The following is a 72,089-nucleotide window of genomic DNA, read 5'->3' as shown; positions in this document are numbered from 1 at the left end:
CAGGCAAGCATCACCAGTTCCACAGGCCCTGCTTCCTGGGGTAAGGGCCCTCAGCACTCTCCCCCAGTCCAGCTTGTTCCATATCCTCGAGCCTTCAGGGTGCAGTGAAACAACTAGGCGGGTCAGGGGCACCTACATCTGCCTCCCCGTTCTGGCTTAGAGAACTGTGGAGTTCCAAGAAAACAGGCTGGTGCACACTGTCCCTGGATCCCAGCCTGTTTGGGACCCTCGCAGCATATGGGTGCAATGGAATGGCTGGACGGGTCTGGGGTGCCTGCATCCGCCTCCCCATGTGTCTGGAGGACAGTGGATTTCTAAGCAAGCAAGCTAGCATTACCAGTTCCAGAGGCCCTGCATCCTGGGGTAAGTGCCCCTCATACCCTCCCACAGCCCAGCTTGTTCGGGGCCCTCAAGCCTTCTGGGTGCAGTGAAAGAATTAGGTAGGTTGGAGGCACCTACATCCACCTCCCCATTCCAGCTGCACTTGGAGAATTGTGGAGTTTCAAGCAAGCAGGCGGGCACATAACACTGGAAACACAGTAATATAGGAAAGTGACAAAACGAAAGACCAAATTACTAGCACCTCAAAAATTCAGCCCATCTCAAGAAACCCTAGGAGCAATGTATATAGAAGAGAATATACACCATACACCTCAAATATCGTACATAATAGCTACTTAAATAAACAAGCAACTCTGGGAAGGTTCGAAGGAATTCAAACTAGAAATAAACTCTCAGGTAAAAGAAGAAATGATAAAAGAAATGAAAGAAATGTTGAACATCTCTAAAGAAAACACAATTTAAAAATCGGAGGAACTAAACAAAAAGATAGAATCCCTAGATGAGCAATATAAGAAACAAACAGAATACATAAAGCAGATGCACAGAGATATACAAGAAATCAAAAATTCCACTGAAAGCTGTAAAAACCGCCTCAATGAAAGTGAAGATAGAATTTCAGACCTTGAAGACAGGATAGCAGCTAGTGAACAGGAAAGGAAGGATCTTTTAAAAATAACAAAGAATCAGGAAATAACAATTCAACAACTGCAAGATGACACAAAGAAAAACAGCATAAGATTGATAGGGATTAATGAAAAAGAAGGTGACAACATAAAGGACCTCAAGAGGAAATTTAGAGAAGTAATAGCTGAAAATTTCCCAAGCATGAGATCAGAAACTCACATCAGGTTCAGTGAAGCCTATAGAACTCCAAATAGTAATAACCAAATTAAAACTACACCCAGACATATAACAATCACCATCCCAGTAATCCAACACAAGAATAGATTATTAAAAGCTGTTAGAGAGAAAAGACAGATCACCTATAAAGGAAAACCTATCAGAATCACAGCAGACTTCTCAGCACAAACAATAAAGTCAAGAAGAGCATGGACTGAAGCATTCCAGATCCTAAAGGAAAATGATTTCCAACCTAGACTGATGTACCCTGCAAAACTATCATTCAAAATCAATGGTGAAATAAGATACTTCCATGACAAAGAAGAGCGGAAGAACTTCATGATCACCAAGTCAACCCTACAAAAAATTTTGAAAGACAGTTAAAATACACAAAGGAAAAAAACACTAAGCAAAGCAGATAATTAAACAGAACAGAAAGATAAAAATACAACAGCAGAAAGATAACATGTCAACAAAAAACTAACATATAACAGTTATAACCATTAATGTAAATAGTGTCAATGCACCAATTAAAAGAAACAGACTGGCAGAATGGATCAAGAAACAAAATCCAACCATATGCTGTTTACAGGAAACCCATCTAACCCAGAAGGATACTCACAGACTGAAAGTCAAAGGATAGAAAACAATACTTCATGCAACAGGAATCCAAAAAAAGCAGGAGTAGTCATTCTGTTTGAAGACAATGTGAACTTTAAACCAGAAAAGACAAAGAAGGTCACTACATACTCGTTAGGGGAAAACTCCAAAAGGAAGAGATAACTATCTTAAATATATGTGCACCAAATTCCAGAGCAACCAGATATATAAAACAAGTATTAACAGAAATAAAAAATAAAATTATCAGTAACACAATTGTAACAGGAGACCTTAACACACCACTGACACCAAGGGGCAGATCAACCAGGCAGAAAATCAGCAAAGAAATAACAGAACGGAATCACACCTGTGAACAAATGGATTTGGTAGACATATACAGAACGTTCCACCCAACAACATCAGAAAACACATTCTTCTCAGCAGTACATGGGTCATTCTCTAAAACAGAACATATTTAAATAAATACAAAAGAGTTGAAGTCATCCCTTGCATGTTATTGGATCATGGCACTCTGAAATTAGAAATTAATGATAAAAGATACTGCAAAAATCCCATGGAAACTGAATAACACACTCTTAAGTAATCAGTGGGTCACAGAGGAAATTAAAGAAGAAATTAAACAATACCTTCAAGAAAATGAAAATACAGATACAACTTACCAGAATCTGTGGGATGCAATGAAAGCCATCCTCAGAGGCAAATTTATTGCACTGAGTTCCCACATCAGGAAAACAGAATGAATACAAATAAATAACCTGATGCTACACCTCAAACAACTAGAAAAAGAAGAGCAAGCCAAGCCCAAAGCCAAAAGAAGAGAGGAAATTATAAAAATCAGACCAGAAATCAAGCAATAGAGACTAAGAAAACAATCCAAAGAATCAATGAATCAAAGAGTTGGTTCTTTGAAACAATAAATAAAATTGATAAGCCTCTAACCAACCTTATTTAAAAAAGAGAAGAAAAAGTTCAAATTCATGCAATAAGAAATGAAAAGGTGAAATCATTAAAGACTCTATAGAAATACAGAAGATCATCAACACCTATTTTGAAAACCTCTACTTTCAAAGGTTTGATAACAGAGAAGAAATAGACAGATTCCTAGAAACATATGAAATACCAAAGCTAGATAAAGAGGATGTAAAACTGCTGAATGACCCAATCTCTATTAATGAAATTGAAAATGTAATTAAGTCCTTACCTACAAAGAAGAGCTCAGGCCTGATGGATTCACTGCAGAATTCTACAAGAAATACAAAGACCTAATGCTGACACTCTTCAAACTATTCAATGAAATTGAAAGGGAAGTAATCCTTCCTAAGTCATTCCTGGATGCAAATATTACTCTAGTACCAAAACCTGAGAAAGACCCAACTAAAAAAGAGAACTATAGACTGATCTCCCTAATGAACACAGATGCAATAATCCTCAATAAAATGTTGGCAAATAGGATACAGCCAATCATCAAGAAGATTATACACCATGACCAAGTGGGATTCACCCCAGGCATGCAGGGATGGTTCAACATACATAAATCAATAAATGTAATCCGCCATATCAATAAAGCCAAAAGTAAAAATCACATGATCATTTCTATAGGTGTAGAAAAAGCTTTCAATAGGGTCTAACATTCATTCATGATAAGAACTTTACAGAAAATTGGAATAGATGGTCTTTACCTCAGTATATTAAAGGCCGTATGACAAACCAACAGCCAGTATCATACTAAATGGCCAAAAATTGAAGGCCTTTACTTTAAAATAAGGCACAAGACAAGAATGTCATTTATCACCACTCCTATTTAATATAGTACTGGAAATGCTAGCAAGAGCAAGTAGACAAGAGAGAGAAATAACAAGGGTAAAGATAGGAAAAGAAGAAGTCAAACTAGCATTGTTTGCAGATGACATGATATCCCTAAACTCCATTGAAAAACTGCTAGATATAATAAATAAATTCAGTAATGTAGCTGGATACAAAAAATCAATACTCAGAAATCAATAGCATTCCTCTACACTAACAACAAAATCACAGAGAGAGAAATAAAAGAGGCCACATGCTTCACCCTAGTAAGCAAAAAAAAAAAAAAGAAATATTTAGGAATTACTCTTACGAAAGAAGTGAAAGACCTATACAGGGAAAATTATAATACACTGAAAAAAGAAATTGAAGATGATATCAGAAAATGGAAAGACATCCCTTGCTCATGGATAGGAAGAATAAACATTATGAAAATGGCCATTCTCCCAAAACTCTTATACAGATTCAATGCAATCCCAATAAAAATACCATCAACATACCTCATAGATCTAGAGAAATCACACGTAAAATTCATTTGGAGTGAGAAGAGACCTAGAATAGCAAATACAGTTCTAAGCAACAAAGGCAAGGCAGGAGGCATCACAATCCCTGACTTAAAGTTGTACTACAAGCAACGGTAGTAAAATCAACATTGTACTGGAATCAAAACAGAGCCAAAGATCAATGGAATAGATTAGAAGATACAACCACAACTACAAACACACTCAATCACCTTATTTTTGATAAAGGGGCCAAACACATTCACTGGAAGAACGACAGTCTCTTTAATATATGGTGTTGGAAAAACTGGCTCTCCATATGCCGAAAACTAAAATTAGATGCATGCCTATCACCATGTACTAAATTAAAATCTAAATGGATCAAAGATCTGAATACTAAAACAGAAACCCTAAATCTATTGGAAGACAAATTGGGTAGAAACCTTAAAGTCATAGGGGTAGGTAGAGAATTCATGAACAGGACTCAAACCACATGGGAAATACTTCCCAGAATCATTAACTGGGACCACCTCTTATTAAAAAGTTTCTGCATGTCAAAAAAAAAAAATCTCCAGCATAGTGAAAAGAAAACTCACAAACTGGAAAAAGATCTTAGTGAACTCCCCCTCAGACAAGGCACTTCTGTCTAAAACATATAAAGAATTAACAAAACTCAGACTCCCAAAATTCAAAGATTCAATCCAAAAATGGGCATCTGAGATGAATACACACTTCTCAGATGAAGATATACAAATGGCAAGTAAATACATGAAAAAATGTTCATCATCATTAGTCAATTAGAGAAATGCAAATTAAAACCACACTGAGATTTCATCTCATTCCTGAAAGAATGGCCAGGATCAAGAAAACCAACAACAACTGCTGGGGAGGCTGTAGGGAAAAAGGAACTCTCCTGCACTGTTGGTTGGGAGTGTAGACTGGTGCAACCATTGTGGAGATCAGTGTGGAGATTTCTCAAAAAGCTGGGATTGGAAGTCCCATTTGTTCCAGCTATTCCACTTCTAGCCATATTCCCAGAAGAACTGAAAGCATGATACCACAGTGATATATGTGCTCCTATGTTTATAGTAGCACAATTTGTAATCGCCAGATCTTGGAAACAACCCAAGTGTCCATCAACTGAGGAATGGATAAAAAAAAAAAAAAGTTGTATTTCTATACAATGGAGTACTACTCGGCTATAAAGAAGAATCACATTGAGATATTTATCAATAAATGGGCGCAGCTTGAGACCATACTCATAAGTGAAATAAATCAAACTCATATGTGTGAACACAGAATAGTTTCCCTAGTGTAAGAAAGGATTCAAATATATAAAAGTATGTGATAATCATGATTCCCCATTATGTGGCCTTGAAGCCTTATAAAGTTTTCACTCATTAACTGGAATGGCTTTATTCTGGGCTGCTTGATATTATTGCCTGTGATGAAATGAACAGCTAGTTTGAAGAAAACAAGACATCATAATAGCTAGTGCTGATTTAGTATCATCTTGTTTTGAAGCCCCACCAAACTATTGCTCTTCTGTCTCCATTGGTTTTATCATGTTGTATCTTACTGGATTTTATTGTATGTGATAGTATAAACAAAAATTGTTATAGGCAAAGAGATAATATAGAAACCATTGTTTGTTTTCTGTTAGCTCGTTCTAAATACCCTGTAATACTTTCATCCACTTGAATGGTTTCATACTGTCTTGATATGTTTGATGCTATAGTATACAAAGTTACACTTAAATATTTCAAGGAAAAAGACACTATGGTAACTACTATTAAGTCGGGTTATTTGGTGGTGAAGCACTAGGTTGCTGAAACTCATGCTTTGACTTGTATTGTTATGTTGTTACGTCCTCATTTATCTTAGTCTCTGCCTTATTCATTAAAAAAAATTATTTATTTATTTATTTTTATTATTTTTTTAATTAATGGGAAAAACAAAAAAAATTAGCAGCATATATTATAGTAACTTTTTTGATTTCCTATTAACTTGATTTGAGGTCCTATATTACTCCCACTATCTTGTTTTGACTGATTAGACTCTGTTCCATTCTGTTTGACAGTATCATGTTTGAGGGTATAGGCAACTACTTTGAAGGCAATAAGATTCACTATTATGCCCATTCTGGCTTGACTAATATCTTCTTTTGAAGTCCTGTAATGTTAGCGATGTTTAGGGTTTATCGGTCTTGTTCTGTACTGTTTTGTTCAACTTTATTATACCTAATGATATGGGCAATTCTTTTTAAGGAAGCAAGAGGCATTATGATAACCATTGTTGATAACCTTGTACTCTGTTTTTACATCATGTGCTATGTCTACCTTTGGTTTTGACTGACAGCATTGTTTTGTCATATTTGGTTTTATTCTCTTCCAAAAAAGGTAATAAGAACTATGGGAGTAATAAAACCCAAAATGTGTAAATTTTGTTGTAATAAAGAGAGGGAAAAAAAGTGTGCTACAGGATACTGCAAGTGTGTGTAGGTGTGTTAGGACAGATGATCATATTACTGAGTTTTTGTTGGATCACTGAACACAACTGTTTGCAGTCTCACTGTTTGAATGTCCACTTTGTATGCTTTGATCCTGTGACTTGAGCAATTAAGATGACAATGTGGAATCTATTAACTGGTGATTTCTTACTTTTTTTTTTTTGTAGTTCTGTATTACTTGTATCCTTACACTTTTTTGTTTTTTCTTTTTTTCCTTTTAAATAAAATTTAAAAAATAGTATAAGTTGCTACAATATAACGATTTTACTGGATTTGTACTGATAGATATCATGCAAAGAAAGGAGGAAGGAAGAATTTTTAAAAAGCAGGTAAATTTAGACCAGAACATAACAGAAAATTACTTCAATTGGAGTAAGACAAAGATAGATAAATAAGTAAAGTGAAACCTAACAACCAAACTATTGCAGTTTGAAAGCTTTAAAAACTACAAAGGAAGGGCTGGGGATTTAGCTCAGCGGCGTTAAATGCCCATTTTGCAAGCGCGAGATCAAGTTCGATCTGGTACCACATAAAATAAAATAAAATAATATAATATAAAGGATAAAAATAGATAAGAAAAGTAAGAAACAAAAAAAACCCCGAAACAGGAAAGACAGAAGTATTTGTAAGTTGCATTTTTAATAAATGTGAAAATTTCTGAATAGCTCCTCTTTTCTGAAATACCAATAGTCACTGAGAGATTACAGTAAGAAGAGAGGGAATAAAAATGTAGAAAAGTCTGGTAGCTGCTTGGAGGTAGGCTTAATTCTCAAAAACAGGAATAGAATGCAAACAATATTTCCACGGTGACTATGAACACTGGTTTGTGCTCTCTGGGATACCTGATTACTATTTCAGCATGCCAAGAAGTTATACGTTGAAGTGCCTTCAGCAAATTATTCTGTGTTCTCTTTTGGGACATGAATTTTACTACTAGGGCTACCTAACATTATGAAAATCCTTTTCACCTGCTCACTTATTACCTTGGTACCCACAAACCAGGGTTCAGGTATCATCAACCAGATAGGGTTTTGGTTGGGATAGTTTTGTGGCCTCATCCAATTGTGCACCTCAATGTCAAAAAAAGATGGCTTCTACATCTTGAAATCACTAAGAAAGCTATGATAGAGCCTGTTGGAAGTGTAGAGTTGTTATCCTTTTCTGAAATTTGAATACTTTGGCTGTGAGAAGGTAGGACCTTAGTATGGACATGCTGGCTAGTGGAAACTAAGTACGAAAATATAGAGTTGTGATGAATTTATGAGTGGGTTATTTCTGAGGACAGATTTCTTAATACTTTAAACTTTGTAATGCACAAAGTTTAAGAATTTACTCCTACCACGTTTTGGACCTGTTATGAACTAAATGTTTGCATCTTCCTAAACTCATGCCAAATCCCTGTACCTCAGTGTGGCTGTCTCTGGTGACAGAGTTATACAGGTCAAATAAAAGTTTTCATAGTAACTGGTAAGACTGATGGCCTTGTGAGAAGAGGAAGAAAGAACAATCTCTTTTTGTTTTCTGCTCACCTTCAAACATCTGAAGATATAGTGTGAAGTGGCAACCTTGCTGGCACCCTGATCTCAAACTTTCAGCCTCAAGAGTTGTAATAAGATATATCTGTTGCTTAGGCTAGTTTGTTTTTGGTATTTTCTTATGGCAGCACAGGCAGACTAAACCAGAACCAGAACTCGAATCTTGAATCAGGTACTTTGCCTGTACAAAACGTTTCACCTTTCTGAGCCTCGGTGTTTTCATCTGCAAAGTAAGGATAGGAGTAATTCACTTATAGAAATATCTAGGGATTGAACTGCCACACTTAGGTTGATGATTGACACATAACTGATGAATAATTAATAATTACTATTTTATTTATTACTCATCCAAAGATGTCATAAAAGCCTTTTGATCTAAAAAAAAATCTGAAGTCATAAATTACTTTAGCAAAAATCAAAATCCCTGACTTTTGTGCTTAGAGAACCATATTTACTGACTTTCTGAATTGTGTACTCAATAAACATTCATTTATTGAGTCCTGCTGGTTGCTTCAAAAGATGAAAGAAAATTATGATACCCTTGTGGTCTCTCACTGTTATCTATGAAACTTCTAAAGACACATCCAGGAATGTAAATTTAAATATCGGCAAGAAAGGTCTTGGCAAGAAGCCACAAAGAAGCCCAGAGAAGACAGAGCTCACAAAAGGCTGAAGTTCCGAAGAATGAATCCCAACACAGATGAAGCAGCATCTGGAGATCTTGGGTGGGCAGCAGAGGTACAGAGAAGATAACAAGAGCCCTGACCAGAGGACTAGCCTGGTTGGGAATGTTACGGGACACTACTTAGCAAGGGCATAGTGTGGTTTAAGGAGCATCTCCAATACTTGGTTCAAGATACCCTGGAGAGAACACGAGAAGCCAAAGAACAATCTATTTACTAATAACTGTTGTAGGTGTACCCGTTCCATCTGCAGGAATGAGTGATTGCCTGGGCATAATGGAGCAAGTCCTCTGATTGTAACACCATTTCTTGGAGGAAATGTGGGAGAAAAGGAGAAAGAGCCATAATGGGGACTAGGGAATCTTTAGGTTAGATATACATGGCTTGTTGATATGAAATATCAAAAGTAAAGGCGGAGAAGGAAGCACAAGAGTGACCAACTCATTTCTTGTCTGAGATGCTGGAAAGGCAGTGCTTTCAAAGGAGTAGAAAATTGGAAAGGAAAACTGATCTGGTGAGGGAAATTGAAAAATTAAATTTTTGTCTTACAGAATTTTCCATCTTTGGAACAAAACAAAATTATTTGAGCTAGTAAATTATTGGTATATTGATTTTAAAAGACAATTGTTTGCATTCATTTTCAATGTTTCTATCCCTTGAAATTTTTCCTTACATTTTTCTTAATTTTAAATTACCTTGATTTCATGACTTTTAAGGCTACAAAACAAGTGGATCTATTTTTATTTCTTTCTTAACATACTATTCTCTCATATTTAAACTGTTAGCAACAAAAGTTAAGACACAAAAACAATTCCTCAGGAAAAAATTTAAAAACTCACTGTTAAATGTGGATAGTTGTTAGGATTTATATCTAGATGTCCCTCAAAAGCTTCATGCACTCCTATTGGGACTTTTGGGTGGGTGTGTGATACTCAATTAGTTCACTGATTGGCTTAGCATAGTTCAAAGTCTGGGTGATGTGCTTACTGAAGGGGAGACACATCCTAGGAGTGGTGGCACCAGGTAATAGTTTTGTAGCCTGGATGAAATAACAAAGGAAAGAAGAAGGAAGTCTTTCTACATCTTGCTACTCACGCTTTGAGCTGATTCTCCTCTGCCATCTCCCTCTGTCATGATGCCCTGCCATGGAGCTAGCAGACTGGACTGAAACTTCTACAAACTGTGATCTAAAATAAACCTTTCTTCCTTTAACTTGTAAGAGTCAAATATTTTGTTCTATCAGTGAGAAAGTAACCGAGACAATAGTTTTTGCTCCAGTCACAATTTCCTAAGTTTTCCCTCCAATGAAATTGTTATTTTTAATGAATGTAAATACTGTATCTGTCAAGAATGTTGTTTTCTGATCAATTTTAAAATAATTAATATCATCTGCTCTGACGTTTTGTGTCTTATTGTCTTTTATAAGAAAAATTATTTATTTATTCTTGATGGCATGCTAGTTCTGTACTGTGAATTTAGGTAGGGACCCAGATCATAGCCAGAAACACTGAGTTATTTTAGAAATTTCATACTGCTAATTACACCTGGATAAAACATAAGATTGGGAAGCAATTAAATACATTGACTGGAAGTTCAGCATTAAGATCAATTTTTTGTGAAGAAGCAAAAATGATGAATATGTAGTGCAATAGTCTCATGTTCATTCTGATGGGAGGAATTCATTCTGTTTAGCTTTCCAATCTAAAGTGTAAAAATAGTGGCCACAGTTAGATCTAAGTACAGAAGAAATAGTTCTTTCTACATGGGTAGGGCCATATGGTCGCTCTATTTTTGCATTGCTGGTCACATTTTGGAATATGTGTTATTCCTTTTATTTCCTCTTTGTTTTTGTAGATTTCTCCAATTATTCTTCTACCATTCATATATTTTATTCCTGTTCCCCAGGTGTATGTAACAAAGCTCCTCCTTCATGCCATCTGATCCCCCTGATTCATCAAGTACTCAATATCCTCCTCAGTTTTCTCCCTTTCTCACAGTGTGAGTCAGTCTGTCTAACTCTGGATTACTGTCTAATTTGATCTGGTCAGTTCTGAATATATTAGGTAATATTAGATCCATCTCCGGCCCCATGGAATTGCACTTAATATCTCTCCTCTGTTTTCGACCATGCCAAAAATCAATGTATAATAAAGATGAATAAATCATTTTTCCAACTGTAATAAGATCATCATATTTTAATTACTGACTCAGAAAAACTCTTCCTCAGAGCAGATGTTGAACCCAGGTCATCTGGGAGAACACCAGGCAAGCTCACCACTATAGGATAACTGAAATACAGTCTGTGGGAAAAGATCCTCACCAAGGACCTTAAATAGAAGTCTTGCAATTAAAAGATAACTATTCTGCTAAATTAGTGTATTTATTTATTCATTATTATTTATGAAAGCCTTATAATTTTCAGACCAAAAAATAAATAAAGATAATTAAAATTTTTATGGCACAAATTATATCTTTGGTGCCATTACTGTCCTCGGTAATTGTCAAGTTTTAGTTCTTTGATGTATGAATTTTACACAGCTCATTTCCAAGTTTGAATCAGTTGTTAAACTGGGTAAGAAAATGACTAATCAATTAAGAAAATCTTTCTTGCCAAATGGTATGGATAGGATAATCCTTTATAAATATATAAGTCTGTACATACCTACTTATTTTTTGTTTATTCTAGTTAATAAATTGACCTAGTTAACATTAACTCAATTCATTTCGAAGTCTGTAACACAGAAAATAAAGTTTAAAGTTGACTGTGTTCACTAGACATCTAGATTTTTCCCCATGTATAATTTAGCATACAACTTTATTTTGATGCTACTGTAGTAGTTTTATAGTTGTTGTGTACATAACTGATAATTATTTTCATGATGTTGGAAACATAATCTTAAATGTATTTGTTATACTTGAAATATATCTAAATGAAATTCTGTAAGCAAGTGCATTGATCTTTTACTTTTTTGAACAATAAACTTTGGATTAAATTTAAGAATAAGAAAAACTGAAACACTTCACACATACAATAGTGAATCAGGAAAAATTTTGTACAGGAAACATACGTATATGATTTGTATTTTTTAAATGGGCATTAGAAAAGAAGCTTTCTGGTTAATGTCTCTAGGGACAGAAATAAATCATGTCTTTGCTTTTATGAATGTGTATTACGGTGTCTCTTTCAGCTCCCTGCTATCTCTGGTACTACACATCAAGTTATCCTAAATTCACACATACATATTCTTTCTTCGGTGTTACAAGAAGAGTTTTTCTGAGTCAGTAATTAAAATATGATGATCTTATTATAGTTGGAAAAAGCAAAGGGATCACATTAAAACTGGACTAAAAAGGGATAAAATGTAAAGAAGGAATTAGAAATGGTACAATAATAATGTGGAACTGGAAACATTTTTAAAAATACTGATGGACATAAAATGAAAAGAGATGCAAGAGATGAGGTAAAAGGGGGAAAAGTTGGAAAAGAAATAGAAAAAACAAACTGTTATGATGTCAAGAGAGACGAATAAATTAGAAGTGGGAGAAGAGAGAGGAGGGAGAGTTACGGGTGAGGAATGTGAGAGAAAGGGAGAGAGGAGGAGACAGAAAAAGAGAAATAGAGAAACAGGGAGTAAAGGTAAAATGCAGGGAGAAAAATAGAAGAATTAAAAGACTAAAAATACCAAGCATGGTAGATTATACACAGAGAAAACTATTGAAGAAAAAGTTGTTTGGAAGCAATAATGCTTACAAATACAAAATGTAGAAGCATGTTATTTTAAAAATTAAAATTCTATATTTTAAGAGGATTATATTAGTCAGATTTTTCATTGATGCAACAAAATACCTGACACCCACAATTCAAAGGGTGAGAAGTTTAACTTGCTTCATAGTTTTGGGAGCTTCACTCCATGGTTGGCTGCCTCCAGAAATAAATGGCACAGTAGAAGGGCAGGTCAGAGGAAAGCTTCTCACCTCATGGCATTATGGAAGCAGAGAAGAGAGAGGTTAGGAGCCAGAGACGAGTGTCCCTTTCTAGATCATTCCCTCACTGACCTACCTCTTCTAATTAAGACACGCTTCTGACACACAAGACATTTGCAGGACGTTTTAGATTTAAACCGTAACGTTCCACGCCTGGGTCTCAAAATATTCATATATGTATCTCAATAGGCAGAATACATTTAGTCCATCTCTAGGAGTTGACACAGTCTTAACAGTTTCAGAATTGCTGAAAAATCAAAGTCCAGAGTCTCCTCGGAGACTCAAACACTTAGCTATAGACCCTGTAAAAATGTAAAAGAAAGTTATACTTCTAACATACAATGGCAGAGAGTAAACATTCCCATTCCAAAAGGGAGAAAGTAGAAAAGAATCAAACCAAAGCAAGACTAAAAACCAGCAGGGCAAAACATTAGATCTTGTAGTTCTACATCCAGTATTAGGAACTGATTTTGGTGAGACATGAACTCCAAGGAGTTTGGGCAGCTCTTCCCCTGTGGCATTGCCAGGTACAGCCCACGTGGCCTCTCTCTTGGGATGGCTTCCTTTATTGCCTGCAGTTTTCTTCAGTAGATGATTCATTTTTCTGGCATCCCAAATTTCCTCAGGTTTGTACTTTGGATTCATATTCACAGCTTTAAGCTTTGCCTTACTTGGAGCTCCTGGCAAGCATTGTGACCTTATTACATAGTTTTGCCCAGATTCACAGGACTTCTTACAAAATTTACATGGAAATCTTCTTAACATCACAAATTCTTTCAGTCAGTATGTCTGGAAAGTTAGTTGCATGTGGATAGTGTCATTGTCTCTACTAGCCTGAGCATTAGCCTGCCTCTCTTGGATCATGGCTGCAGGGTCTGAGTACTTAGGTGGCTGAACTCAGGGAAACACTTTCCTGTGGCGCCCTAGGTGAGGAAGACACACTAAGGTGCTCTTCAAAGGAACCTGATCCTTTTACACTCCTGAATCTGAAAATGATGGAATGTGGGAAATTCCTGAGATGCCTTCAAGCCATCTTTTCTATTGGTTTGATGTTTGGGTATTTTTTTCATGCTAAACTTTTCAGCAACCAAGCTATCCATTTCCCTACTCTGGGATACATTTCCTTTATGGTGAAACTTCAAAGTTTTCTTGTCTTTTGGCTTTATGGTTTGTCTTTGAATCTCATTATAAATATGGCTGAAAGCAACTAATAGTACTCATACCACAGCATCAAGGTCAGAATTCCCTGAAATTTCCTCTGCTAGATCAATTAACCTGCCCTCTTTAAATGCAGCCTCATAAAAAGTTTTAGAAATTTGGCAAAATATAGACCAATTATTTTCCAGAATGAAACATTCATGGCCAGTTTCCAAGAGTCCCTGTTCCCATCTGAAACCTGAGGAGCCTGACACTTTGTATCTATATGTCTACTAGCTTTGGTTCTTTGAGTTCTGATAGAATTTTCCATCAGTCTCTGCTTATTCTGGTTACAATGCTTAATGATTTTTGTCACTGACATCTCCAAACCTTTCCAATTTTTTTTCCATAACCAGGTTCCACAGGAATCACACAGTTACAGTCACAGCAACACTCCCACTTCCGGTATCAGTTTTCTGTATTAGTCAGCTTTTCCATTACTGGGACAAAATATCCAACACCCACCATTTAAAGAAGGAGAGGTTTGATATAGCTCGGTTTTGGAGGGATTCAACCCATGATAGGCTGGTTCCAAGTCAAAAACAGGATGGTGGAAAGTGGTAGCAAAGGAATCTTGCTCTTAGCCTGCTGACCAGTAAGCAGAGAAAAAATAGAAGAACCAGAAGCAAGGATATACACTTGTAGATCACAATCCTTGGTACCCACCTGCTTCAACCAGATCGTGTCTATGAACACATGAAACTTTTGAGGGACGTTTTAAATCTAAACTATATCAAGGAGTAAAAGTATCTCTAGTACAGTCAAAAATTATTTGTATATGTTAGACCTTCAAATGGTAGCTCTGTCCTAAATTAGATGTACAGCTGCAGGCAGGACTCCACTGGTGCTACATTTTTTTCATTCTCAAAATAGGAAAAGAGAAAAGCATTTTAATATCCCTTCAACACAAAAATCCATATACAAAATTAAAAATTATGTAAAATATTAAAATATAAAGTCAATGAAGTTCATTGCATTCATGTTTTCTTATTGAAATATAGATAGAGCATGCTTGAAAGCATTTGAACTTGTTCATAAAAGGCTGCCATGGGGACACATAGCTAGACCTACATGATTTAACTTTTCTGTTGCTATTCTCCAATTTTATTTGGCCACTTTTATCTATAGAGGGTCACTTTCTCTTATTACCTGTATGTAAGTGATTAAGATAAAGTTTGAGTCATTTCTATGTAGAGAAACTGGAGGCAAAGAGCACAAGATATAGAAGTATATTGTTTCTTAACTAGGGATGAAGAAATCACATGTAATGAGTGGTTATAAGATTGGAAGGGAGCCAGGAAGACCCCAAGAGGGATTTAAACTGACAGAGTAAAGGCAGCCAGAACTGCCCAAGCAAAGGGCCTCTTTTTAATCTTAAACTTATCTTTTTCTTAACATTATCAGTGGCTTTTTACTCCATTGTCATTAAAATGCAATTTAAGCTAGATTTGGCAAGAAAGGCAGATAGCATTACCTAAACTATGACATCTCTGAGCATAACAAGGCAAGAAGCAGCTCATTTTAGATCTCTTTAGAAAAAGAAGCTCAAAATGTTCCTGTTATTTGGGGAAGGCATTTCAGTTTCTGGCTCTGAGAGGGATAACCTGAGAGAATAGACACTTAAACACATAAAAGGAAAAGAGCTTCCCTAAATCATCTTAACAGGCTCCATGAGAACTGAAAATGATCTTTGATGTCATCTTACTGTCCTAAAATTTCCTTTCTTTTAATTTATATTTTCTTTTAATACATGTTATTTTTGTGGTTTACGAAAGGAAATACAAAGCTCTCTGTGTTTCATGTCCTCACTGGCACCCTATTGCCCTGACAGAGAACAGGCTGATCCCAGTCCTAGGATGGTCACCTTGGCTGCCCGTCAAGTCCACAGTGCTTTCAACCTTTAGGTGTGGAGGCAGTATGAACTTACTCTTCTCAAGTTTCTGCTCCTATAGTAGAGCCACAAAAACCTTACTCATTTTATTTCATGGGTTTGTTTGTAGTTTAGAAATATAGTCTGCACACATGTGTAGAGCATCCCTATGCTGGAGAGTGCAGTGGGGTTAGGAAATAATTCTTTCCCTGTAAAACCTTGAAAGGGATTGCTAGCAAAGAGGATGTGCTCAAGCTCTGGTTCACTTACATTCATTTAAAGTTGACAAACACTTTTATAGAAAATAAGAACCTAAGCCCACACTTATAATTCAAACTGAGAAAGTGCACATTGTAAAGATTCTGCACTGGGACTCTTGGAGGTCTTCTAAGGCCTAAACATGTGGGCAGTTTTAGATCAACAATGTTTCAACTCATCAACAACAGAGGTGTGAACTAAGCCATTCAATCCTCTTGACCAAGAGTTGACCTATTTAAAAATGCATCCAAGTTGGTGATTTAAAATGTATGCTTATCTCAATGGAATAAAACTAGTATTTTTTGCTGATGCAGGAATTTTCCAGTTGTTTAGAAAAATAAAAGTCCAGTGGTTCATAACTGAAATCAACACCTGAAAGCAAAAAGAAAAGCTTTCCAGTATGTGCTGGGAATGAGATATGTGAGGGGTGTGTAGAGAAGATAGTGGTCATTTTTAAATAAATTCATATTTTGATTTGCTAAGAATTACAACAACAAAAAGGTTTTAGTAAAGATCCCAAGAGTTTTCTAATCATTAATTTTCCTTTATTGCATTTCAGTTCATACATTGGGTGTGGCTTGGCCCTGTCTCAAGATATGGTTGCTCACCTTGGGGAGTTTATAATCTTCTATTGGAAAAGCAGCTTACTATGGATGATACTTGTCATGTAACTTTAGAATGACTATTAATTATTTTAAGCTTTATCTATAAAATAGTGAGAAGCATTTCAGTACATCTTCTGAGGTGGTGGCTGGAGGCCTAAAAGAAACTGTACATGATAGAAAGAGTTCATCATAATATTACACATATAGGGATTCAAAAAAGTATTACGTGTGATGTAAGCATTATAATTATGCCATTTGGGAGGTCTTTTCTTGGCTTCACCAGTCTGAGGCTCCAATAGTTATTGTAGTAGAAAAGACAGAACTATTTATTTATGCTGACCTCAAGGATTTTGGGGTCTTCTAGACCCAGTAAACTTCCACTTTCGGCAATGAGGTTCCCTGGCTTACTGAAAAAACTGATCCTCTTGTGCTCTTTCATACCTCTAACTCGATCTAACTTTTCATACATCTGACAATGGGGGTCATCCCATTGTTTACAGCTGGAATACTGAGCCACCTGGTATCTCCTACCTTGGAAAACTTGCTTCTTTCAACAAAAATAACAATATCATATACAATGTTAAGCAATAAAATGTTTACAGGTGGAATAGACCAGAATAATTCACTTTTAAGCTGCATTAAATATTACATGAACTTCTTGCCTTATTGATGTAGACTTCTTGGGGAAAATTCTCTTTCCTAAATAAGTTTTGAAGGTATTCTGACTATTTCTGTCATTAAAAAACCTTTAAAGTAAAATGAACCAAAGATATCCAAAAAGAGACAAACATAGGCCCTATGTGACCTCACTTTGGACATCCTAACTCAGTGGTCTCCAGTGGGACTTAGAACTTTAATATGTGTATTTACCAAGTATTTCAGATGATTCTTCATGGGGAATCTTGGGATACATTGAAAGAGATCAGTCAAGACAGGATAGGAGACAAAGATTTTGTCTCAGATTTTGAAAACAAGAACTAGGAATTTTAATTTGCTATGATGGAGAATGAGGGAAATGCTTAATTATAACCAGAAGTGTCATGAAATCTACTTGGTATCATACTTTATTGTCTCACATTTTGGGTAGAAAGAGGCCATTTAAAAATATTTTGTAGAAAAACAAGTGCAAAACAAGAAGGAACACTTATTTTCATGTTGAATTTGCAAAAACTGCAAAGTTATCATATTAGATGCTAGCAAAGATACATTTTTATATGATGGTTACCATATGAGTTAGTACAACACTTTTGCAAGGTCCTTGGTTAATATACAGAACCATTGAAATCTCATATTCTTTGACCTAATAATCCTACTTCCAGCAATCCAATCCGGAGTTGAAGATTCATCATAGTACTGTTTTGCAATCTTTAATATTCTAAACTAATGGACATAGAAAAATATTTAAAATATAAAATTAAGTGAAAAAATCAGGTTCTAAACCTCTCCTTATAATTATTAGAAAGCATTTTTATAAAACAAAAAGGTCATAAAAATAGTAAAATTATAACAATTATATCAGAGAGTAGGATTCAATTTTTTTATTTTAAAGAGAATAAAACAAAACAGAACAAAGAAAAACATAACAGAACAATGCAAGTGGTACAGGACTTCAAAACAAGACACCAGGAAATCTACAATGGCTACCATAATGTCCTTTGTTTTCTTCAAAATAGTTGTTCATACCTTCACACACAATAAAATAAAGCAAAACAAAACAGAACAAAATCAATCAAAAGAATAAGAGTATTACAGGATTTCAAAACAAGATAACAGGAAATCAATAATGTTTACTATAATGTCTCATGTTTTCTTCAAAATTGTTCATTCTATCACACATAATAAAATCAAATAAAACAAAACAGAATAAAATCAATCAGGAAAAAAGAATTAAAGCATTACAGAACTTCAAAACAAGATGATAGGAAATCAACAATGGTTACCATAATACCTCCCATTGTATTCAAAATAGCTGTCCATACTATCAAACACAGTAAAATCTAACAAAACAAGACACAATAAAACCAAACTTAGCAAAATCATAAAAATGATACAAAAATTCAAAACAAGATAATAGGAAGTTAATGGTAGATACTAATGTTCCAATTTAGGCATTTCTTACCCCATCAGTTTCATAATACCTATTGTGTTTTGGGACTCCCACCAAATCTTCTATGCTAGGAGATAAAACAAAATTTACACATATGAGTCAGAACCATTTCACTGATCTCCAGTTGCATCCATTTATGTACAACAGCCTCGCGTTTATCCTAATTTATGGCTGGGTAGCTTTTCATTTGTGAAAACACTATATTTTTCTTATCCATTCTGTGGTTGATGAGCAAGCTACCCCTGCTTTTTTCTGGGTTCCTGTCATGTGGAACAATTGTTTTCTCCAAGATTTTCAGTCTATAAATTTCTTTTTGAATTAAATGTGTTTCTTGAATATAGTATATTGATGGATCCTGTTTCTTGATCCATTATCCCTCCATTTCTTTTTATTGGTGAATTGAGGCCATTTATATTGATGGTTACAACCAGCATACGTTGGTTCACCTCTGTCATGCTATTCTCCTGCTGTTTCTTCTGTTTTTTCCCCTTCTTTCAACTGCCCGTCCTGTTTGACAATTCTTCACTGCTGCTTCTGGAACCATGGTCATCTTTATCTCTCTCTAGACTATCCTCCAACACTCTCTGTAGGGTTAGTTTGGTAGTCATGAATTCCTTTAGTTGTTCTTTATCATTGAAGTATCTTATTTTTCCATCAGTTTTGAAAGATAGTTTTTGCAGGGAACATCAGTTTGGATTGGAAGTTGTTTTCTTTCAAGATTTGACACACTTCATTCCGAGCTCTTTTTGACTTGATGGTTTGTGTTGAGAAGTTTGCCAAGATTTTAATGGGTTTTCCTTTATAGGTGATCTGTTTCTTTTCTCTAACAACCCTTAGCATTCTGTTCTTGTGCTGAATTCCTGGATCTTGAATATTATATGTCTGGATGTAGATTTATTTTGATAATGGCTAGTTCTGTATTGCCTTGCTTCTCTGTATGCCAGGTCCTTTTGCCATGTTTGCAAAGTTTTCTACTACTACTTCTGTAAATAGACTTTTTATGTCATTTGTGTTAGCCCCCACTTTTTCACTGACACCTATCATTCTTAAATTATTTTTCTTTGCATTGTCGTGCAGCCATTTAATTGGTATTATGATCAGTTGCTATTTTTAAAGAGATCTTTTCTTTCACAATTGCCAGCTGCAATTCTGTCTTCAAGGTCTGACAGTCTATTTTCAATCTCGTTCAAATGGTTTTGCCAGCTTTTGATGCAGTTTTTAATTTCCTGGATCTATCTTTAAATCAGTTTCATGCATCGTAATTCCTTCCTTTATTGTTCATTCAAGCTTTACATCACTTTCCTATGTTCCTTTTTTTTTTTTTTTTTTTTTTTTTTTTTGGTTATCTATGTCTTCTTTAGATATGCTCAGCAATTCTTTTATAATGTGTATGATTTCTTCTTTTACCTGAGATATTATTTCTAATCTGATTACTTTTATGGACTCATGAGTCGTTTCTTTACTTGGGTTGCTATTCTTTCAGAGATTTCAGGTGTGCAATTTCATTTTCTTCCATGTCTATGTCTTCCAGACTTGTTCTGTGTGGGCTAGAGGTCGGAGACTGCCTTTTGTTTCTTCTTGGCGTGCTCTTGGGTTGCTCCCAAAAAGCCAGTTGTAGAGACCCAGACACTTCCTATATTGGCTGCCCCTCCATCGCATGGGAAAATGGGCCAGGCACCTGAGTTTCTCTGAACCCAGGTTCCCAGGGAGGTAGCGGGGCATGGAGAAGGCTTATCCAGACCCATTAATGTACATTATGACTTGCCTGGTGGCCAGGGCTACGTGGTGGCAGGGCTGCTACTGCTTCTCTAAGCCTGCCTGCCTGCACTGGGACTCCTCTGATTTTGGTAGGCACACAGAGGTGTGTTTGTCTGATTCTCATAGTGGGTGCTGACTGCCAGAAAGAAGCAAGGGTCTCCAGTGGTGGCCTGTGAGCACACTGGGTGTAAATGAGCACATCTCCCTGCCTGTGCTGGCTGCCCACAGGAAGCAAGCCCTCCGATGGTGGCAGGGGTGGATCTGGCTGCATCTTCCTGCTCATGCTCTGGATTTGAGTTTTTCTTCATTTCCTCTTTTCTTCATACTTTAGGTTACAAGGTTACTTTCTGAATCAAAAATAAAATTATGAAATTGGTTTATTTTATAATTAATTTGTCCAACTCATTTAATGATTCAATTCAACTTATATTCTGAAATATGTATAAGGGAGTGTCATATATTTTATGGTTTCCTGATCATGGAGCTCACGTAGAAATAGAAATAAAATCAGAAAAATGTGAAGATTTTGTCATGGATACAAGTTAATGGACAGATATCAACTCTTTTAGTTCTATTTGGAGCTAAAATTTCTCTTAAAGTAAATTAGTATGAATATTGGGACTGAAGACATGAATTGATTACTTTCCTACATTCATAAACTTCCTTCTGAAACTGGGGCTTATTGCATTTTTTATTCCTTTGTGCTTTTCTTTCTTCATAATTTTTTAATTAACATTTCACTAGGAAAATTTTGAACATGCAGAAAAAATTGTGCAATCAATCTCATCCACCTGCAACTTAGCCCCTCACTTGGTTACCACTTATCATGGTTACTCCAACTTTTTAATTTATTAAAAACTTACTGATATCCATATATTATTCTTAAGTAATACAGTAATAAGTTTTGATCATTAATCTGGTGGGCATGGAATGCTAGGCACTTGCAGATTCACTCTGAGGATGAAATAGTCTGGGAAACATTTATCAAGAGAGGGAGAGACTTGGAAGATTTGTCTGAGTCACTAACTTGGAGTCAAGTTTTTCCTTGTAAGTTTTCCCAAAAGGTCAACTTATCTCCTCATTTTCTTATCTCCTCTTTTTATGGGACCCAGTACTGTGTCTAACTTATATTTGCATAATGGAAGGTTAACATTTTATTAGAAAGCTCTTTTATTTTTATGTATAATTTTGGTCCAACTAATTATTATATTTAAAAATGTTTTCTTCTAATAGTGGGCACATCTTTTAAATTACAGCATTGGTTTATTTTCAAAAACAAATTTATATGAATGTGTTCATATTATAATGTAGTGGAAACACTCAAGTGATACTTTCTTTAATTGCCCTACTTATCAATCAAAAATTTCAAACTGAGAGTTATGTAACTCCAAATTTCTCTTTCTGGTTTTACTTCCATTACTTAATTCTTTCACTGTGGCATGAAAACAGCCTTAGATTACAGGAAACAAACAAATGTGGCTATATTGTAGTAATATTTTCTTTATAAAAACAGGTGTCAAACTGGAATGGATTATGCTGTGCCAACAAACATGAAAGTATTTTGATCAACAGTTACCTCCTTGGAAATATTTTGGTGGGAAAGCACATTGGACATAAATAAGGAATTTAATACTATGAAGAGAGATTTCTTTGTCTTTTAAATTTAAATATTAGTATATTAAAGGAGGATAACCATCCATTAAGAAAAGATTTAAATGTGTTTACAGACATCAAATAGTTTAAAACTACAATTATCCAATACTATCTCTCTAGGGATAAGAAAGCTACATTGTGCAGCAGGCTGCAGTGTGCGAGCTGAACATGGTAGTGCCATATAAATAATACGACAGATGTCTAACGTGGAAAAGATAGGTGTGAATCAAAGGAGCCACAGCTTCCAAATGGGAAATGCAGAAAGTGCTTTTTACTGTCCGTTTAGAAAGGCAGGGGATTAGCACACCCTCCTTTTATTCCACTTGGCCACTGCCCATTAAATGAGAATAACACACTCTTTATATCAGAAGGCAAGTGCCAAAATATTGAAAACTTCTTCTATTACATCAACCCTGGCTCATGGTCTCCATTATTCAGCCTTTTATTGTTCCTTGCAAAGAGATTTTATCCAGAGTACACTACCTGCAGATGTAAAGGGCATGTGGCCTTCTTCTCAGAAGTTTTGCACAGTGTTCTAATTGACTTGGACCTTGAGACCATCCACATTATGCTTAATTAACATTTTAAGAAAAGAGAGAAAGAAAATTACATTTGTGAGGGGGAAAAAACCCCCAAACCTGGGACCACACTTTATATTCAGTCTAAAATTGGGGATGCACTTTTAACCTTTCACCTTCTGGCTGTACCGTGTAAGGGCCAGGTCGGCCGGCCTCCAAACAGGAACACTTCCAAGTGACTGGTATTTTTTATTGGTCTTCAGGATACGATGTTGAAGCATTTTATTGTCCAAAAGTAATTATATTTATTTAAGACTGTTACTAGAGGAGGGAAAATAAATATCCAGTGGACCCTTATAAAGTTTTAATATAGCTTTCAGTAAAATATTAAAAAACAAACTTATCTCCACTTTTCCTACTCTTTTTAACTCACCAGACATAAGAAATATTTGTTATTTCTGTATGTGTGTATTAAAAGAACTTGTCTACAAAAACAACCAAAACTTAATAGCTTGTTACAAATGATAGTATTTTCAAAGAAAAAAAATTCTATCTTCATTTAATCACCAATTAGGCTTGTTCATTGGGAATATGACACTTGGATTCAGTGGGACCAACTTTTGGCCTTAATAAAAACAAAAGTGGCCAGGTGTAGTAGTACAAACCTATATTTCCACCTATTTGGGGCACTGAAGGAGGAGAATCACAAGTTTGTGACTAGTCTGGGCACCTCTGTCTTGAAAAAACAAAAATTTTAAATAGTAGGTGATATGGCTCGTGGTGGGGTGCTTGTGTGCCATGCCTGAGGTCCTGCATTCAATCACTAGCATCAGAAAACAAGACAAAGACGAAGACGAAGGAGTATGTTGTTTTTCCAAAACCTGTTTGGTAATGATAATCTTACACAGTGACTTTCTGCTGGTTCCACTTTCTCATTTAATAAGTAGGAATTATAATAATTTTTGTGACATAAGATAAAGGTAAAAAATAAAATATGTTAATATGAAAAGGCTTAAAATACTGTGTAATCCATACTAAGCACTCTGTATGTGGGTCATTATTATTATAAATATTATCATTACTGTGCATAAAGGAAACATCTTGTTTTTTGATTTTTTTCCTATGCAATAAGACTTAACATATAGATCACCATAGTTACCACTTTTCTTGGGTTTCATTAATGCCATGTCTTCTCTCGAGAGTGGCTTTCTTTCCTCTGTCCAATTCTAACTCATCTTGAAAAACTTGTTCAACTTAGAAAACTTGCCTTCTGAGAACAATTTCTTTGTACTCTACTTCCACACCACTTGGAAATCCTAATCTTTTCCAATTATCATCTCTTTACTTTGAGTCTGCTTTTGCTATTGCTCTGATGATACTCAGATATAATTTATTTGTTTGCCTTTCTGCCTGCCTTCTGGAATTCAAGGAACAGGTCTCATTCAATTCTGCATTCCTCTTACCCAGTGCCAGGACTGCCAGGTTCTTAGCAGGTCCTCAACTAATGCTTGTGTAATTGAAGTATTGTTCAATATACTTTTATATTTGTATGAAAGAAATAGAACCAAATTGGAAGCTGTATATTTAATAAAGAATTAGGATTTCTGATTGCTTAAAATTTCTGATCAGGGTAAGGAATGCAAGGATTATACAGAACATTTCATTCATCTTTAAAATCATCTCTTTTAGTTGACAAGTTTTATTGACCATATTCTCTGTGTGTATCCTTGCTCAAGATACTTACTATGTATAAATGGGAAAAATAAATAGATAAAATCCATCCTTGCTCTCATAGATTTCCTGCTCCAGAAGGAACAAGTCATACATAAATAACAAATGTGACTAAAAAATAAATTACAGGTAACTTAGAAGATTAAAAGTGCTATGGAAAATAGAGAAAGTAGAAACACACAGATTGAGAAAATGAGCATAGGTGAGAGAAATAATAGTTTACAGGGTTAAATAAAGTGATCAGCACTGACCTTACTGAGAATGTAATATTGGAGAAAATACTGAAAAGAAGTGAGAAATGAGCTAAGTCTATCCTGGCAAAGGAAGCAGATAGAGCAAAGGCCCTGGGGTGGGAATGTGTGGTCCTTTGTTCAAGGAGTCTTGTGTAGCTGGATTGGTAGGAAACGAGGGGAAACCGGGAGATGAGATCAGAGTCCTAGCAGAAACCAGAGCATCAGGTCAATGCCTCTCAGCTTTAAAGAAAACCAAGTATGAGAAGGTTCAGAACGTTATCTTGAAAACATGATATGTCCTTGGCAAACATTACATTGTCTTAGCAAAGCAACTTGGAGCAATCAGGATCCTGGAAAAATCTGTACAGAGACAGAGAAACTCAGGCATTGAAAGGAAATAGTCAGTGAACAGAAAATTTTAATATGCTTTGCTTCTGTTATCTTTTTACTAGACCTGCAGGAAACCATTGTTCATGGAGAATCTCATTTAGCTGCCTGCAGATGTAATTTTTGTGCCTGATGCCCAATGACTTGAAAACCATAGGAAAAAGCCAAACATAAACAAGAGGCGCTCACAGGCATATCTCAAAAAGAGCCAAACAGCCAAACTGAAATGTCTTTGAGCCTGGGGACATTTCAAATTTTCATCACAGGCCCGCTAGCAGCCTCCAGTGCCAGCAACAAGTAAATAATTCCTCTTTAACTGTGAAATATATTTACTTTTTGGAGACTTAGGAAATTGTAACAATACCTTAGAATGAATTATTTCTTCGTTCCTTCTACAACATTTATCCAATCAGCACTATGTGTCAGAGACTGTTCTAGATACAAAGGATATCTCGGTTACTAAAATGGACAAAAATGTCTTTCTTACGGAGTAAATCAAAGGATGCCTAGAATACATCTCCACGAGTGACAAGAGGAAAAGAGAAGAAAGCAGAGGCAGGGTATATATCAGAAACAGAGGTTAGGAAGACTACTACATTATGCAAGCACCAAAGTGGCCCTGACAGAGTGACATTTGACTGACACTTGGAAGAGAGTGTGCCTTTAGGAAATCCAGGAGAAAAATCATTCCAGGCAGAGGCAACAATTAATTCAAAGGGCCTGAGGCAGGAAATTGCAAATGAATGATACCTTATAGACTACTCACTTTCATATCCTTTCGTGTCATCTCTTTTAGATCCTTGGGAAATAGAATAGGCTTGTATTTTTTTTTTTCTTTCTTCAATGAATACATGGAGAACAAGGTGGTGTGATGATGCACATTTGTAATCCCAGCACTTGGGTGGCTCAGGCAAAAGGGTCATCATGAGTTTGAGGCCAGCCTAAGCTAAGTAATGAGTTCAAAGCTATTTTGAACTACATGGCAAGACCTTGTCAGAATGGAAAAAAGAAAGAAAAAGAGAAAATGAATACACAGAGGGAGCAACAATGGTTTGATCAAGAAATAGGTTGGGTCATAAGAACCAGAGCCCAGCTCATTGTCAAGTTAACCCACCGCCATCTACTAACCCTATGGTGTCCAGAAGCCAATCACATTGCTGGGCCTCTTGTAAACCCTCAGGAAAAAGCAGGAGTTGCAAGTTTATGGTATAGTATGTTTGGGTAGGAATGCAGAAGGTGTAAAGTAGTCAGACTCACAGAATATATTCATAATGGCTTTGGATCTTGCAGGCAAGACACCAGCACAGAAATGGTATAGCTCTGCCTTCAAGGGACGCCTGACTACAGACCTCTTAAGTCACTTTCTAACCCAGGATCCAACTCTTCTCAAGATGACAAGGAGTGAAAATGCCCCTCCCCTCAGGGGAAATCTGACCTCTCACCTGCAGGAGTGTGGTCTCCAGCTCTGACCCCTCAGGGCAATCACAGCATATCATAGTATTCCAGCAGCAGTACCATTCCCAGGCCCCGGGGAATTCTGCCTTAAATAACACCACATGTTAGACATTACTGGACAGTCCTGTTTGCACTTTGCCCAGCCTGGCCCAGTTCCCTTTTTATAGTGGCTTTTCCTGCCTGAAGGAAAGGTTATGCCTGCACAGCCCTCCTGCAGCTTTATCAGTCTCGGTTTCCCAGCCCCTGTCAGCAACTCCTCAAACAAGAACACACACACAGCACCATAGAGCAACCGACAGTGTGCAGGCACCTTACACCATCACTGCAAGTTTAGGTAACTTTTATATGAACTATGGTTATAGCTCATCTTTCACATGTGGGGTATACATACATGTCCATATACACAGAGGCACATACTCCTGCACAGTCACTAGTGGAACATGTACATAGTCGTATATATAACATATATATGCAGACATACTCAAGTAGATAAGCACATCTTAGTTAATCACTTCATTTTAATAAGGCAATTTTTCTCATGATTGACTTGTCAAGTAATTGCTTTATGGAAGGACTGTTTTAAACTAAAAATGAAATAAAATAACTCTGGGACAATTTGCATTTAACTAGGAAATAAGGTTGTCAAAAATAGCAGAAACTTCTCAGGATGCATCCTGGAAGCCAGCTGCCTACTCTTCTCTTGCTCTGGAATTATGTGACATTCTATACATAAATTTATAAATTTGTTCTGCAGCAATAATTGCTGGAATCGCAGTGGTGACATTTTTGTCTGTTTCTACCTGTTTCTGCAGTTTTTGGTTTGGGAGAGGAGGCTGTAACAATATCAAAACACCATAATATTCCCAAGTCTCTGTTTCTAACCTTAGACTGGAATACTGTTCTTCATTTTCTTCCTGCCTTTTTCTATTTTCACTGATGCACCATGAATTTGATCCAGGTAGTGATACAGTGAACAAAGAACAGTTGCAACAGTTGAATATGCAGGGAAATGAATATGGATACCCAAGGTAATGCCTGCTATCTCAAAACTCTAGCAGACCCTCTTCCTCTGACACCCATTTCTTTCCTTAGATTATCTGTTTGGAGTCTTGTCCGATGCTCAGTCTAGGATCTCATACAACAGAGATCCTAGATGATCCAGTGCTCTAACAACCTGAAATATGTGAGACTAAACAAGTTCAAACTTTCCCAGGTTCACTGTTTATCCATTATTACTTCAGCATGTCAACCACATCACTTTAGTGTTCCGAACTTTTCCTAATTTAGTATTTAGGAAGGCATTTTCATGGGAATGGTGAAAATGTGATGATTCTCAAGTTCTTTTTAACCTGTGGTACCACATCCTGAAACGTTAGACCCCTTTCTCTGGTTTGTTGCACAGTGATTTTTCTTGGACATCTATGAGAAAATGGGATATTTTGACAGAGAGGGTTATTGTCAGGCTTTTCTGCACTTACTACTCGGTTTTACCTCCTAGTCCTTGGTCAAGGGTATTAAATAAAGGAAGTCTTGAAGCCACTACATGGAATTTAAATATATTAGGTTGACGAGGTTAAAGGAAGAACCAAATGAAAGAGAGCACACAGGATTTTTTGCAAGGGCAGTGCTCATTGGGCAAATTATATCGATTGGCAAGGGAGGCACATGTGCAATAATTGTGCTTTATTCTAGGAAAAAGGAAAGGAAAGACTAAAAGATCAAGGATACAAATGAAAAACAAACATAGAGAGCTGCAAAGTTAAGAACACTTAGAGGAGGAAGCCACGAGGGAACCAGATTATGTTTCAGGGTAAAAAAAGCACACACATACACACAGCAAAACTCCACAATCTGTCTTGTAAATTAATTCCACACTTAATTTTTAAAATTCTTTCTTATTTTTACAGACGTGAGCCAATGTGAGGGGGATGAAATGTTATAGGGAAGTGGCAGCCAGGCATACAGTGTGGTAAACGAGTTCACTTTCACAATTTCCTTTCATATGTAGATTCAGCCCTGCCTTGTCCTTTGTCATTGCTTACAAAGATCTAAGCTTCCTTTCTAAGGCATCATCTTTTATTAATCAGCTATCCGCAACAAAGTCCAAGAGACTGGAAGTGGGTTCAGACAGATGTTGATAAATGTCTTAAATTTCTTATAAACTAAATCAAGGCCAGCCATGTTTTATTAATCAGTTAACCTTCATACACACTTTTTCCTCTGTATATTGTCTCACATTTTTTTATGAGATCCTGTTTACATTGCTTATCCTGAGTCAACTCAATGCACTCTTTTTTTGGAAAGACAGGTAGCAGTAGATGTGTTTTACATATATTTAATGGCCAATATAAACAGTGATTTACAGATGCATATTTTAGCAAAACAGCATTAGGTGATAAACATTAAAGAAAATTATCATTTGACCATCATGTATCATGAACTATGTTTATTTTGGTCGAGAACCAAGATAAGATTATTAAAATGATCAAATGCTTGCTGGTGAAAATACTTACAAACTTACTCTTTAGGTTCCTCTCAGAAACCCAACAACATGACTGCATAAACATATTACCAATAGTGGAGCCTGGTCCCATTTCTATTTTCTTGGGTGCTTATCTGAGGCTCCAAAATAGTAAATTCAAATTGCTATCAAAGTAGGTAATCATTATGACAAGAACTATAGTAAGTATATTGGTTTAAGGATAAAGAAATCATTACTGTAAGGAGAATGAAATTCATGCCAGGGAATATTTTATATATAGTGACAAATAGCCTTCAGGTAGATATTATGTCTTTAGCCTGGTGTCAATGACCAATTCTTCCATCAAAATCTAGGAACAGGATGAAGATCTTAATTAGCAGCAAATTACTGGGAAGTCCCTAAAAGGGGACAATGACAGGGAGGGGAGGAGGGAGGAAGTAAAATACGGTATGTATATGCACTAATACCCTATGATGAATACATTTACTATATAGCACAAACATAATAAATAAGGACAGAATAAAAAGATGCAAATTATAGTACTTGTCCACTCTAACCTATATTTTTGCATTCTTCAATTAATCCACCCTTGAATCTCATGTGTGTACTGTCTACCTATAACTTCCCCTCTGGTTCATCCTGTGTGTAGGACATCTGGTAGCAGAGTTGTCTGATTGTGTAGAAAGTCTTTCAGCTGCAACTGCTTTTAATTCAGGATTTTCTCTACCACAACTATAGAGGATTCTGATCTTTTTGGTTTCCTTTTCATTTTTGTTTTGAGGCCCTGTACCTATCGCTGACTATAGACAATGGAGAAGAGCAGGCATTACCAGTGTTCCTTATTAGCTGATCCTCTGGGTTCCATAAAACAATATTTTATCCAAACATTGTAGGGAGGACTTTTCTGTACCTTTTTTACTTTAGATGGAATAAGTTACATTGTAAATTAAGAAGTATCTGAAAAATATCTCTGAACCATTACTCCAATGCCTGTTTCTCTTTGGTTAGCCCCCCCAAGCACACACATGCTTTTGTTTCTACAAAAATGCCTATTAGAAACTATTCTAGGGCAATGCTTGGCATATTCGGGAGTCAGTATTTTAAGGGAATGCTCAGAGTCTGCAAATTTATAAGAGAGATGACTTCTGTTAAAGTAATTCACAAAGCATAAAAAATATTTCCTGAGTAAATGACCTGATCTAAAGATGGCACAATACAATGATAAACTTTCTTATAATTTTGTATTTATAAGTCAGTGGATAGTGAATATTTGCATGGCATTTTATTTGTTACTAGAGTCTGGATATGACTACAGAGAAGAAAACAGTAACTTCAGCATATGATTCTTTAGAATTTTAGAAAATAGGCATTTTTATAATATTACTTCAAAAGCATAATCTGCTTTGATACAGGGCATGCTATACATTAACATAAAATAAAATATTTTTAGGTTTTAGATTGTTTTACATTTGAAGACAAAATAATTTGTATTTAGGTATGTAAACAGCACCAAAAAAAAAAAAAATACATAAAACATTTTCATCACCCCATAACATTTCCCTGTGATTTCTTTCACTCAACTTTAGCCTCACCTTAACAAACCACTTTCTGATTATTATCTTCATAGATTAGTTTTGCCTGATTTTGAACTTCATATAAGTGGAATTATACAAGGTACATTGCTTATATCTCACTTCTTTCACTGGACAATGCCTGTGTAGTTCATCCATGCTGTAGTTGGTGAGTCTGATTCCATTTCATTTTCAAAACTACTTGAACGATAAGGTGGACCACAGTGCTGAGAAACTGAAAAGTTTAGAAAATATGTCTTTAGAGCTAAAAATCATCTTCAAGAGCTGCTTTCCCAAGTGACAGGCTAGGTTGTGAGACTCCCAGATGATGCTAATTCTACCTGCTCCATTGCCATTGGTGGGCAAATTTCTGTACAGGAAAATCATAATTTCACAAGGCATCCTAAGTACCACTAGTTCAGACTTTCTAAATGATTTAGGAATATTCTTTAAGCTTCTCTGCAATGAGAAATGATCCTTCATAGTTTCATTATATGTGAAGTATGATAGTAAGGGAAAGAATTTCCTCCAACAAATATTTTGCTTAAGCTTTAGTTTCATTTCTGAGTTAGAATATCTGAAGTCTTAGAAGAACCCTGTTTCAAATTGCCTTCATCCCATGAGTTATTTGCAAATCCTAATTCTATTTCTTCAAGGATAGATTTCTTTGATATAAAGAAGACTATATAAAAGTTCATCAATTTGCCTTTTCTAGATTCTTCCTTATTTTACAAAGTTATGGAAATTGCCTTCAAGACTGATCTATTTTCTGCAAGACTGATTTATGCCATTCCTGTGTTGATTAATGGTTCATGTCATCAATAAGAAAAGTTAAGCGTTTTTTTTTTTTCTCTTCAAAAAGGAAGGAATTGGGATTATTGATGGTACCAATGGATAGTCTGCAGTCTAGTTTCCCTCATATAAAATAAACCCTTTAAAATATAACTCTGTAAATCTTTTATTCTGACCTTGTTTATTGCTTATATTTCCACTTAACTAATATTGTAGTAAACAACAGCAACACAAGTGATAATGGTAGTAATAAATTACTAGTTGAAATGTGTTTGCCAATGACCATCTAAATATTTATTTTAAATAGACTTCAGAAATGTGGAAAATACCTAAAGACAAATATTTTTAAGAATAATATTACACACAATTCATCTAATCAAAACAATTATAGCATAATTCTTAAGAACATGACTCACGATTCTTAAGAACATGACTTTCTCCTCCTCTTCCTTTTCCTATTGCTTTGTTTTTTCTTCTCCTGTATGCTTCTTTTTTGACAGTCTTCAGTCTTTCTACACTTTAGTTTGGTACTCAACAGTGTGAGTTCCAGATCCTCATAATTGAATCAATCATATTTGTCTATCAAACCTATTGTCTCCAGTTTAGAACTACCACCACTGATTTCTTCTAGATTTTCACTTAGGTTTATGCAACTTATTCCTAAACTGATCTAGATCATTTGATTCCTTATAATGCATTCTAGACGTGTTTTCAAAAACTCACATCTGAACACATCACCTTTGGTCTTAAACCATATGATGTCTTTCTTAATTTGTTTTTGTTGCTGTTGTTGTTGCTGTAACAAAAACACCTGAGATTGTAAAATACATAACTAATGGAAGATTTCTTGGCTCATGGTTCTGGAGACTGGAAAGCTTAAGAGCATGGTACCATATCTGCTCAGCATCTGGTGAGGGCCTTCTAGCTGCGTCATTGCATGATAGTGAACATCACAGGGCAAGACAGAGTGAATGTGCTAGCTTGAGTTTCTCCTCCTCCTCTGATGCAGAAATTAGTGAATACCATCCTGAGGACCTTTCTCGCATGACCTCATCTAATCCTAAAGGCCCAGTCTCCAAATATGATTAACATAATAAACAAATTAGGGGATTAAATTTCAAACATATGAACTTTTGGGATACATATGGAAACCACAGCAGTCCCTTATGATTTAAAAAGAAAGACTAAATTCCTTACTATAGACTACAAAGCCCTAGAAAATCTAAGTCTTCTCTGCCTCTTTACCTTCTTCTTCCATTTCTTTTCTTAGTACTCACTGTAGCAACTTAGAACTGCTCAGGTATATTACAGCCAGTTCTTCAAATGGACCTTGGACTTGTTTTGCCATGGTTTTTATCCTGAAAGTCATCTCTTTTTCTCTACCTAGCTGAGTACTATGCCATCATCCCAGACTTTCAGATCTTTGACTTTTCCCTTCCCAACTTGGATCAGATTAGAGCTACGTATCACCTGGCCTGTTCTCCAACCTACTCCTAAGCATTGATATTATCTATATCTAAAGAGCTACATTAGCTCCTGGCTATCAGTCACCTGCTTCTCTTGCCCCAAATTTTTCTATTATAGAAAGTACTATGGTTTTATCTAATCTAAAGAATAACTTGGTTTCAAAGTTGGTGAATGTCTTCCACCTTTCAACAGTACAGTTTCAAGATGCTTTTTTGTAACTTATTGTGATTCTCACAGCACTCCGATTTCTTAGATTTGTCATGTCTAGCTTTTATTAAAATTTTTCTTCTGGCTTTCTCACTCCCTTATTTCCACTACATTTCTCCTTTTACCTCATAATGCTATTGCTGACTTGCAGCTTTTCTAACAGTGGGCTTAGTTTCTTGACTTTGTATTGCTGTTTTATCAAAGAATACATTATACTTAAATAACATACTCCTACACAACCCATTCATTCATCACCAGAAACTGAGATTAAGCACCACTGCTTCAAGAAAACTATGAAGCAAACACAACCAGTCTCTGATTAGCAAACTCCGTGGTCTCTTGTCAGTTCTGGTATTTCTTCATCTGTCTGTGGAATTCGTAGATGTATTTTTAAAGACCACACTTGGTTCAATAATGAGAAATTTAGTCTTACTCGAGAAAGAGGCAACAAATGTACATAAGCAGAACAAAATCAGTGATTGCTAGTTTTAGTATGCACTAATTTCAAGTTAGTTTTTGTTACTTTTGAAATTATATTTTCAAATTTTTATAGCTAATTCAGAGTATTAGGAGCCAGACTTTATTATTTTTTTTTTGATAATTAGTTAAGCAGAAAACAGAGTAAGCACCATGCTTGTCCTAGATTACCTGCATGAGAATCTCCAGGATATAATGCAGGCAGAGAGAACATGAGCAGAACTCGGAAGGTATCCTGAGTTGAGAAAAAGGAACTGAGAATTTGGAGTTATTGAGGGGCTACAGATCATAGGGCACAGTAACAGAGAGCGAATCCCAGACATTGTTGAAGGGTGGCCCTAGGATATTCAGAGGAGTTCTAATGTACATTTGCATGTGAGGAAACTGCCCAAAGCTGGGGAAAGAACTATTATGAAGGATGAGAGGAAATAGTGTCTGGAGTTCATCCAAGACACTTATCTTTTATTTTATGCAGAATCAAAAACTAATAGTTATGGTGCAAAAGATATAGTACTTAGAAAATTCTTGCTTCAGTAGTGCAGAATAATTAGCTCCAGAGTAAATTTTCTGTAGCCTCAAATAACAAATCGTAAAAGCAAGACCAGAGAGAATCAAGATGCTTCCAAGTTACTTACCCATCTCCCAGAACAAAGCTCAAGAATATTTATAAGAATCAAAGAGTATCAATCAACCTGCAAGATAAAATTCACAATGTCTGGTGTCCAATAAATTTTTGAGGCATGAAAAAGTAGGATAATGATTATATTGGATAATGAGAAATATATCAAAAGTATGAACAGTTTCCACTACCCCCAAAAATCTATAAAATGGGGAAAAAGTAAACAGAAGAAATAAAATAATAAAGGTCAGATTATAAATCAATGAAACAAAAAGCCTAGGTAAAATTGTCAAAATTTGGTTCCACTGTAAGTTTAACATGATTGATAAACCTCTAGGCAGATCTATCAGTAAAAAAAAAAAAAAAAAAAGACATAGGGTGCACAAATTATTAATATCAGGGATAGAGAATTATCACTAGAATAGATTATACAGTTATTGAAAAGAATACACATTAGGCAAGCACATCAAGCACATTAGGAATAACTGTGCTAATATATTTACAATTTATACTGCATGAGAAAATATTTGAAAAACAAAAGCTACTAAAATTTTACAAAGAAAAAATAGATACCTGACAACTCCTACATCTATTAAAAACATTGATTTCATAGTCTAAAATTTTACAAAGAAAACTGAAAGTCCAAATTATTTTATTGCTGGATTCTGCCAAACATTTAATAAAGAAATAATATCAATTTTATATAAAATAGTTCATAAAATTTGAGACCAACTCATTGTACAAGACCAAAATTACCTTGGGAAAAAAAAAAACTACACAAAGATAGAAAACTACAAACAAATATTCCTCATGAACATAAATATCAAAAGCTCTCAAGAAAAAACATTCATAGTATTGGACCAATTTTGAATGTTTGTATCTGGTGGTATGAGGAACTCTTTTGAAGATCACTCTGCAAAATAACAACCTTAGTTATCTGTTCATTCCACCTTGTTTTGAAGGTGTACATTGTCATTGTAATGGGCTCTTTTCTGCTGTTACTTATTTGTCTTTCTTTTTTTCTAGTAATCTGTTTTGTTTTATTTTTTCCTCTAGTGGAGAAAGGATAGATGTAACATATAGGCTTATACATGCCTAGAACTTCTAAACAATGTACAAGAATTGACTGTATTATGCGTGATGATATGAATGGCTACTTTGAAAAAAAGAGACATTTTGGTATCCATTGCTGATTGCCTATCATCATACTGTGAAATCCAGTAATGCTTTTATTCTTTGTTTAGAGTGGTTTTAATTTGTTTGTATTAATTTCAACATTCAGGAAGGTATGGGCAGCTATTATGAAGAGAACAAGAGACATTATGGCAGCCATTGTTGATTTTCTGATTGTCTGGTTTTGAAGACCTATAATGCTTTCATTAATTCTGTTTTGATCAGTTTTATGCTATTTTGTTTTGTATGAATTCATTGTGTGTGAAGATATAGACAACTATTTAGAAGAAAACAAGAGACATTATGGAAGTCAATGTTAATCCTCTATTGTCTTGCTTTGACATCTTGTATCATGTTGTTTTCTTCTGATCTGCCTTATTCTGTTTTGTTTTATCTTCTTTAAAATAAAAATGAAAATCTTAGTATATCAAGTCCCACAAAACATTTTAAACGTTATATAACAAATCTTCTCTATCCACTAGTTCTCAGATATGTATTTGACCAACCAGAGAGCAAGAATATTTTGGAAAACACTGAATCTGTCCTTAGTTTGTGCATACTTTTTCCTTGTCATTATTTCCTAAACAGTACAGAATAAAACTATTTTCAAGGCATTACATCATACAAGGAGAATTATAAGTAATCTAGAGATTATCTGAAGTATACAGGAGAATGTATATAGGTCACGTACAAATACTATAATACATTTTTATATAAAGAATTTAAGCAGCCAAAGCTCTGGGTGTCTGTAGTGGATTCTGAATTTCTCAGTCTAAATCTAATACCTATAAAGTTTCTCAAAAAAAAAAATAGGAGAAAATCTTTGTGAGCTTGGCACAGGCAAGATTTCTTAGATATAACATTAAGGAGGAGCAAAGATGGCAGATAGATAACAACTGGCTACAGAGGCTCTCTGAGATAGTCAACTTAGAATGCAATATAATACAGAGTGGGGAGCCTCAAACAGAGGGAGGTGAATTTTCTCATTCCAAGAAGAAATTAAGGTGAGAAGAACCAAACAAACATACATTCCTGGTGCTATTATTGGAACAGCTAAAGGTTCAGTGTTCCTGCCACAGTGGGCAACTTGCTGACCATCCAAAGTCCCACCGTGACTTGCTGAGTCGTCCGAGGTCCCGCCTCTTCAACTCACTGGAGGTGCTGTTACACTGAGTTGGGGGTCAGCAAGCCGAATGGAAAGCTGAGTTGGCAGGGTGCCTACATCGACCTGTGTTGAGTGACGGGAATGGAGCCATTCCATAGAAAGGGGGCTCCAGAAATGACATTCTGGGACTGGGCAGGACTGGCAAGTACAAGGGGCAGCAGTGTCTTCAGTTAGCTGTTTCCTTGCCACATGGGATTGGTGGAGTGAGCGAGGCCTGGATCACATGATCTGGCTGGGACCCAATAAATTATCCAAAATCAAGTCCCTACAATGGTGGTGTACATTAACCACACTAACCTAGTGAAGCCTCAGAAGTTTGACTGACCTGGAGGGGTGGTGGCACAAAGTAATATAGTTCAGGCCACAGAGCTCAACTGATCTGGAGGGGAGGGGCCAGCATACACTGTCTCTGTCTGCAACTCACTAGCACATGGCAGTGGGAAGGGCCATCTAGCCAGCTCACTTCCTAAGAATTGTAACTAACAAAGAAAGAAACTGGGGCCTCCTGGAAGAAGCAAAAAAGATGGGAAGAGGAAGCAACAACAAAATGTCCCCAGGTCCCAACCCTGAGAACATTGACCCAGGACAGGTAAATACAAAGGAGAATGAAGACAGCAAACATGCAATATCAGACATAGCACAGTGGACATAAAGAGATATATTTGGGACCTCATAGACGAGTTAAAAAGTGAAATATTTAGCCGAGAAAAGCAAGATATAAGATGATTAATAAAAGAGATACTAAGCACTAAGCAGACACAGAAGGAAGAAGGGAGGAACTCAAACTTGGTGAAGAATATAAAAAAATAGAATACATGAAGCAGATTCAAAGAGATTACCAAGAAATTAAAAAATCTATGGAAAGATGGCAAACCAGCTTGAAAGAAACTAAGGATAGATTATCCAAACTGAAGGACAATTTTGCAAAGTGGGATTATGAAAGGGAAAACTTTTTAAAAATAACAAGGAAACAATATAAAAGCTAGAAGATGACAAAAGTATCTATAACTTTAGAATAAAGACCGTGAATGAAGAAGCAGGGGTACAAACAAAGGAACTACAAAGGTTATTCACAGAAATAATTAAGGAAAACTTTCCAAACATAGGAAAGGGAAATGATATTCTGATATATGAGGCATACAGAACTCCAGCCACCTACACCAAAACAGAGCTACACCCAGGCATACAATAATCAAGATCCCAGAAATTCAAAATAAGAACAGAATATTAAAAGCTGTTAGAGACAAGAAACAGATAATCTACAGAGGAAGGTCCATCAGAATAATGGCAGACTACTTGACACAAACCATCAAGTCAAGAAGAGCCTGGAGCTCTTCCAAGCCCTGAAAGAAAATAACCTCCATCCCAGACTGATATACCCTGATAAATTGTGTCTATAAATTAATGGAGAAATAAGATGCTTCCAAGACAAAGAGGAGCTTGAGAAATTCCAACCATCAATCCAACTTTACAGAGGATACATCAGGGCACTCTAGCGAGAGAGAAAATTACTAGGATTCCAGGAACAGTGGCAGAGAAGCCTCAATGAATGGAGCAGAAAGCAGAATAAAGAAGATAAGCAGACAACTCATGGCAAAAAAAGAGCATAACAGAAATGAGGCAGAGAATATTTTATTTAAAACATATGATTGATAGTATCAAGTCTGACAGTATAGGCAACTACACTGAAGACTCTTCAATACACATTGTGGTTTGATAACTGTTGGTTTTTGAAGTCCTATACTATATACAAATTTGAGTTTTTATTAACAGCGTTACATACTGATATATTCAATTATACTATGTCTGATGATGTAATCAATTCTATTGGAGATAACAAGAGACAACACAGGAACCATGGTAGAATTCTTTATTCAATGATCTTATATGTTTTCTTTCATTTCATGTGTTTATAGGAATAGGTTTTGTCTTGCTTTGTTTTCTTTCTCCCTCTAATATAGAAACGATAGAAATACATGTTAAGACTCATGCATGTGTAGAATCCGTAAACAGTTTATGAGAACTGATCTTATGACACATGATGAAATGAACAGATACTTTGAAGAAAAAAAAGACACTAAAATACCCAGTGCTGATCCTGGAATGTCATAATGTGAAACCCAGCAATAGTATTATTCTTTGTTCAGAGTGATATTAGTCTTCTCGGGTTTATTCAATCTCAACATAATTGAAGATATAGATAACTGCATGTATGTTTAAGTGTATAGAATTGATAACCATATTTCTAAGTTTTTATTGGATAGTTGAACAGAACTGGTTACAATCTCACTGTTTGAATCTGCACTTTGTATGCTCCACTTTAGTATCTTGAATAACTATTTGTAAGAAGACAATCTGTAATCATCAACTAGTGATTTTTTACTGTTTATTTTTTCTTTGAAATTATGTGTTTTTTCTACCTATTTTCTGTTTTGTTCAGTCTTTCTTTAAATTAAATTAAAAAAAAAAAAAGACACTACAGTACCCTCTGCTGATCAGGGAGTGTCATGGTGTGAAATCCAGCAGTACTATTGTTCTTTGTTCAGAATGATTTTAACCTGCTTTAGTCTGTTTAATCTAAACATAAATAAAGATATGGATAACTGCATGTATGTTTAAGTGTATAGAATTGACAACCATGTTACTAAGTTTCTGTTGGATAGCTGAACAAAACTGTTTGCAGTCTCTCCTTTTGAATTCCACTTTACATGTTCCATTATTGTATCTTGAACAACTATTTGTAAAACGACAGTATGTAAACATCAACTAGTGATTTTTTACTGTTTATTTTTTTCTCTGCACATATGTATTATTTCTACCTATTTTCTGTTTCTTTTAGTCTTTCTTTAAATAAAATTTTAAAAATATTAAAAAAGATATTAAAAGCACAATGTACATAATGAATTTGACTTCATCATCAAAATTGTAAAAATTCTTTCAAAAAGATTTTAAGAAAGAGAAAAAAATAAATCATGGCTTGGGGGAAAATATTTCCAATCATGTATCTGAAAAAGGATTTGGATCTAGAATATATATAAGTTCTCAAAATTTAGAAATAAATGTAGAGTAAAAGAGCTGAAAAAACTTTTCACCATTAAATCTTAATTAATGATAAAGAACATGAAAAATTGCTTGATATCTTTGTTCACTAGAATAATGTGAATTGAAATCACAATGAAATACCCCTGCATAATCATGAAAATAGCTAAATTTAAAAAACTGACTACCAACCACTATGAGGATATGAAAAACTGGAACTCATATACTGCTGTTGAGAATATAAAATGGTATGGTTACTTGAAAAATAATTCAACAGTTTTCTAAAATGTCAAATATAAATCTGTCATAGAAGGCAGCCATTCCACTCTAGGTATATACACTAGAGAAATGACACCAAATAGTCCTCAGAAGAATGGTGCACATGTATTCATAGCAGACTTAATTGTAATATCCCAAATTTTCTGCAGCCACAGAAAGTTCATCAACAGGTGAGTGAAGCAAATAAATACTGTGGTAGATGCATGTAATAAATTCTCTATAGTGAACTATAGAGAAGCACAAAAATATAGATAAATTTCAAAATAAGTACACTGTCAAAGAATCCACATCGGAAAAGCGTATATGTAATTTGATTTCATTTACTTAAAATTCTAGAAATGTAAACTACAGTGAATGAAATCTGATCAGTGTTTGCTAGTAGAGGGGCAGAGAAGCAAGAAGGGATCCTACTGGAGCACAGATTGAACCGTGGCAGGGGACATTTCTGGGACTGTTGTTTATGTTCATTATTTTGATGTTGATAGGTATATATATCTGACAAATTATTATACAGTTTATTATATATCAGTTATATCTCAATAAAGCCCTTAGAAAATATTCTTATGTTTAATTATATAAGGAATTAATTCTGGCTCTCATAAATATTTCCCTTTCCACTGATTCAACATCCTTTATCTATCTTGAAAAACACTTAACTGTATACGTGTGTTGGAGAAAGCATGTATAGTAATATTAATTATGAACTGCATAAAATAACAAATTATTTTGAAAAAAATACATATAGCTCATATATTGTAACTTGAGCTCCCTGTACTTTTTCTTTTGTGGAGTAAATTCATTTAGTGATTAAGAACATGGACCTGCAGTCTGTCTTCCTGATTGAAATGCAGAGGTTAGACTACTGTGCAATATGGCCATGTGGGTCACTCCAATCTTTCAGATCCTCAAATTTTTTAACCCACAATGGAAGTAAAAATAACATTTGCATCATAAAAATCTTGCGTATTATGCAGAATGGATGACAGAGGTATGGAAAATTCTCAGCAAGACTCTTAGAAACGGCTCAATAGCTACTATCATCATTGACGTGATCTTTGCCCAAATGGGCATGTAGGCTCATGCCATTAACCTGACTGATAATCTGACTTCCAGAACTCTCAATTTTAGACACTTGCCTATGAATCTGAAATCAATTTAATAATAAAAAAATCAGAAGCATTGTATATCAAAGAGAAATGTTGTTACCAAACATGTGCCTTTTTCTTTTTTTTTTTTTCTTTTTCTTTTCGTTTGTGCTGGGAATCAAACTCAGGGCTTTCATACTAAGCTACACTCCCAGAACTTTTAAAACTTGTTTTGTTTTCCTTTGAGCAGGGTCTCACTCTTGCTTAACTGCCTGGGCTGGGCTCACATTCCAAATCCTCCAGAGAATCTGGATTCCAGGTGTGTAGCACTATATCCCACTGGCTTTGTGTTGCTGTGAAGTGTGGCACCCTATTCAGAAGGTAGACCTAAAGCTCATTAGTTGAAAAGAACATGGAAAAGAATTAATGCAGAGACAAATGTTATTAGAATGCAATAATATGACAGATATTCCAAATTAAAACAATTATATGAAGAAGAAAACTTAAGTACCATTTCTTTCTGCCTTTTTATTTACATATATGTATGTGTGACTGCAGGGATAAAAAAAATCTCCCAGGTCACAGGGACTTTCCACTTGAGCCAGGACTAGAGCTCTGCTTACCATGACCCTGTTTCCAGAGGCTTTCCCTACACCGTTCTGCCATCTTGTCTCATCTTTCAGTATTGAAATGTTTAAGAAGCTGAGGATCTGAAAAATGTAATTTAAATTTTTCTCCCATTTACTAGGCTTAAATTAAAGCAAAGCTTATGCCTCTCACAAGGCCCACATTAGCTGGGGCCAGCTCCTATGTAATAGTTTATTCCCCAATGCTGGTAGGTAAAGGAGGCTTCTTTGTTCAATAGTTTGCTTACAAATGAAATCTATAGAAGCATAAAATTCAGAACTGTTCTTGATTAGTTATTCTTTCATGTTTACTCAGTCAAGTATTAAATCTTCCCAAATCATAAATTTCCTGTGGGAACAAATCTTCTGGTTTTCATAGTTCCACTATTGGAACACATTTTGTTGATATGTGACTTTTTTTCTTTCCTTACTTTTATCCTATTTATTCTACTTATTCTGTTCAGATTAGACCACATCCCCTTTTCCTCAAATGCTTATGCTTATGCTTTTCATATATGTTATGACACGTCTGAGTCAACATTTAGTCAGCTTCTTACATGCTCTACTTTAGGATTTTTGTGGACCTTGTTTTCTATACAATAAATCTAGGTAATAAGATACAGTGTTTCAGGGACAGTATCACCATACTTGTAGGGAGAGGAATTAACTAGTTATGCTTGTGTCCTTCTTAATGTAATATGTGCAACTTACACTAAAAATATTCATAAATTTTTTTCTTTCACATTACTACAGTACATTTCTAGTAACATTTGGAACACTGATTTCTATGGATTTTTCCATTTATTAGGTGCTAACTATTGATAGGCTTTATTTTCCACATATTTAACCAAATAAAAGAGTCAATGTATCTGTCATTGTTTCCTGTTTGCTATGTTTAATGTCTTTTGTTATTCTTAATTCTCTTTTTTATTAATCACAAATAATTCCTAATAAGAATAATTGTGAGCATAGTAAAAAGAATAATCAATGAAAGTCTAGCAAACTCTTTGCACAAAGTAAGTGCTTAATAATCAATGTTCCCTCCACATTTCCATTTTAATTTTCCAGTAATACTTTTTTTCTTAAATATCCCATATGCTACCTAAACTAGAACATTGTTCCCAAAAGGATGTTGCTGATTGATGCCACACCTTTCCCATTAGTATCTTTCTTTGATCAGGTCATTATTTTCTTTTGTTTACATACTTTCAGTCCTATTTTTCAAACAAGTATAGTTTCTCTGATCTAACAGACTTAAATTCATCTTGTCAGTAAAATCTCAGGAGATTATATCATGTCCTTTGCTAAAATTCCAGTGCAACATCTGTTGAATCATACAGTTCAAGCCAAAAAGAAGCTATTAAGTTTATATTATTTGATTTGTTCTTTGTAAATTCTGACTATATACAGATATTATCTGGGATTTCTAATAAGTGTTTAGTTTACTATCACATAATCTACGTTTTCTAGAATATAGATACAAGTCTATGTCAAAATAACATGATTTTTTTTTCTGATTATGAAAGTGCCAGATCATTACAGAAACTTTTTTAAAAAATCAAGAGAATTATAAAGAAAATAGCATCTACAATCACTCTGCAAGAATAGCTCTGTTAAAATTTTGGGGGGTTTAATGCTCACGTATTGTATCCAGGTTTAATATATGAAATTATGTATATGTTACTTTTTGTAAAGCAACACATGTATAATAAATTTTCACTAGTAATGTTTTGCATTTTTAATCTTTCATCAATTTTTCACAATTAATTTTTACCTCTTAAATAAAGAAAAAATTTAAATGATAACTCAAAAGCCAATGTAAGCACGTATTGTATCTTAGAAGACTTTGAAAGAATCAGAACATTATTATAAATTTAAAATATAAATATGATTTGGGGTTTTTTATCTTCAAAAATTTCTGTTTTTCATTAGACAATCTCTTTAAAACTCACCATTACATTCCAATGATTTGCAATTTCTCCTTTGCCTTTTTCTTGCTGCATCTCTCTAAATGATGATAAATAATAGAAACTTTAAAATTAAATGATATAAGAAGCAATTTTGTTTTTGCAATCTTTCCATGAACTAAGTTGCACCAAGTTTCTTTACTTATAATGCTGAAGACTCTCTCAACTGGCAGCAACAACTCAAATGCATTTTGATTTGGCTTTAATCTTCAACTGGCTTCCCATACTCTACCCCCAGAGCTTTTGTTAAAAAGTCTTTATTATGCCAAACATGATTGTTCATCACTGATAGGTTTTCCTAATATTTTCATACTTTAGGTAAATTCCAACGAAGTTGACTGAATGCAGATACTGCCTCTCTGTATGACTCATCAGGTTTACTTATGTATAATACAGTCTAGAAGGGCTGTATTTCAACTCCAGAATGGTTAGTAAGTTCATAGTACGTTAGGTAGTTCTAATTTGCCAGAAGTGTCACCATAATTACAAGACCCAGTTTATCTGTTTGTCAGAGGAAAGGCTGTCTCACTTTTCCTCAGTTTTTCTAAGGCAAATGCCCATTTAAACTCTATTGCTTTGCATTTTCATGCTTCACTCCTACAACCCTTACTGTCTCACAGTGTCACATCTGTGTTCTTTGATGTTCTCATTCAGTTATGAGGGCCCTACCAGGCTTTAAAATCCATGAACACCATGACTGGCTTTTGTTCTTTTTTTGTATTCAGGCATCTAATCCATTATATGGCATTTCAATGTTTGAGTTGAAATAGTCAGATATGGTACAACATGATTTGTGCCAGTTTCCTTCATTTCTTAGAAAGCGTTTCAAATAATGCATCTAATCCATTATGTGCATTTCAAGTTTGAATTGAAATGAACAGTCAGGTATAGTACAACTCGCTTTGTGCCGGTCTCCTTCATTCATTAAAAACCATTTTAATAACTAACCAAAAGATAGATAGACAAGAAAGTGTTGTGATTAAATGAGTAAGACTGGGAATAAATTTGTGGAAATTAGATTCTCAGTGTCACTACATGTTTTGTGGGTGGCAGGTGACTAAACTTCACGCCTCAGATTTTTCTTGTACAAAGTGGGAATTATCCCAGTACTTACAGCATAAGATTACAATTAGTTGCACACTTTTCAGAACAATGCTAAGCATGCATTATATGCTCAATAAATATTACCAGCAATTATTAATATGAAAGGTTTGTAATGTAACACCAGGGAGCACTTCGTATTGGACTGTATCCAATATAAATCAGTACAGTCAAATGTGATGGAAATCAGAAGAATTTGGCATCTCAAGAGTATTCCTAGGTATATAAATTTTAATTTAAGAGGAAATGTTGAAAGAAATTTTTCTGGATATGAAAGCTTAGAGAGATCACACATGACAGAATTTAGTACCATTAACACATATTTAACTCCAGCCTGTCTCTGCTTTGATGCATCTTTCAGTATGTCTCAAGCTTAACAGCAGCCTCCCCAACAAGAGCGTAGATTCCTTGATGCCAAATCTGGATCATAAACTTCTTGGTTAATAAATAAGAAGTGACTGGACTGTGATTCTGCTTCTAATGATATTATTATATTAGTCCTGTGTTAATTTGGAAAGTAAAAAATGTTAAATGTTGAGTATATTATCAAAACAACTACATTTTCTTTTTGTCAGTACTGGGGATCGAACTCACGACTGCCTGGAGGGCAGGTGCTTTATGCCGCTGAGCTAAATCTCCAGCCCCAAAACAACTACATTTTCTTTCAACCTTGAAGATCCACCATCCTCCACATGGGAAATTCTTGCATACAAAGTAGAAGCTTTTCTGTCTCATTGGTTTCAGTTTCCACTTTCCTTACATGGAAGCTGCCACAGAACAACTATGGCTGCATTTAAAACTCTTCTAGAACAAGACTCCTGGTTTTCATGCTCCAAGTGAATGGTCTTATGAATTCAGATGCTTACATGTATATACACCAGGATGTTCTCCTGATGCCAGTGAGTACCTTCCTTGAACAGAGCTGTTGAGCACAGTAAATAGCTGTGGGAGAAATGAACTATTTTCCTAGCTTGAGGAGACCATCATCTCCCTGAAATTTTACTATGTCTATAGAAGTTGCATTGAGGTGGTAGTTTTTAGGCAATGTCTGATGGTGTTTCTGAGTAAGACACCCTGCCATTAAACACTGTGATTCTGTCTTCATCAAAAATGATAGCAGATACTTATAACCACAGTAGTCAGAAAGATTGAGGCAGGAATGCAAGACGGAGTCCCCTCTGGGCAACTTAGTGAGAGAACTGTCTCTAAATAAAAAATAAAAAAAGATCCCAGGATATAGCTCAGTGGTAGAGCACCCCAGAGTTTGCTAATCAATACTGAAAAAAGAAAAGAAAAGAAGGACAAAAGAAAAAAGAATGGTGGAGCCTGAGTAGCTGCGGAGGAAGTGAATTGAATACAACAGATAAACTGCAGCAAGTTGGTAGGAGTGGTCAGGGCAGTTTCTGTTTGGAGAGCTTTAGTGGATTTGCTTTCTCAGGTGGTCTGAGGGGAGAGTAACTGACTTTCACATTTTCAACAAAGGTGCTCCGGTTGTTTGGGACATACATTTTTTTCCCTTTAATTTGTCTATTTTTAAATAAAGCCATTCATTCTTGTTAGCTGGAATTCAAGAAGTGTATTGGCCTATTCTGAGTATAATTTTAGCAGTCACTGTCTCTCCTGCCTGGTCTATAGGCAGCCTGAAATGTTCTCTGATGTTACTCCTCCTTACTCTGCAACCTATTTAGTCTCTTTCTGCTCATTACTAATTTTCCCTAATTTGTGAATTTATGCTCTGCTCAGCAATAATTCATTAAATGAGTTCCTTTTTTTCCCCAGATAAATTGGGTTAGTAATTTTCTTTCTTGAAAAACAGTCACCCAAATTAAGAGATTTGTTTTTTAAAATGCTGAAGCAATTGCCCTGGAAAGTCACATCTTTTGCTCCAGAGAAAACCCTTTGTCCTACAGCCATGTTTGCCTAGAAACACTTAGATAGACCATTGCATAACGAAGGAATCGGACTGGAAGTTTCTGGAGTCATTTCTAATCTTCCATGGAACAGCGATCTCTTTAGACATCACTGGTCCTAAGGCCAGAAAGAATCTGTAAATAGCAAGTTATGACTTCATTCATAATTCTACAAAGTTTGTATTAAGAAACACAAGAAAATTGGCTCAAATTATCTTAAAACTGAATGAAACAAATGTTCTCTGTTGGATGAAGGTACTGAGATAGCTTACAATTGTTCTACTCTGTACGGATCGCCCCAGTCAAGCCTCCCAAGTTCATAGTTTTAGACCCATGGTTTTTCAGACAGTACAATTTATTCTAAATTTGAACTTTTATCTTTGTAATTTCTATCTCAATATATACACATGTTTTTCTTTATCTTATTTTTTTTCTAGTGATAGCATTTATATATTACACTTTTGTTTTTCAGTTTTCATAAGTCATGTCCTCATCCCCTCCCCTTCCTCTAACTTTGAATTTTGTGAACAAGTCGCTTTCAGCATAAAACATTCAGGCAGATATTTTCTCCCAGGGCAGACTCTGCAGGAACAATCCCGTGAATTCTCTTCTCTCTTTTTCTTTTACTTTGTTCTGCTATTTTCATTCTTTCTCCTATTTCTTGTCACTTTTTCTTCCTACTACTCTCTTTCAATGCAATCATTATAAAATTTAAATAAGCTAGGCCCAGACCCTGAAGAAGACACAAACCTAGGTAGATAGGCAAACTGAATGTACGGCATAAACACAGTGAATTCCAGCGCTCCTGAGCCTGGGCGCCTTTAGCTATGGGTGGTTAAGTCTCACTTCCTGGAAGGGGACCACTGTAAAACAGTGAAACAGACATGACCAAAATATTTTGACTCTAATCTTTTTATTTTAATCTTTTAAAAAAGATCATTTATTACTAAGTCAGAAAACACTTAATGTCAGTCATATTTCATTCCTCTTTCTCTTGCAAAGAGGCCAAACAGCAATAATTAAGAACATACAAGTTCCAAATAGGGCAGCAAAAGAGTAAGGAAACTATTCTGCATAATTGGCAAAACCTGTATCTAATTTACATAAGAATTTTTTCTTTATTCTTTATTTTGATTAAGTGTACCAGTTTCAGAGATCATTTCCCATGATACTGGTTTTGCAGGTAATTTATGGATTAAATTACTTTGATTCTAAAAGAAAAACTAGAAGAATTAAATATAGCCTGTTAGGTATTCATCATCATCATTATTATTAACCTGTAAAGGTTTGGTTCTTAGGAAACAAGTTTTGATTATCAAAGCACTTTCTCAAAGACCTTGACTGGATGAGTTGGTAATAACAATCACTGAATATCTTATCTTTCTGTTGTTTATATGGGCTTGTTTCATTGTAGTGGTTTGGTAGTACTATATAGAAATGATGACCTTTGTTTCTTTACATTCCTCAGAAAGGAAAATCCAATTATACTACTAGGCCAGTAAAATGGTAGAATAAATTAGTAATACTTTTAAACATTTGCTTATATGTATAAAATGTTTCTGTAAACATTTGAGGGATTGTGACATATTTGAGTATCTTGAAATTAAAAATTAGCTATTTGTTCTAATAGAATTGGACATGGAATTGAAATATTTCCATTTGATCACTTACAATTCTCTTTTATTTTTTTCTCTCTTAAATTTATGAGGACTTTATATCTGCTCTGTTTTCTTTACTTTTTTCTTATATTTCCTCTTCCAGCCATGTTTGCTTTTTACCAGTCCCTGAAGAACTTCAGTTGTCATCATTTAACATTTGAATGGCAATAATATTTTACAAAATGCTTTACAGTGGCTTTTTATAACTTATTCTCAGGCCCTCAATAACTTTGGGTTATTACTCACAATCCAGCATGGGTTTTAATTTTATTTGTAGGCATGCAGATATTCCTCTTGTCTCTGGTTTTTCCAGTAGCTTTGAAAAGCTTTAACTGGAAACTATGTTCAGCTGTAGGCTGTACAGTCTTCTTAATACATTACTTTCAGGCGCTTTAAAACTTCCTGTGAGTTTTGGTTCTTACATTACATTTAGATCAAAAGGCAAGTGTTTTATTTTGACTCTAGTCTCACAAAAATACATAAAAATAGGTAGTATTTTGATGCATGTGATATTGAAATTGGAAAATCCTTAACAGATTAGATTAAAAAGATCTAAGAAATTAGAGTTACGGAATACGTATTTAAAACTTTAGACCTGTTTCTGTGCTGGATTTTAAAATAGCATATTTTAAACATTCATAGCATTTCTACAGTTAACAGAAATTCTGATATGTATCACCACTCAGTTGAGAAATTTAATATGAATGTTGATTTATTAATGTATGTTATTTAAGAGTACATATATGCTTCTTACCTTCCTGTTCCCAGATAGTCTCTAGAAGAGTGAAGCTTTGAAGCTATTTTCCCAAATACCAAAACTCTCCCAAGTAGTATGTGGTTCAATTAGACCAAAATACAATCTATAATATGGCCTTTATGAGAAACCAGAATAAATATTCAATATACTTTTCTACCAATGCACATTGGGAACTGTTTTAGGGAAACTTGGACAAGGATCAGTGCCATTGGAATGTTTTCCTTTGGGAATATCTCTCTAATCTAATACCCAAAGGAATGACAGGCTTCCTGCTATATCTTCTTCGAATCTTATAAACTAAGAAGCAAGTTGAACTATGGTCAATAGAGTTTTCTCCTTCATAATATTCTTAGGTTTTAGGTTACCTGAGCGTACTTCTCATTTGTTTTACTGTATTTTACCCAAGAATCTGTTAAATCTATTTCCCTAATAAGTGCTTTTCAAACATTCATACTCAGTTACTTATTAGATTGTTGTATTTGTATAGCACACCAAAGTAAATGGGAGAGGATTTTGGAAGCTTTTATATGGAGCTTAGTTAAAAATTTATGTGTATTCAAATATGAATAAAATTTTACATATGTAAATTACTTTATCAATATGTTAAGAGAAGCAAGACAAAAATATTGAGGATATTACACATTGAATTTACAACTTCCAAGTAAAATCTTTTAAATTTTTAAATGAAAAGCTTGCTTCAGTATATTTTACTACACAATATTATGATTTGACTGACTATACACATAGTCTAGTCAAGAATACTTTAAAGGATGATCTCAACACATTCTTTATAAAAATCATCTGAATGAAACTGTGCTCATGTGAATAAGAGGTAACAAATGGTAAAAACACGTTAACACTTTTTTCTCTATTTCATAGGTTTTTTTATACCTATTGAGTTCAAATCATTTGAACATTTCTAAGTAAACACGAATTATCCTTTTTATTCACCGAAAAATGTAATATTTCAATTTGTTAAAGAAATTTGAGATAGCTTATACTTTTTAAAATATCAAATATTTCAAAGTACTATAAAATTTCCTTAATAATACACAGATGTTCATTGTTTCTGGGATGGCAGGGCCTACAAAAACAGTGTGAGTCACCACTCTGTGCTTTCTCCATTGCCCCTGGAATGACAGGGCCCGTGAGAAGGATGTAACCACACACACCTTATGTAGATGGATCCACTGGAACCTCATGACCCAGAACAACAGCCACCTCGGATGCACAGGCACTCTCACACCTTTGGGGGGCATAGTAATCAGCAAGATCCCACAGAAGGGTAAAATCACTCTACTAAGGGGAAAGTCACTGCATACAAGTGCAAGGTATGTGTTTGATTTTGTTTTATAACCTTAGAGTTTGTTCCTGTGGACAGAGATAGCAAGTTAATGGTTACCACAGTTTGTCAGTAGCTTAGTTTGCATTTGAAACTATTGTTGCTATTAACTGTACTACATTAACTGGGATGACATACATGTTATAAGTAGTTTTTCTTCCCTGTATAGTAACACTGGAATTGTATTGGGTCATAGTTATCGCCACAGCCCAGTACCAAAGGACTGAGTGATGAGCCAAATAGTAACTTTGCATTCTTTACAAACTGTGAAGGTAGGTTCTTAGAGTAGTTATAAAGAACCACTTATATCTAGAGGACATCTCTGAAGAACAGGTGTCTCCTAGGGAAGACTCAATACTAGTGATAAAGCTGTGTATCATAAGAGTTGGAAAGCGTCAACACAGAAAACAAAAGAAGAGAGAAAAGAAAAATATAGAAAATGACAAGATGCAGAAGCAAAATGTAACCCTGAAATCCCAGCTGACCCTGGGCAAGCATGGAACTCAATGAGATACATGAGATGGGCAATCAGACACTGGAACTTTCTGAAATGATAACAACAGAAGTGAAAAATCAAGTAGAAAAGGCTATAGAGAAAATAATCTCCCAGGTACAAGAAGAAATGATACTTAAAATGAAAGATATTAGAGAAAAAACAGATAAAAAGAATAGATGGACTTAGAAAAAGAGAAAAAAGTCATAAATATATGCTCATCAAATATGGAAGCAGCTAACTATATAAGACAATTATTAATAGACATGAAAAGCTAAATAAGCAAGAGCACAGTTGTAACAGGGTGCCTTAATATCCTATTGCTACAAAGAGATAGATTAATTATACAAAATTCAGCAAGAAATATCAAAACTAAACCAAACTGTTGAACAAATTGAATTAGTAGATGTTTTCAGAGTATTTCACCAAAGAGTATCAGAATAAATATTCTTTTTAACTATACATGGAATGTTCTCTAAAACAGACCATGTACTAGTCCATAAAATATGCATAAGTAAATGTAAAGGAATTGATATTAGCCCATGCATTTTATCTGACCATATTGTAGTGAAATTGGAAATTAATGGCAAAAGTAACCAAAATCTCAATAAATACATGAAAATTAAATAACACTCTCCTGAACAACCAATGGGTCACAGATGAAATAAAGGAAGAAATTAAATAATACCTATAATTAAATGAGACTACAGATAAATCGTACTGGAACATAGATACAATGAAAGCAGTCCTGAGAGGGAAATTTTATAATGGTGAATTTTCACATCAGAAAAATAGGACAAGCACAAATAAACAACCTAATGTTACACTTCTATCTTTTGGAAAGACAAACCCAAAATCCATACAAGAAAGGCAATTACAATGATCAGAGTAAAAATTAATATAATGGAGACTAAGAAAAAATACAAAGAATTAATGAATCCAAAAGTTGCTTCTTTGAGAGAATGAATAAAATTGATAAATCCTTAGCCAAGTTTATAAAAAAAATGGAAAGAAAAGACTCAAATTCATGCACTAAAGAAGGAAAAGGGTGAAATCATTACAGATCTTAGGAAAATTCAGAAGATTATCAGTACCTAGTTTGAAATTCTTTACTCTTATAGGATGGAAAACAAAGATGAAATGCAAAGTTCCTAGATACTTTTGAATTGGTAAAACTGAACCAAGAATATATAAAAATTCTGAATAATTAATACAAGTTAGTGATACTAAAAAAGTAGTTAAAATCTTACCAACAAAGAAAAGTCCAGATCCTGAGAGATTCATTGCTGAATTCTACAGCAAATTTAGGGATGATTTAATGCCAATACTCCTCAAACTCTTCAATGAAATTGAAAGGGAAACAATACTCCCTAACTCATTTATTACTCTGAAATCAAAACCAGTGAAGGACACAACTTAAAAAAAGAGAGATACAGGCCAATCTCTGTAATGAACATAGATGCAAAAACTATCAATAAGATACTAGCAAACAGAATGCAGCAAATCATCAAGAAGTATGTATACACATCATGACGAAGTGAGATGCATCCCAGGAATTCAAGAACGGTTCAACATACACAAGTCAATAAATGTAATACACATATCAACAGGGTCAAAGACAAAAATCATGTGATCATCGCAACAGATCCAGAGAAACTTTATCATCTTGATAATGTTCAGCACTCATTCATGATAAAAAAAAATTGGAATAGATGGTCTTTCACTCAATCTGTTAAAAGCCAATAGCCCACATCATGCTAAATGGAAAAAACTGAAAGCTTTCAAACTAGGAACAAGACAAGAATGTCCACTATTACCAGTTCTATTCAATATAGTTCTGGAAACATTGCCCAGAGCAGTTAGACAAGAAAAAGAATTAAAAAGAATAAGGGCAGGAAAGGAAAAAGGTAAAGCATTATTATTTATGGGTCATTCCACCAACAACTCCTAAAGTTAATAAACAATCTCAGGAGCATAGCTGGATACAAAGTCAACACTTAGATATCAGTAGCGTTCTTGTACACAAAGAATGAATTCATTGAAAGAGAAATTAGGGAAACAACACTTTTAACAATAGCATCCAAAAAATGAAATGCTTAAGAATCAATCTAATAAAGATGTAAAAAGTCTATATATTGAAAATTACAGAACTCTGAAAGAAGAGATGAAATAAGACGTGAGAAAACAGAAAGGTATCTCTTGCTCATGGATAAGAAGAACGAGCATTGTGAAAATTTTCATATTCACAAAATTGTTACACAGATTTAAATCAATCACAATCAAAATACCATAAACATTCTTCACAAAACTAAAGAAAACATTCATAAAATTAATCCGCAAGTAGAAGAGACCTAGAATGGCAAAAGCAATCCTGAGCAACAAAAGCAAGGCAGGAAGCATCACAATCATTATCCCTGACTTGAAATTACCTTGCAAGGTTACTCTGATAAAATCAACATGGTACTGGTAAAAGAAACCAGACTAAAGGATCAGTGGAACAAATTAGAAGATGCATACACAGCTTCAAACACACTCCACCACCTTATCTTTGACAAAGGGGTCAAACCTAACGTGTTCTTTGGAAGAAAGATAGCATCTTAGTAAATGGTGCAGGAAAAACTGCATCTCTACGTGTCAAATAGTAAAACTAGATCCATGTGTATCATCATGCACTAAACTAAAGTAAAAATGGATTAAAGATCTAAATATTAAAACAGAAACACTAAATTTACTAGAAGAAAAATCATGTAAAAATATTGAATGCATAAGTGTAGGCAGAGTTCATCAACAAAATCCAAACAGCACAAGAAACACTTCAAAGAATCAACAACTGGTATCTCATCTTATTAAATAACTTTTGCGTACCAAAAGAAAATCACCAACAGAGTGAAAAGACAAGCCACAGAGTAGGAAAAGATTTTAGCCAACCATCCCTCAGAAAAAGGACTTATTAGAAAAAAATAAATAATTGAAAAAATCAAATCCTTCTAAACTCGAAGATCCAATCCAAACATGGGCAGCTGAGATGAATAAACACTTCTTAGATGAAGAAATACAAATGCCAAATAAGTATATGAAAACATGTTCAACATCATTTGCCATTTGAGAGATGCAAATGAAAATAGTACTGAGATTGTATCTCACCCCAGTAAGAATGGTTATCAAGGAATCAACCAATAAGAAATGCTGGAGGAGCTTTGTGGAAAAAGGAACAGTTCTCCACTGTTAGTGGGACTGTAGACTGGTGTAACCACTGTGGAAATCAGTGCAGAGATGCCTCAAAAATCTAAGATCAGAGGTTTCATTTGATCCATTATTTCCTTTCGGGGTATTTTTCCAGAAGAACTGAAAACATCATGCCACAGAAATAAATGTGCACCCATATTTATAGTAACACAATTTGTATTAGGTCAAACTTGGGAACAAACCAAAAGTCCATCAACTGAGGAATGGATAAAAAAAGATGTTGTATGGAGTACTACTCAGCTATAAAGAAGCATAAAAAAGGCATTTATCGATCAATGAATGCAACTAGAGACCATACTCATACGTGAAATAAATCAAACTCACATGTGTAAACAACATATCGTCTCCCTAGTGTGAGAAATTGAAAGAGTAAAATCCAAAATCTTTAAAAAGAATAAGGGCATCTTCTTTCATCTCTTTTTTTCAGAGTACTGTCATTTTCTTTTCTTTTTTTTTTTGTTTGTTTGTTTTTTTCATTTTTACCGGTACCTGGGATTGAACTCACAACTGCCCGCTTACAAGGCAGGCACTTATGCCGCTGAGCTAAATCCCCAGTCCTGTAATTTTCAATATATAGACTTTTTACATCTTTGTATTAGATTGATTCTTAAGCATTTCATTTTTTGGATGCTATTGTTAAAAGTGTTGTTTGCCTAATTTCTCTTTCAATGAATTCATTCTTTGTGTACAAGAACGCTACTGATATATAAGTGTTGACTTTGTATCCAGCTATGCTAGATATTGTGAAAGAGAACCAAACTGCTCAAAAGGAAAGAACAATTGTGATGGGGGAAAGGAGGAAAGAAGGATGGGAAAAAAGCTAAGATAATCATACTACCAATTTCTTGTAGTTCATTGAAAAGAACTATTTGTGCTTATATTGTTTGATCTATTTTGTAGGACTATATCTTGTAATCTGAGCAACTATTTTAAGATAGTAATACATAATATATTAACCATTGTTAATTTCCTATTATCCTGTTTTGAAATTTTGTATCATTGTTTGTACTATCTTTTCTTCTTTAAAATAAAAATATTACCTTTGAATGTTGAGATATATGATTTTTATTTGCTTTACTTTGTCCTAAGATGAATGTAAATATTATCTATTGCAAACATATACTAATAAAAATTAAATATACATAGAGATTCCACAGAAAGAACAAACATATTAATTGAAAGTTATAATAAACAAAGGTCTTGAGACCATACTCATAAGTGAAATAAATCAGACTGTCATGTGTAAACATTGTATTGTCTCCCTTGTGTGAGATGCTGCAAAAGTAAATATGATCCAAAAAGTACAATAGATGTTGTGAAATAGGAAGGAAGTCTTCAAAAAAAGAAAGAGAAACTGGGATGCAGAAAAGAGAAAAGAAGAAAAGGCAATGAAATACATATATATATATATACTAGTTAGGATAGTTATACTATTATGCTATTCATTCACTGAAAGAAAATTTTGTGTCTATGTTGTTTGATCAATTTTTGTTGCTTGTATCTTGTAATATGAACAACTACTTTGAAGATCACAATATGGAATTCACTGACCGTTATTACTTTCCTACAATCTTGCTTTGAAATTTTGTACCATTGTTTTTATTTTTTTCTTTAAAATAAAAAATGATATGGATGTTACTTGAGCTTACATGGTTTTTGTAAAGATTCAAGTTATATTCTTAGCGAAAATGTCTAACATTATTTCAACATGCTTTCTACACTTGAAAATTTTGCTTTATCAAAAAGTAGCATAATACTTTTGATTTTCCACGTTTTGTGCTTTGATTTTGTGAGTTGAACAACTACTTCTAAGACAACAATATGTAATTTATTAACTAATGATTTGTTGCTGTTTTTTGAAATTCTATATTTTTTCTGTTTTGCTTTTTTCTTTAAATAAAAAAGATTTCTGAGAAAAAGTAACATATTAACACATTTAACATATTAATATATATTATCAAATCTTTGCAGATTTTGATTAAAATCAATTTTTAAACCAAAAACTACACTTCTACAAGTTTACCAAGTGAAAAATCATCTAAATTTTTGAGGTTTTCTTTTAGTTTATGAACTATTGACAAAACTTCCTTTGGATACCCAATTCAATATAATGTGGACCAGCACAAAGTAGAGTATTCTGATTGCATTTTGCAACAATCTGAAAATAGATGGAAATGCGGTATATTAGATTTTATCATATTATCATCTGTATGATATTATATGCATAATTGAAATGACACTTATAAATGATAATATCTCTGCAAACAAAACACATTTTAATAAATCTTAGGACCCTCAGAAAGGATTCTTGTGTCCTTCTTGCAATGTTACAGTACCATATTTCTTATTTCAGCTGGGGAATGGATTTAAAAGCCTAGACCACTAAAGCTGGGAAAAAAAAAAAAAAAAAAACCTTCATTTCTCTCAGAGAAGGCAACAGAAGTTCAAGGCCATTTTGATTCACTGACTAATGACAAGATGTGACTGAGAAAGATAAAGAATGTAGGCATCCTGCAAAGGTGCATTTTCTACCACTACCACTTAATTTTGTTTTGCTAATGACATTTGAGATTTATTTGTAATGTTTAGGAGCATAAGCATGCTACATTGGATTTTACAAAACTAATAAAACATCAGCAGTGTGAGCAGTTCTCCAGAGTAAGCACCTCTTAAATATTCAGCGAACAGAGAGAAGCCTCTGAGAAAGGAGGGACAAAGAGAATTTTTGAGAGCGATTTGAAAAAGTGGCATGTGAAGTTTTGTATAAGCTTATATGCAAGTGACAGAGCAAAATTCTTATGTCTGTATCTCATGTCTGACTATTGAGGAAATTTATCCCAAATTGTCACCAAGAAGAGTTCTACTTGCCTAACCAGTTGGAAGAGGGCTCAAATTGGTGACAAAGTCTGGACTGGGTTTGACATTGTTTGCCGTGGAGTCTAACTCACAAAGAAGAATGCTCCAAGCCAGAGACCGTGCCTCTGACCCTGCCGGGATCTGTTTTACTTACTTAAACAAGTGTGGGTTGTTCTTTCATCACCCCTTTACTAAAAAGCTCAGAAAGCTCTCCATGTTGCTCTTGAAAGATGGATGAGAACCTAAAATTCATCCGACTCAAGGAAGAAATATCGCTCTAACTTGTAAATTTAACCTGAAGGAAACTTCTGCCTTTCCCAGGAATGTTTGTAAAGAGAAAAAAATCATTTTTCATGACTCAGGAAAGCTCTACTAGTGACTGGTGTAAAAAGATATTTGGCACAAAGACTTGATTGAATCTAAAGAAAATGCACTACACCAAACAGCCTGAAAGAATATTTCCATTTCTGGAGTAAGTATAAGGGAGAACTTAATTCTTCTAAAAGAGTAATTTCTGCAAGTTAATCATGGTAATATACTTCTGTACTGAGTTAGAATCAGGAGCCTTGCTGGCAAGAAAACATGCTGCAACTAACTCTTTTATAAATTTATAATCTGTAGTTTCTTCTCAGATTCTTTAAAATTTATGCTGATTTATCTTGACTATACAAAATGTTTCTGTGTTCCTCAAAATTTGTTCTACTTTCAATAGCCAAAGGCAAATATATTAGGTGAAATCTGGCAGTTTGTTACAAAATTATAACGTGTTATAAAAATAATAATAGAAAGCTTTTGGTATTATTGCTTGTGATGAAAATCACTCTTTTTTCTGTTAAGAGAGTCCAGGGTTGTGCTTAAATTCGTGAAGCAAACTTGGTTCAAGGTCAGTTTTCTACTATGTTATCGCTGACGTTCTCGCAAGATAAATCCTACAGGAAGAACTGTAAGCAAATCCTTTTCTTACCCAATTTCTCCTGTCCCAAAAACATTTGAGAAAAATATCTCTTATAATTATTGAAGAATACTAATAATATCATATTAGTGTATGTTTTCAGATGTTTCACTTTTATATCAGTCAATAGTAATTTTGTAAACTAAACTGCTTCACTTTGATATTTACAAATATAGAATTTTAAGAAAACCAAAAAGATGGCAAATATAGAATTTTAAGAAAACCAAAAGAAGCAAATAATTTTTACCTACTAAAGTTAAATATTCTCTACTGCTGAAGCTGCAGAGAAAATGATTCTGTCATAAAGAAATCTTTGTTCAACTGATGTGCAAATTTTCAGGAACTCCTCTGGATGACAAATCTTACCAAGCATTGGTAGTAAGCCTGCCAAAACTATCTTAAATAAGTATAAATATCTTTAGCTTCTGAATATTCTTTGCAGGATTATTTTATAAATAAACTTCTTTAAATAACAAAAATGATATATACTAGACTAAAATAAAGAAAAAGTAACCTGTTATTCTAGGTTACATATTAGTGTATATATTCCCAGGTTTTTTCCTTCTAAAATTTTAAGTGTATTTCATACAGTATTTTATAACTTACTCTGTATATAAGTAATAGAACTTATTTCCCTATTACTAAATATTATTCCATATATTAATTTTAATTTTAATCCTTATTGTGCTCAATCCTCTTAGATCTTCATGTTTTTTCCAACTTTTTAAAAATCATAAAAAATTATGATAGTTATAATTATTTCCATAAGAAAATGTTCTAGCAATAGAATTTCTGGGTCAAAGATTATTACATGTGCTAAGATTTTCAATACACATTGCCACAGTGCCTGTCTAAACTCTCATATCAATTCATCTTCCATTATATATGAACAAATGTCTCCATTTCTCCCAATTATTTTCAATCTCAGGTGCTCTGATTTTCAATTATTCTTTTGTGCTTCAGTTAGTAAGAGTTGCTTTTCTTTATAGTTTAAATTTTTATTGCACTTTTAACTCACTTATTATTTACCTAATTGTGATTTTATATCTTTTTGATTTTATTGTCAACAACATTTCTATTTCTATGTCGGAAATTATTGTTCAGTAATTACTCTAATGATATTAGCCTTTTTCCAAAGAAGGAATAAACCTTCCAGCTTTACACTCTGTCTCTGATTTTATTTTTGGTGAAAATTTTAAGAAATAAATTATGCTGTCAATGCTACTAATCTATTCAAAGTAAAAGGACTACTTAGGTGAGGAGAAAACAAGTGGCACAGACACAATGACACCAGTTTTGCACGACTGGCCTCAGCCACTCCTGCCTTCTCCCTGTCACAATCCTGCCCTTCCAAAACACCATATTTAGTCAACTTCCATAAAACATGTGTGTTGCTGTACTTTGGGGGCATAGATTAGATTACTATCTTGTATTGCTCCTGGGATAATTCCCTTAGCCGCTCATGCATTCTCAACTAGATTGTAACCAATTTAAGACAGGAACTTTTTTTATACATTTCTTCTCTATTCTTCATAGTTCTAACACCATGCACAGCAGGGAATAAGCCTCAAACAATTCCTTGTTCATTGATTACAGATGTGTTTCTTCCCTTGCGTCCTATGGCTAAATCAGTCTGGCTTTCCTTCCTCACAGATTTTATTGAGGCTACATCTATGTGTGAAAATCACTGACCCATTTCAAATGAAGTGATTTCTGGTCTGACAAATTATTAGCCAACTTGTATTCAAAGTGAATGATTTTCGCGAGTGATAACTGAATTCAACCAAAATAGTTGATTCAACCCTTTGTATTGAACTAGCTTGTGCTCAGTCAGTAAAAATACAGTACAGGACCTAGAAAGTCACTTTACCTGAGCTGCCAGACACTGTTTGCTCATGACTTTAGTGGGGAAAGAGCTATCGCTTTTTCTAAAATAATCAAGAAAGGAGTGCAAGAATAGTTCTAAAAATAATTCTAGAAGAACTTTTAAAGCTATATGTTACATATCATTTTAATAGAGTGTACATGTCTTTTGAATTTATTTATAATTACATGTGGCATAATTTATAATCATATGTTGCAGGATACTGTAATGATGTGGGAGGATTTTATAATTTTAAAACAATAACCTTTATAAATTCTATGCAAGATGGTATTTCAGAAATTAACACTTTGTGTGAGTGCAAATCTTTTAAGAGATCCTAGTTCAAGCTTGCCAGTTGAAATCTATTTAATATATATGACAAAATTTGTGTATATTTATGTGTGTTTGAGCATGTGTACAATAATACATGCTTCACTGTGAAAAACTCTCAAAGCAGTGGCTCCTTTAGGAAAATTAGTGTTACTGCTTTTAAAAATGTGACCAAAGTGATTTTAAAGTGAATATTAATTATATAATATATACATGTATTGCAATATAACATAACACTCCATAAATATGTACATTTTCATATTTCATATACTTAAATATTTTATACATATTGACAGAAAATAATAGGACAATTAAGATAAAATGAATATTAATTTCCAAATACATTCATTGGATAAAGACCTACTCTCTCATTTTCATTTGATGGCTAAATAACTAATTTAAATGTAGCTTTGTATTTGACTTAAACATAAAGAGTTTTCTAATAGTTAACTGAAGACTGAACGTTTCCACACTAGAATTTAAAACTGACATAATATACAAGTTAATGTATAAGCAGTAGTAGACCTTTGAAGCTTAAAGTATAATCCTTTGTAGGTCATCAAGAACTTAAGTATGTTCGTGTCTGTTTCTCATAAATGCAGATTATAAACACTATCTGTCATCATCCCATGAAGTGTGGTACAGTTGATAGCTTTAGTGAGCAAGAAATCACCTTGGGGTAAAAGGCATTCTTTAAGATTAGTAATGGGGTCTGCTAAATGGAGGATGCAACACAGAAGTTTGTACCACAGAGCTCGTGAATTATGCAAACACTGGGCTGCATTCTTCGATGCCACGTATTACTAAAGAATTATTTGGAGCTCCTTTTTTTTTTTTTTTTTTTTTTTTTTTACCGGAACCACCCGTAAAAAATGTATTCTGCAATCTTTTCTTGTTTTGCATATGATTGGTAGCATACCTTTTAACTGCTGTAAGTAATAAAAATATATATGTGCAAGTTGGTTATAAGAAATGCCAAAGTTTCACCTAATAAAATTTTGGTATGCTTCAGTTTTCAAAGTAAATTTGATTTATTTGAGCCACCAGCCGTCTGATGACAGCCTTGTGTTTTTTATATGAGTCATGTCCCAAGGGGTCTAGAATATGCCAGTGGTGTACCTTGGACTGGATCCAGTGTCCGCAAATAGGTTTTCATTAGACTTTGATGCCAGTCACATTTGGGAGCAGAGAGGCTGCTGAAAACCAGCTTCGCTTTGGGATCACTTCTTTCTTTTAGAAAAAACAACAAAGATCTTTTTTAGCAAAGCTTTGTGCCTGCACATTGTAGGTGTATGGTAATATTTTAGAGAGCAGTAATCTGTTATTGCAGGTGGTCGGGCTTCAAGCACTTCCGTATTTTGAGAATAGATCAGACGAAGTGCAACAACTTTTATTGAAAAATTGCCGAATTTGAAAATTAGAAACACATTTTCCGTGGCTAAGATTAAGTTAGCATATATTACAGTCACTTGGACTTTTCTGTAGCACTAAAGGGAATATAATTACATAGGTTATCCCACATGTCATGAGATTGGAACCTTAATCACACTTAGAAACCTTTATCATGCTGACGTAGACCCTTATGCTTTAATCTCTTTAATAGTCGAAGGGCTTTTTAAAAAGGATACGGAGGAGGCCAAATCCATGAGAGATAAAGAAAGCTCACCTTTTATTTATATGCAGTACAAACAAGCCTTATTCCTCATTTTAAAAACATATATTGAATTAAGTCATCCTTTAAAATCTATCTATATATACATACATAATTACATATATATGTATATATTCATATGAACGTGTTGTATGATTTGTATGAAATTTTATTTAAGGGTGAGATTTACTCTCCCTTAAAAAAGGAAAAAATATGGATATATCTCGTGTCTCTGGTAACAAAAAAGTCTAAATGCTTTTTATCCAAGGCAAATGAAAGAACAAAACAGACAACCCAATTTTTAATCTAAGGCCAAGATAATCCCAGGAGACCCGGTCTAGCTCATAAATATGATACTAGTTGTCAATCCAGGATTTAATGACACAGTTCTGGCTTGGAAAACTTACCCTATGCTATTCAAAAAGTAGTATTTTATTGCTCTTTCTCCTTGTTATATAGACTGAGGTGTTGTCTATTTTTGGAAGAAAAATCAGTTTTGAGCCCTGTGATTTTAATCAAATTCAGATGTACAACAATGACTTCAGTCAACCAAACAAGTACAAAATTTGTTCATATTTTATAAAATACAATAAAATAAAACATTACAGAGTAAAGTTTTCCTTGAATTACCTTTCATTTTTATTAACTATGAATTCCCTTTCTTTATTTCTAGAATGATGCCTCAAATTTTATTATAATTTTACATAGATACTTAACTCATAAAACTTTATAAACATCAACATCCTCACTCTTTTAAAAGTATATTCAGTGGAATCTAAATATCATAGGTTTTTGGTGCTTAGCATTATTTATTTTAAAAATGCACAAGCAGATTAATTACCAGTAGGGTCAGAAGCATTTCTGAAATGTTGGGGATGCAGCTGAATGGAGGAACTACTGTACAACTGCATAAATTTAATCAAATATTCAAATATCCAACATTACAGTTACAGTGGGTGAATTTGATGGCTTGTAAATTATACCTTAAAAATCCGTTAAAATTGTGCAAATAATTTGCAAATATTATATTGTTACTTTTGCATGTGAACAAACCATTTATTTCCAGACTTTTTTATCCATAAAATCTTATCCTACTGTAATATAGTTTCAAGAGAGAATAGAATCTCTTTTGTAGAGATTCTATGCATTTCTGCAACAAAAATGTACAAATGCATTTAAATATTTTTGTATCCTATGTCACAAGGCTGTAAATGTTAAGGTGTATTAAATATAATACATTTATTCTGTATTATTATTATAAATAGCAAAAAGCATAAAAAGTAAAATTCATATATAGTAAGTGCTATAAGTAATTAGATACAAAATATTTATTGGACATAAATCTTGTAATAAGATGATGGAACTGTTTCATTTTTTTATTTCATCATTGCTTTTCCAATTACTCATTGTCAAACTGAGACAAGATTCAACATCAGATTTCTTCCAGTTTGTTTTTGTAGACTTAAGTATCCACAAAATGTTTTTCATAACTTGTAAGATGGACATATAAGGAGTTCATATAAATAATATGTCCCAGGTCTTTTAATTCTTTCAGTTAGCTGCTATATACAGATCTATAATAATGTCTTACGTTATTTTAAAATTTTTATTAGTGTATGTTTGTGATACATAGTGGTTATATTCCCCTTGGGGGTTTGATACATACATATATATACTGCAGTTTGGTATGGTTTATAACTAGACATTGCCCCCAATACCTCCTGCTCTTGTAGGTGGGGCTCTTGTAAGGTGACTGAATTAGAGTGCCACAACTGTTTTGGTGTTGGGAGGCAGGTCCTGATGGCAAGAGGGAAGTCCTGGGGGGCTGACTGAGTAGGATTTTTTCCTCCTTTGGTCCTCCATTTTGTGCTTCTTGGCCACATAAAATGAACAGTTTTTCCTTTACCTTTTGCCTTTTTTTTTATTTTAAAGAGATTAAAAGGAACACAACCATAAAAACAAAACAGTAGAAATGATATATATTTCAAAACAAGGTGTTAGGAAATTAACAATAGTCACTACTGTTACCTTCAAAATATTTGCTCATATTACAAGATATGAGCATGCAAAAATGGATCAAACAATATAAACAATCACAGTTTCTTTCCCTGAACAAATAGGATCAATAATACAATTATTTTAGCATGCACACACACACACACACACACACACACACACACACACACACATATATATTTAATCCCTTCCTTCTTTTTTCTTTTTCTCCGTCCCAGTGGTTCTTCCCTTTTTACCAGTTTCATTCCCTTTCAGCCTTTTTAATGATGTCATCTTTGTGTATGAGCTCTCTACATTTGGGACCGTCCCCTGGCTACCCTCCTTGACTACTGCCCCTTTGTAACTTAGCTGTAATATCACTCCAATTTTCTGAATGTCCCATGCCAGACATTCCTGTGTCCACATTGAGCTGAAAATTTAAAAAACAGAATTCTGAAAGTGAATGTTTCATTGCAGTACATTATTATGGGTCATGCTTTACTAATTTTTTAATGCCTAGAATTTAGCCGAATTCTTGGCACGTAAGTGTTGCAGTACACATTTGCTGAATGAGCAAACTAATAATGCCTTGGTACCAACTATATAAACGAAGTAGAGAGATAATCTGATAACCATAGTTATAATTTTATGCAAGCATATTCTTTAGAATTGAAGATTCTTAGTACACCTATGACATTTAAATCAAGTTTAGATTGTTTTTGCTTGTTTTGTTTTGCCTTCTAGCAATGTGTGTGTAAATATATACCTATGGTATACATGTGTGCTAAACTGTTTACATAATAAAACTTTGTCACCTGGATAAGTATAATCTTATTTTTCTATCTCTGCTCTACACATACACAATTTTCTGTGCTCTGACCATAGTATACTGGCTACCCCCATCCCAGGACACATAACCTATCTAAAAGACAGCTAAAATGGTAAGAAGGAGAGAAAAAATACAGAAGAATGAAAAGATAAGGACCTATTTTCACCTTTAGTGACTTATCAAGTCAATTCAAAGTGATATTTGCAATTTTAACTGCCTCAGCAATAAGTGTCCTTGGTTTCCGTGAACTTTTTGGGTAGTTTTGTGAGTTTGGAGTATTTGGCTTAAAAAGCAGCAATGTTGGAGGTACAGCCTAAGCTGGATAAACATGCAGGACCCTCAGGGTTCTTGGGTATGTGGAGATCCTGGTGGAAAATGACCTAGTAGTGTGAGATACCTGCCTATGAGGGGTTTGGGGTAAGGACTAAGTAATGACCCAGCTTGTGAAATAAGCCCTTTGGGGCTGGCATGGGGTCATAAACCAGGCCAATTAAAGTCTTAGAAAAAATATAATTGTGCAAACTTCAAATGTTGAGTGAAACTATTCAGCAGTAAGTTATTCTTTTAACTGCTAACAGAACCTGAGCCCACCACTTCTTCCTGTTATGCAGTAACTAACGGCAACTGCAAGCTTGAGAATTTGGAAGTTGGGAGGAACAAAGTTTTTTTCCTGAAATTTTAATGTCTTCATAGGCAAAACTGATATGCTAGTGCTAATGCAATTTATATTTTGGACTTAGAATTGATGCTGGAGTGGGTAATAATTGTACTGTTGGGATAGGGTGAATATATTTTTCAAATGAGACTTGATGATTTTTGGTAAGGCAGGGATAGAACGTTACAGCACAAATTGTGTCCTTTCAGGTTTCATATGTTGAAGGCCAATCTCCGTTGCCAAGCTTGTGACTATATTTGGAAATACGGTCCTTAAAAAGATGACTGAGGTAAACTGAAGCCATTTGGGCCCTAGTCTAACATCACTTGCCCCCTTACAAGAAACGGAGGTTAGGACACACTCCACACTCCAGTACAAGCTCAGAGCAAAGCTCTGGTGAGGTGAAAACAACAAGGAAGCTGTGTGCACGCGGAAAAGAGAGGCCTCAGAAGAAGCTAGGTCTGCTGACACCTATTCTTACGCTTTGAGCTTCCACAACCATAAGAAATAAATTTCTATTGATTATGTCACCCTGTACTTGTTATGGCAGATTCAGAAGTCTGATATTGTTGTAACTATTGTGGATATTTTTGTCCAGTTTAGTTTTTACCTCAGTGACTTTTGTAAGAAATGAACAGTACAGAGAAGGCAAACATTCAGGTTTTGAGAATTCTAGACCCTACAGAGTTTTAGAAAATTCTCATTAAAGAAAATAGGATTAGGTAAGAAAGTGAATTTTTTAGAACAATAAAATAAATCACAATAAATTTTAAAGTTGTAAAGAGGTGAGAAATTGAGATACACATGGCTGCATAACCACGTTGCTCAGTCTCTCCACAAAGCTGTATAATCAGGCCTTGGAAGTTCAGGCCTGATTAGCTTCATGGTAAATTGCCTGGTGAAATGATAGAGGAGATCTATTTAGATTTTCTGTGTTCTCTTTCTTTTGTTAGCTCTATCATAGCAGATCTATAGACATGGTTTCTTTCCAATGAGCCTCCAATTAGGCCCTTAATTTATATTTTTAGTCCAGCCAAATAATCTCTTTACACAAACATGGCGCCTTCTGGAAGCTTCCTTGCAAATATCCCTGCCTACTGCAGCAATCAGTCATGGTTGGTTGGGTCCTTACAGCAGCATTTTATATACATCCCTGAACTAGGCTTTCTTGGTCCTACAGGTAATAGAGTAGACCAGAGCAGTTGGTAATTCTGGTACATAGAAGTTTCCTTTAAAATTACATCAAAAATCTAAGAATTTGAGTGAAATTGTTTAGTTTCAGAATCCACTGGATCTTACATTTCGTTGCCAGTGTTGAGGTCATTTACTTGACCCTTTTACCATTTTTATAGGCAAAGCTTTCCACTTTCTCAAGACAAAAAAAATCGTAAAACTGCCAGAAAGATATGATTTTTTTTCACACTTCACAAAGCTGTCAAAAAACCTAGGTTTGCCAATTTTGCTTTTAATGTGCAAAATCTTTCACACAGATCCAGGTACAACCTAGAATCTGGTGACCAACCAGCTGGGTTTCCTTCCAAAGGAAACAGTAGCGGTATTGTTGGAGAAGGTGGCATTGACTTTAGATGGAGATGCCAGGGTGTTATTCATGTTTAAAGAGCAGAGGCATTGGCTTCTTCAGGGACAGCCTTCATTTCAGAAGTAGGTTTAAAAGCATACAAGTGCATTTGTGTGTGTTTCTCTTACATTTACTTGCATGAAAATTTCACCTCATCCAAGACCAAATTTTCATTTTCACTTTATAAATGGGACATCTGGAGGACAACCTAGTATCAGGTCTTGGAAAACAGGTGAAACCATTTATCACATTGTCTTTGACTCTCTTACACATGATTCCTTTCCTTACTCCTTGTCCTGGGACTTTGTGCTTTTCTTTATTTATACTTTTCCACACATATTTTTAAGGATATTTGATTAGCAAAAATATCCATGATTTTTGACCCTGCACTTTCCTTTCTTTTGTGTCTACACCAGTGATTTGCAAAGTGTGGTTCCTGAGTCAACAGCATTAGTATCCTTTGATAATGTAATGGAAATGCAGATTCTCATACATTACCCTGGGTTGGCTGACTCGGTGAGCCGGGATAGGAAATGGGGCCCAGTACTGTGAGCTTGAACATATTTTGTGGAAAATATTGAGCCCATAACAGAAGTGTTACTCAGCTTCTGCAAGTGAGACTGGGACTCAAAAATGCTGCATTGTATACCAATAGCTATGCCCAGGTTGGTGCCAAAGGATGGCTTTGAGGATGCTTAGCTAGGGCAACTCATCTCACTTTTCATCAGTTACTCCTCTGTGTTTGCTGTGCACCCCGACGCACACTCATTAGCTTCCTGCTTCTGGTTCTCTACTCTCAATCCGTTTATGATGAAAATGTTGGCAATAACCTTCACAAAGTTGGTAAGTGAGGGGACAACATTCAAAGGTAGTGTGCTCAGGTTTAATTCTTTACTTTCTTTTAAAAGAAGTAAAGTTAATTTTTGCTTTTCTGATTTTCCAAAATTAATTGATCATACGATACAGGAGTGTGTGCTCAGTGAAGGACACAAGTGGAAGACAGACTGGTGTCTATCTCTACTTATTTATTGAATATAGGCAAAAGCCTGAGGTCTTTAAAAGTCAATAAGTTTGGATTTGAATCCTGACTATACTCGCACACAAGCTGTGACCCAGACAAATTATTTAACTTCTCTGAACAGTTTCAACATATTAGGAAATAACATTACCTCATGAATTTATTGTGAGGATGTATTATGATTATATGTATAAAATGTTTAGCTTAGTGCTTGATAAAAAGATAAGAGTCATTAACATTATCATTACCTACCTGTTGGTTGATTGAGAAAGATAAAGATAATAAAGATAAAATTAAAAGGATGTCATGTTCTCAAGAAATGCTAATTTTTTCATTTTACGAAAGGCTAGTTATGCCCATTAACAGAGGTTGTTATATCATTCCGCATTCAAATTAGCTGGACACAGGCTGGAGAGATGCACACTGGGAGAAGAGAGGAAAACTCAAGTGGAGTATGGTACAACAGAGCTTGTAATAGAAGCACTTTGCTGAGTACTGTGATACGCTGTGGGTTTGATCAGTTCAATGCTACCTCTTCAATTTCCTTTGAAATAATGAATTTGCAGGAAAGAGTAGCAGTTAACAGATGTGGAATATATAGACATTTCACAGAGGTCAAAGCCATCTTTTAAATTCTGCTTAAAGGGACATAACCAAGAAACAGTGGTACACAAACTGAGTGTCTTTTTTATTGTGTTTCAATTACATTTGGCATTTGTTGAATGCATCCTGTTAACTGTTTATCAACCATGGAGCACAGTCCAGATTGTCCAAGGGAATTTTAGAAATCCTACACAATTGATGTCTAGACACACAGACTGTGTTCAAATGTTTTTGTTTGTTTATTTGGTATGGTTTGCAAAATGTGACTGAAAATGAAGTCCAAGTCTCAGATAAAATGAGACAAAGGGCGTTGTGTTACAAATTTTCACCAAAATAGAATTTGCTTATTATAGAGATGATTTACTTCCTGAGTATTTCTTAAAAATAGATTTTGAGCTTTGAATTTTTAAAGGAAATGATAGAAAATATAGAGTCCTCTATAATCTGTACAAAAATGAAGTACAAAACACCAAGTTGAAGTTTACTAAAATGACAATCACCAGATATCCCAGGCAAGTAATCTTATAATATTTTGTGGTCATCAGTTCATCTTATACATGAGTAAATATTATAAAATGAGATGATGTTTAAGCAGGTTTGGTAGCAGCTGTAGCTTTAATAATTATATAAATGCTCTAATTCTTTATAGTTCAGAATTAATTTTTAAGGGGTGTTAATTTTATGCAATTTATGAAAAATTACCTCGTTTACTCATGTAATTTCCTTGAAAAATTTTCAAAGAGTTTTCAAAGGAAAACTCTTGTGCTAATTAAAAAGTTAACATGTGACAATAGATTTCCACACTACGTCCCTGCTGCCAGGTGCCATGCCATCCTTTTCAGGAAGGCAGAAGCCTAGTTGGATAACCAGGCCATTGAACCTCAAAACACATCTGAAAAAAGCTAAGCACAGCTTTGTGCCAGTTGCTCCCATTAGCTTCCTGGTTTCTTCCTTCCCACTGATCCTTTAGGCTTGGGTTTCAGTTTAACAGTTCTTGTATATCCTTTATTCAAATCTGGCTATTCACATGTCGACACCTGGTTCTCGATTTTGGCTTTCTTTTCTGACACCTTACTTCAGGGCTAACACTACCTTTTTTCTCTCTAACCACCCAGATCCTGCCAGCATCACTTTACGTGTTTCCTGACTGATACCAGTGCCCAGAACACAAATAGATGCAGCAGGATAGCATATTTGGCTGCCTAAAATAGGTGGCTATGTTTATTCAGAATACTGAAATTTATTTTTGAATAGAAATCATAGTTAGCAAACGTGTTCATGATATTTCCTATTTTAGGATATTTCAAAGTAATCCGTATTCAATATTATGTATGTATGTGTACATATTCTTACATACTATGGGACTATAAGTATTATTTCATTAATGATTTATTTTATATTGCTTTATTTTTTATATTCTGTTATGTAATGAAAAAGGTCTCAGAGTTTCACCATGCTAACTCTAAAGCAATATTTACTACTATATCTGCTTCAGTGAATATAAATCTTACTTTGCCATTTCATATAATTGTGCTAAAATATAAAACAATCACTAGCACTATGCTCTTTTAAAGCTAAGCCAGCACTTTGGAATACTTTTACATTGCTAAATTACTTGCTAAGCATTTATTTATAAATGATAAGAGATCAGTTTAAACTTGGATACAGTAAACAAAAACAAAATTAGTAAAGAAGTTTTGCGATATTATTTTCTGAATCCTTATACATGATAGAAAGATGAACAAATAAGCACAAATGGAATTACCAAGTTTTGAAATCCTGCCTAGCTTCATACACAGACCTGTTGTATTACCTGGGCCACTATTTACCATTTAACCCTAAAAAGGAACTCCCTACTTACATCACTAATTTGGGTAATAAAAATAAGTATATCTAGTAAATTTGAAGGCTTTACTGTGTTTCAGGTATTGTCTAGGGTGAACTCTGTGTTATTTAATCCTCATAACTACGCACAGTAGGTATTACTGTTATCTCTTACATGTGGAGAAACTGAGATGAGACACTAAATAAACAGCATCATTTATAAGTGATTAAGGTGAATGAAACATAATCTTCCTATAATCTGTTTTATGAGATGTTCTCAATAGCCTTTACCACCGCAGCTCAGAATTTTAACATAAACAAGAACTTCTGAGTAGCTGCAGAAAACAAAAGGAGATAGAATTAAGTGTATCTAGTTACAGTCCCTCACTTGATATAGATAAAAAGCAACGTCAAATGAATTTCTTGTAAATATACATTCAGGAAAAAGGGAAAATGGAAGATAATACGGCAATTCAACAATAAAAAGCTATGAAGGTGATGGTGGGGCAGGGTATAAATCAGTGAATACCAAGCCAGCAGTGGAACACCTACTAACAACCAATAAACATCTCAGAACTGACTCAACTCTCAGGAACTGGTGGGACTAGGAATCTTTGGCCTGTAAACGAAGGAGAAATGATAGAAACCTGTTGAGAAACTGATTCCTTGATCTAGTAGAAGTGTTCTTTAAAAAAAAACAATGGTTACTATATTGTTATCTTCAACATAGTTGCTCAGATTACAAGATATAGGTATGAAAAACTGATCAAACAATGAAAGCACTAATGAAAGAACTATATATATAATATATTATATATTATATATACTATATACACTATATATATGTATAATCTTTTCCCTTCTTTCTTTTCTCCTTTCCCCCATCCCAGTTGTTTTTCCTTTTGAACAGTTTCTTCCCTTTCACTTTCACAATAGCTATTGTAGATTGTGGATCTTATTTACTCTTTCAGTTTCTTACACTAGGCAGACAATACAATGTTTACAAATGTGAAACTGATTTATTTCACTTAGAAGTATGGTCTCAAGTTGCATCCATTCATCTATAAAAGCCTCGAGTTTATCCTTCTTTATAACTGAGTAGTATTCTGTTGTATAAACACACCATATCTTTTTTATCCATTCCTCAGTTTATGGGCATTTAGCTTGTTTTCAAGGTATGGCTGTTACAGATTGTGCTGCCATAAACATAAGTGCACTTATATTGTTGTGATATGATGCTTTCAATTCTTCTGGGAAAATACGCAGAAGGGGAATACCTGGTTCAAATGAGACCTCTAATCCTAGCTTTTTGAGGAATCTCTACACTGATTTGCATAGTCTACACTTCTACCAACAATGGATAAGTGTTTCTTTTTCCCCCAAACCCCTTCAGCCCTTATTATTGGTGATTTCTTGATGATAACTATTTTTTCTGGAGTGTGATGGAATCTCAGAGTTGTTTTCATTTGCATCTCTTGAATGACCAATAGTGTTGAACCTTTCTTATATATTTATTCGCTATTCATATTTCTTCATCTGAGAAGTATAGGTTTATCTCAGCTGGCCATTTTTGGGTTGAGTCTTTGAATTTGGAATATCTGACTTTTTTTCAGTTCTCTAAATATTCTAGCTATAAGTCCTTTTTGCTGAGAGACAGTTAGCTAAAATATTTTCCCATTCTGTAGATTGTCTTTTTACTTTGTTGGTAATTAATTTTGATGTGTTAAAGCTGTTTAATAAAATGAGATTCCAGTTGGTTACACTTTGAAGTACTTCCCATGCTGTTTGGGTTTTGTTCATGAACTCAAAATATTATTAGCATACCTCACAGATCTGGAGAAAACATTTCTGAAATTCATTTGGAACAAAAGAGAGCTAGACTAGCAAAAGC

Source organism: Cavia porcellus, unplaced genomic scaffold, assembly GCF_034190915.1.
Source record: "Cavia porcellus strain 051 isolate PalLab524CR breed Dunkin Hartley unplaced genomic scaffold, mCavPor4.1 scaffold_22, whole genome shotgun sequence".
NCBI lineage: Eukaryota > Metazoa > Chordata > Mammalia > Rodentia > Caviidae > Cavia > Cavia porcellus.
This window is presented reverse-complemented; position numbering follows the sequence as displayed.